This window comes from Pleurodeles waltl, chromosome 12, assembly GCF_031143425.1.
Source record: "Pleurodeles waltl isolate 20211129_DDA chromosome 12, aPleWal1.hap1.20221129, whole genome shotgun sequence".
Classification (NCBI taxonomy): domain Eukaryota; kingdom Metazoa; phylum Chordata; class Amphibia; order Caudata; family Salamandridae; genus Pleurodeles; species Pleurodeles waltl.
The window spans coordinates 49,281,368-49,353,456 of NC_090451.1; the positions used below are offsets into that span (position 1 = coordinate 49,281,368).

The 72,089-nt window shown below is 47.7% G+C and overlaps 1 protein-coding gene across 1 annotated transcript; it reads right to left on the reverse strand.

Annotated features, from left to right (window-relative positions):
• Nucleotides 1–4,964: 4,964 nt before the first annotated feature.
• PEX11G (peroxisomal biogenesis factor 11 gamma) lies at nucleotides 4,965–55,891 on the reverse strand. Its single transcript, XM_069216999.1, has 5 exons — nucleotides 55,714–55,891; nucleotides 33,251–33,439; nucleotides 18,633–18,811; nucleotides 15,468–15,524; nucleotides 4,965–6,717 (listed from the first exon to the last, which is right to left on the reverse strand). Exons 1-5 carry the CDS (start codon nucleotides 55,768–55,770, stop codon nucleotides 6,492–6,494), a joined length of 708 nt encoding a protein of 235 aa, XP_069073100.1. The 5' UTR covers nucleotides 55,771–55,891; the 3' UTR covers nucleotides 4,965–6,491.
• Between the last annotated feature and the right edge of the window lie 16,198 nt (nucleotides 55,892–72,089).

Sequence of the window (72,089 nt, forward strand, 5' to 3'; positions counted from 1 at the left end):
GAGGCTGTAATGGGAAATCTAACTGTGTTTGCCCTCAGATCGTGGTCTGTAAAGACCTGAGTGGGGTCTGTGGACTATTCTGGCCTATTCTGGACTCACCCCCCTCCGCTGCCGGGTAACAGTGAACACTCTTTCAGGTGCTTTCTGACTGCAGATGAACCTCACTGCGGGCACTACTATATCTTATTACAGTCGAGATCACAGTAATTTGGATGGGAAGTCACAGCAGGTCTGCACACAACTTTAAAAAAATAAAGGGTTTTTGGCATAAAGGTCTGGCCACATATTTTTCATGTTGAGGGAGGTCAAAGGGAGCCAATACATCGCCCCATGTATTCACACTTTTAAGATTAAAAACAATATGCATTTCATTCATTTGGGTGATTTTTAAGGACAAAGTGGTAACTTGAGTGAATGAGCTTCAGAAACTATAATTAAGTCCCGTCGGCATCGAAGGGTTAATTGAGACCTGAACCACCCGCTGAAATGCTCTATTAAAAATGCTAATGTAGTTCTCTTCCAAGATACTTGCTTCCCAAACTGATTTTTTTTCGGGGGGGGGGGGGGGGGGGGGGGGGTGTAAAGTTAATCTGTGCTGGAGGGAGTGGGCGCGTGGGATTTGAAATGAGGGATCCCGCCCTCGGATCACATTCCGGGGGCATCTCACCCCTCAAGGTCAAATGGGCGCTTCTCCGGGCTGTAGTCCGTGTATGTCTGGATGCTGACGTCATGAAATGTGGGTGTCTGTAGCCTGGCTCGAGGCCTGTGCCTGACCCAGTATTTTATGTGCATATAACGAGGACACCTTCTCCTACGTGTAAAGCGCCTCCCTATGTAACCTAGGCGCATCTTGCATTTCCCACCTGGAGGGGGGTACTGCTATGTATGTGTGTGTGTGTATGTCCGTATGTATGTATCTAGCTTTGTATGTATATTAGATAGATGGGGGAGTTGGGAGACGATCGCGTACATCGAGTGGGGGCTACACAAACACATCTAACACACACATTTAGGCACAGGGAGATTAAGAGATTAAGAATCACACAATGTCATGTCTAGCGACATGACCATGATTCGAACCCGTGACTCCAGTTTCCAATGCTTACTCTAATTGCACCTTCTCCAAAAAAAAGTAAGTACAATAGAAGTTGAAACTTATGCTGCAGCGCCATCTAGTGGTGGATTCGAGTTTTACACGGAAAGAAAGCAAGCATTGAAGTATTCACGTTTAGGTGCTGGAGGGTGGGGTGGTCTTACACATTTCCAAAATACATGACACTTTCGGGGTCTCGTGCTCCCTGTGTGTTCGAGGTGTCAAGGTACTAGTTTATCTGCAGAGCTGGGGACAGGTGTTAGAAAGGAGGGGGCAGGGGGCGACAGCCGTCCGGCTGCTAAGGGCGCTGGTCCCCACTTGGGTGGATCGGGGGTCAGACATCACTCCGAGTCCCACCTGGGACCCACTGTAGCACTTACGAATAACAGAGGTTTCCTCAGGGGTCAGGCGTTTGGACCTCAGCCCTAAAGACGCGCACGGCCTCCACCTATCACCCCCAACCAACCACCAAAGGCCATGTCTGCCCCCCACGTCTTTCAGCAGGGGGCAGCACCTGACGGGGGCCTCTGCGTGCACGGAACTGGCATTACAGTGCCCCCCCCCCCCCCCCCCCCCTAGCAGAACGTGTAATGCACTTTTACAGGTGGGATTGATCCTCACTGGACAATATTTCTATTTGCAGCGGGTTCCCACCAGAAACTCACAACGACTTAAAGAAAATGACCCAATTAAGTAGAACCGTGTACATCTACAATTGAAATGAGCGGTCCATATGCATCTTATCACCAGACTGCCGCAGATCTCTACCTAACCTTCACACCTGGGATGCGTTGTTCCCATGCAATGAAAACTACTTTCACGGTAGTCACAGGACCCTGTCCTTGCTAGAAACGGAGCTCTAAGTAGTGATTTTTCTCTGGAAGATCACTAGTTTGTTTTGTTTTCAAGAACAAGACACGTCTGTACCTTTCTAGAACATTCATGATTTGGTAGGAGCCAACTTAAGAAGGTGGCAAGATGGCTCAGAGAGTTAACGCTCCTCGGTAACATCTGGGGCAATGTGAGGATTGGGAGCAAGACCGTCTCAGCCTTTCATCCTTCCAAGGACTTTAAATTGAGTGCCATTAAAACTGATACCATTAACATCTATTATGTGCCGTGCTTAGAAACGACATAGGCGCTACATAACAAAAACAACTTTTGTGCAAGAAACAGAAGGCCGGGGTCGCTGCCACGAAGGAAGTGGCTGTCTTTGTACCCCCACAGTAACTAACGGGGGTACTTGAGGCCGTCTACACCAGAGTTCACTCATGCCCGTGTTCTATCGGACGAGGATCAGAGGGCACATGTTGCGTGCCCTCTCCCGCCCCCAGAGTCCGTCTCTTGCTCATTTCTTGACCGGCACTGGGAGTGCCTGTAGGCACATGCCCCTAAAAACAACACACATCTCAGTGAGGGTCAGTAACCTTCAGGAGTTCAGAGGTCACTGAGGGGTAACAGAGTACCTGAAGAGAGTCTGCTCTTTGGGGCCGGGGAATTAGAAGGTATGCCAGGAAACCATTGCCTGGGCCCAGATCTACCATGGGACACCCCTGCGAGAAGGCATCTTAGGCGAAGCTTCGGGGTACCCCCAGAAGTGACCCCAGGCAAGCATGGACAGAGAATGCTATAGGGAAGCTTGGATTTCAGCCGGGGAAAAGACCTCATGTCATCACTCACTCAAGGAGTTTCCTTACCTATAGGCAGTGCCACTGGAATTATGCGGCAGTTGAGGGCCAAATTATGCAGCAGAGTTTGAGTAAATTTATGTGGCAAGAAAAGACACAATTTGTGATAGTACTGATTCATTATTTCAGCATTTTTAAACTTGGTAACACTCTCTGGCCATTAGTTCCATCTTAACACCCAAATATAGCAATAAGCAACAGAAGGTGTGCAGCAACACATTATCACACTTTCAGTAACTTTTGAACCGTTTGAGCTAGAAACAAAATTATTTTTCGTTAAAATCGACAGATTATGTGGCAGATAAGGGATTATCCGGCAAATGCAGCAAATCTATAATTATGCGAAAATCGCCAGAGTCGCACAATCGCATAATTCCATTGGCCCTGTTTACATAGGTCTTACCTCTGATGGGAGTTCATGGACATAGCCCAAGTTCGTGCCCCTATGGTGGGGTCAATGATCACCCTGGTAGGGCCCTTGTTTTACCTCAGTAAAGCGGCATGAATCCGTCCAAGCACCTCAATTGTGAGCACAGACTAGACAAAGCGCCAATAAGATCCCCCCACAGCGACCTTCAGGCTTTAAGAACTGGTAAGAGGCATAGAGGTCCCGGTGAAAGGCTTAGAGGGCACCCCAAATGAGGAGCGGAAGATGCAACACTAGGGCCCCCATATATTCCCAGGGAGACCCCCCGAGGCTGGATTGAACAATTCCAGATGATATTCCTTAGTGAGTAAAAGGGGATTATCAACGAAATTCACCAAAATGGTGAATAACACATGGCTCAGATTATTCACGTTGCTCTGGTTATTCTAGGTCAGATTTTGTTTCCTGGTAATTCTGGGTCATATTCTCTGCACTGGTAATCCTGGGTCAGATTCTGTTCCAGGGCAATTCTGGGTCAAATTCTTTGAACTCGTAATTCTGAGTCAGATTCTTTGCTCAAGTAATTCTGGGTTAACTTCTCTCTCATGGTAATTCGTTGTCAGTTTCTCTGCCTTGGTAATTCTGTGTCAGATTCTCTGCCATGGTAATTCTGGTTCATATGCTCTGCCTTGGTAATTCTGTGTCAGATTCAATGCCGTGGTAATTCCGGGTCACATTCTTTGTTCTTGTAATTCTGGGTCAGATTCTCTGCCCTGGTAATTCCGGGTCACACTCGTTGTTCTTGTAATTCTGGGTTAGATTCTCTGCCCTGGTAATTCCGGATGAGTCTATTTGTCCCTATAATTCTGGGCCAACTTCTCTAGCATGGCAATTCTTAGTCAGGTTCTCAGCCCCGGTAATTCTGGGTCAGTTTCTCAACCCCGGTAATTCTGGGTCAGTTTCTCAACCCCGGTAATTCTGGGTAAGATTCTCTGCCCCGGTAATTCTCGGTCAGATTCTCTGCCCCGGTAATTCTCGGTTAGATTCTCCCGGTAATTCCTGTTTCACTCCATCAGATTCTCCTGGAGATTAGTGGCTGAAAGGTCCGTGGTGTTTCCACGAAACTTGAAATTCTCGATGGACCAGGTACCTCTGTTAGCCGCATGGGGTAATCGGGGCACTCCTCCCGAGGGCCTTTACTGTCAGAACATCAACTGAGCCTCGAGGAGGGGAGAACACGGCGGAAAACCTACATGAACTTCTGATCAGTTTAGTTTATTGTGGAGCAGAGAATGAAGAATTCATTATCAGTTCATAATCAGGTGAATAACTTAAGCGGCTAGGTTAAAGGTCTCTGATGAAAAATGCCAGAGGACCTCAAAATATGAATAAGTGGTGCGCGTGCACCCCTAAACCCCACAGTATATGGGGAACACAAAAAGACACTTCGTACACTCAAGGCGGGAATGAAAGGGGGTGATTCACAAAGGTTATTTTTATAACAATGTCTTATTTTCATACAGCGTTTCATACCACACGTCAGCCGTGCCTAAGCCTGTGGGTAGGAGGTGCTACCCAATCTAATCCGTTTACCGACCTCAGAAGGATGGAGGCCCAAGTTAGCCCTGCAAGGATCCAGATCTGGAACATGCAGACCACAGGCGGTATAAGCAGTGGACATTTAATTTAACTCACTGAGCCAGCTTGCCAGCATTTCAGTGCATCTTAATGAATCAATGATACAGAAGCCAGGAGTATGAAACAGCTACGGGAAGTAAACGCTTTTCGACATTGCGCATTGAAGAGTTGCTCAGGATTAAAGTGTGCCACCTTTTATTCAAGAACAATGACAGCATGGTCTCAAACAGGGTACACTAGGCTAAACCTCTGCTGCAGCCAATCACCGAGCGCAGCCACTAACCGCTTAAAGTGAGGACAGGCGAGACCTCAGCTACCTGAGCAGTGTTTCATTATGTTTGTGCGCACAAAATAGGCTGAAATTATAAATTCTATACATTTAGGTAGCTTCTGTTGACACTTGCATAGACAGCATGAACTTCCAGCACAGGACTCCTGCTGCTTGGGCAGAGGGCAGTAACACTACATTTAAACAACTGAAAAAACAGAAAAGAAATGTGAAAGTTTAGGAAATGAGACACAAATGGGACAAGACACGTAAATACGAATCTGCAGAGCACAGGGTGCCGTCAAGAGAGATTCTCAACAAAGCACAGGACTTTGCGTCCACATAAGTTGTATGTAGCAAGCCACTGGAGAGCAGGGAGCCGTGTCACCAGGACTCCATGTTTTTAGACATGTGCTTGCAGGTATTTCCTCACCTGCTATGAAATGCGATTGGTTTATTTGAGGCACAACACATATACAACTCCCACAATGTACTCCTCGAACAAACGTCACGACATTGGGGAAGTCACCAACTCCACAGTTTTTTTTTTGGCCCCACGAAGGAGACATTCACGCTTTAAAAAACTCTGATCACACATCTCCATGGCTCAGTCATTTCTAAAATGGGGAGTCTGTGTGTATGTTTTGGGGCAGACATGTTCTGACGGTATGGATTGCCCGTTCCCTATGGCACATAGGAAACATCCATTTACTCTGTGTCCGATTTGCATTTTCAGATCTGTAAATCCTCAGACAATAAAAAGTAAAATACAGCCAAAAAAAATCCTCACACACCTGACATGGGACAAACAGAGGGTGAAAAGGTGTCCAGCGCATTGTGATGGAGCAGCCCATCTGCCGGGCTCTAAACCTGCCCCTTAGTTCATAAAATAAATGTGCAATGTTAGCTTTGACAATTACTGGGACTTGGCTTAAGGGCCCAAATCAGCGAGGCCTGGAATGGTACATCTGCCCAATTAGAGATGTAAAACAAGCAAGCTACAGGCAAAGCTTTAAATCACGAACCGCCAAGATTAAGAAATAGCTCCTTAAAATGGTTTTTACCAACTATTTCTAACTTAAATGTGTCCACACTACATTTAAAATAGGCAAACAATTTTAGCCTAGTTTAAAATGAATAACCCAGATAACAAACCTCAAACTGTTTGAAGATGGTAATTCCTCAATTTACCATGGAGAGTACATTTGGAAGATGGATGTCTGAATGAAGGAATCAGACAAATTTGTCCCCGGTGCTTAATCCATGAGATGTTAGAGAAAATATGTGTGTGGATACAAATGGAAGCATTAAAGAAACCTGTGTTGGCTTTTATCCATCACTGAATGTATAATTAGTTCACAACTTGGTAAAAACAAAATCGCTGGATTACGACTCTCGTGCTTAAACTTGGATCCGAGCGGACCAATGCAGGTTTGGTCAGAGGCTTCCAGAATTAGATCCCACCGTGGTTTTGTAAATTCCAATTACAGAAGATATGGTGCCCATAAGACCCACGAGCCAAGGGGGGAAGCGTCCGCCCCACAGAAATCCCGGTGGCATCCAGTGGATGGCATTGGAGAGATCCGCCATGCTGCTGACCACAGACAAGACCTCGTGCGTCACCTTGATGTTCATCTCTTGCAGGTTCAACTGGGAATATTCTCTATGAGAGAGAAGAAACAAAATCACATATCAGTTTGCAGACTCTTAAAGTTCTTCTTACTATCAGCAATTTACGGCAGGATGTACCCAAGTCGCGTGCTCTGGATAACTCCCTCGATTAATGTTCCTCATCTAGATTCACTTTTTATAAATGTATATCTTATGGATATCCAAGAAATCTGGCACGGCTGGGATTAAAATATGCATTTGAGAAAATGGGATACTATTTTTGTGGAAACAGCAGATTTTGAACATTTATTTATCGCGAGCAATTAGAACGAAACTTTTCACAATGCATATTGAGGACTAGCGCAACCACACAGGAAGTGAGTCGCATCAACGTATTTAAAACAGGAAGTAACTGGAGGACCATTTCTTCTTTAGACATATGTGGTTTGTACATGCTCTGTACTAGAGTGGAAACTGTAGAACAGAAATCCACCGATCTTGGCCTGAATATGGAACTTTACTCAGAATAGGCAGTTTGTGGTTTCATGTAAATCTGTTCATTAGTTTGAGATGTTTATGTTAGAAACGGGTTTTGGGTGGACTTTGCACAGTTCATATTTGGTGACAGATATTGCACAAATTAATGTGATCCGAGTGTAAACGATTCAAATCTGATATAATGAAGGAGTTTTTTGCACAAAGGCCATTTCAATGTTCACAGCTCAGAGATGGATCTGCAGAATTAAGCAATCTGATTGACTGGCCATACTAAAACTTTTGAGGGATCTGTAACTATTTGCACACCCCACAACACAGGAAAAAGGTTTAGATTTGGATAAGGAAACTGGGTAAGCATCCTCTGATCCTGGGGTGTGTGTGGGCTAGGGAAGGTGAGAGCCTTATTTATGACGTACACATTTTGCTCCCAAAAAGAGAAAAATCGCTTTCTGGACGGCTACCCCGAAACCAGACGATGGACCACAGATTGGCGAGGTCACCAGTCCCCCATGCACTGGGCCAACAAATGTCTGGAATCTAAGACTGTTGAGAAAACCCCACACCCAGACACTGTCCCATTTTAGTTTCCTCAAATCTTTTACATTGTGGTATTTGTGTCTCGAAAACCAGGGCCCAAGCAACAAGGGTGGACGCATCTTGGACCTGCCAGACTCTACTGAGTCCCGGCAATCAAAAAACAGAACAATGTAGTTAGTGAGCCAAAAATGATGAAATGGGTCCAGAGCACAGAGCGGGCACAGGGAAATGTGTACAGGCTGTGGCCAAAAGCCACAGCCTGTGATATGGGCCTTCGGAGCTCTTCCGAAGACTTTGTGGAAGGGGTTCTGGGGAAAGGAGTGGGGGGGGGGGGGGGGCAGGATGAGTCCAACGAGCAGCCCTCCCGCACAGAGAAGAGGTCTGGGCACAAGGGGCAGGGCGCGGAGGGCATGGTTAAAGGCCATGGAGAGTCTCCTGGGTCCTTTGCGCACAGCCAAAGGCTCTCGCAGCGGGTCCTTGGGCCCCAGAGTTGTGGGGATGGAGAGTCTCCTGGGTCCTTTGCGCACAGCCAAAGGCTCTCCGCAGCGGGTCCTGGGGCCCCAGAGTTGTGGGGATGGATAGTCTCCTGGGTCCTTTGCGCGCAGCCAAAGGTTCTCCGCAGCGGGTCCAGGGGCCCCAGAGTTGTGGGGATGGAGAGTCTCCTGGGTCCTTTGCGCGCAGCCAAAGGCTCTCCGCAGCGGGTCCTGGGGCCCCAGAGTTGTGGGGATGGAGAGTCTCCTGGGTCCTTTGCGCGCAGCCAAAGGCTCTCCGCAGCGGGTCCTGGGGCCCCAGAGTTGTGGGGCTTCAGCGTGGGCGTTTGGAGGGGTCGTGTGGCCTGCGCCAATGCCTTCTCCTGATGCCCAAATGCATTGTGCTTCAGCTCAGGGCACGTGGCCTCGCTGTTGGGCGTGGCCTCTTACCATGTCCCTGGAGTGCGCAGAGGACTCTGGGGCCACGAGGTGTGGTCGAAGGCACGGCGAGGTCTTATTCCCCGTCCGGTGCTCTGTATTGCTACATTCACGGTGAATTTACAGTGTCAACAAAACGTACAGCATATAAAATTAATTTTTAACGTGATTGTTACGGCTCAGTTGGCGATGATCATGAAATGAGAGGCAGGTCTAAGAAATACATTAAAACTAGAATAAATAAATTACAAAAAATATATTTGCTTAAGCAGAAGAGCACTTGGGCTCTTTGCGGATGTTTGTTTTGTATTCATCCTGTTCTCGCATCTCAATGAACTTGACTTTTACAGGTTTTGCTTTCCACAAAGGAGCTGTGTGTCCCGTGCATCTCTCAGCGAAGCAGAGGGCATTTCCTTCTACAATATCAGATGTAAAGAAATATTGCATTGAATCACAGCTGGTAGGAGAAGTTCATTTGTAAATACTAAGCAGGCTTAGAAAAATATGGCGAGTAGGAGGCTACAGTTGGAGGGATGCGGTTCCACTAGGTCAGTGGTTCCCAAACTTTTTCGACCCGCGGCTCCCTTCACCTATATTTGCCATTGCCCGCGGCTCCCCATTATGTTACTTTTTTTTTTTTTTTGGGTGGGCGATGTAAGCCCAGCCTCGGGAGTACTTTATATATATCAACGAGCATAACATGGATGTTTTGTATGTTTCCTCCTCCCTGCTAGACCACATCTCCTCCAATTCAACCTCTCATTCTTAAACGTCTAAAAAATGTAGCCACATGTCACACTTGCTGTCCTCCATGCACGTATTTTCTTCTCTGTTTACAACGTCATTACATTGCCTTGACCACACACACATATCACACCTCACCTTTGGTGCACACATTCTGCCTTCAATCTGGACACTTTCTCCTCTAAAACTACTTAACAGTACTTAATCATTCACCAGTGCTTAATTTGTGCTTGTTGTTTCCGGTGCTAAGCAAGGAAGAGAAAAACGAAATAGTGTCACAATGGGAGAAAACAGAAAGCTGCAAGAGTGAGCTGAAGGGGCAGGGAGTGGCTTTAAAATCATTGAAGAGGCCTGAGATGGCTTCAGTATTACACTGCCTCAGTATTCCATTTTCGCACATTTAATTGCAGCAGCCACATGTTTAAAAGGAGGACTTTGGGCACCGGCACGTTTTTATTTACAAATTAAGCACTGCCGTTCACACTCCCACTCTGCAGTTTCTTGAGAATTTAGGAGGCACTGCTGCCTTAAATTATTTCAAAGGCTTCAGCTTTTGATAGCTGTGCTTTCCAAGTTCCACTTGGTCTGTACCTCCCATAGCCGTTTTTCTGGCATCTCAACGAAAATTGCCTTCCCCTGGCAGTAAGACTCAGTAAGTAATCTGATTTGGGCATGCAAGTGAGGGAGGACTGTGGTCCTATAATTTATTTTTAACAATTTACTAGCATTTAGTAAACACAAATGGGGAAAAAAGGAAAGGTGTGCTTAATAATAAGAAAAGGGTGGAAGGTTAATCTTTCACAAAGCAGAAATGCTGCAATTTTCCCCTGGACTGGTCATCAACAAGGAACTAATAATTCTAATAATGTCTTCTAACCTAAATAAACAAACTCAACTTCTGTGTGTGTTTTGAATCAAGCTGTTAGCAGTTTTCTCCTGTCCAGAAACTACACAGGGGCCTCGTGCTCGCCCCTGGGAAATATCCATCTGTTTTAAAAACAGAACATTAGTTGAATTTCCGACCGGCTGGCAATGACGAATAAAGAACTAATCACGTTTGGTGAAACCATGCTGCAGAGGGCAAGACCTTGACAGGTGGGGCTTATGTAACTCGGCATAAATCTTTTTAAAAATGTTCATATCATGTTTCCAAAATGTGCGTGGCGCCCCTGGCAACTTTTAACGGCGCACAGTTTGGGAACCACTGCACTAGGTGATGGGGAGAAGGCTTTGCCTGGTTCTCAGTTAAAAACTGCCAAGGAATGAACTACCCTCGAAGTAGCTCAGAAGAGTCCACAAACTGGTGTGACTGACTCTGCCCCAGTCCCAATCGATGGCTGGGCCCGGCAACACATATACGCCCATTTCCTATCGGCTTGAACTCGAACTGGGTTACCTATTGTGTAAGACGCCACGGCAGATGCTTGAGCTGGTGTCAAGTTTAAAACCCCAACTTGGCACATTTTATTTACAATAAGAAAATGAACTCCGACAGAAGGCGTTTGTGGGTTTGGTTTCACAGTATGAAAAACAGAAGGGTGAGATGGCAAGGGGTTTTCGCCCTGCATGTGTGATCCATTCTACAATGTCCCCACCTGTGTGTTCGCCGTGCCCAGACATGGGCAGGAAACGTGACAAAAATGCAAAAAGTAAATGGCCAGCCACGCAGGGTGGTATTGACCTGTGTGCTGGGGCAATTCTGCTTTTCCCTGCCCATCTCATCGAGCACACAGGCTGAGAAGGGAAACCGAGGAATGGCTTTCCCGGCCTCAACAGGGTGGGATGGCCATCTGTGATCTGGAAGCCATTTAGTGGACAGACCACCAAGTCAGAGGTTTATGCTGAAAGAGCCACGGGAGCCGTGCTTTAAATGGGAAAATATAAGTGCACGTACTCTTTAAAATGAGCGATGGGTGTGGCCAATGGGCGGGGCTAAGTTCGAGACACAATGATACATGAGACACTTATACTATCGAGTACTCATACGGTCCTTGATGGTAGTCTTAAACTGACCACATGTGCAGATTGCCTCTGACATGTGGCACATAATATTTAACAGCTAGTATCTCATGATCTTCAGAAATATGTATGCAGTCTACTGCACGTGAAAGATTAGACTGGACGAAAGTCTCAATGCCTCAAGAGATTCAGTACCAATTTACCAGGATTAGAACTGCACATATGACTCCGCAGAATCTGGATGATAATTTCTACCCACTAGTATGTCTTCTTGGCTTGCTCTGTGTTATGCTTAGTAAGTATTGCATGATCTGGGATGAGTGAGTGGTTGATTTCGGCCCAACAGCACGTGGAATTGGCTCGTCACCATCAGATCTTGACCCGTGCTGTATTGTCTTAGGCTAGTAATGAGTAGACATGGCTCAAAGCAGTTTCCCTCTCTCGTCTTGAGCCATTGCTGTGATTTAGGTCAGTACTAATCCTGAACCATTGATGTACCGGCTTGTGCCAGTGACATGGGGTCTTAGCTCAGCCCTGTCTGATCGTGGCTCAGTCATTTTAGATCTTTGCTCAGTGCTTTGTTCTGCAGAGGACAGATAATGAAAAAAATCAGGGTAAGCTCATGAAGAGCAGCTCTTAGGGCCTGATTTAGAACTAGGCAGAGGGGTTACTCCGTTACTACGGTGACATATCTTGTCCGCCGAAACCTAAATTCCATTGGATATCATGGGATTTAGATTTTGGTGGATGGGATATCTGCCACCGTTGTGACAGAGCAACCCCTCCGCCAAGTTCTAAGTCAGTTCCTAAGCTCCTAATGGCATGCATGCAAAACCTCATGATGGAGACAGGGAGGTTAAAATTATGTTTCAACTTTCTCACGGTTCCTTAATCCTGATGAAAGCTAAGAACAAGATACCACTTTGCAATGTATATGCCTCTAAAACTATTAGGTATTCCCCATATGTTGCCATGTATAGAGTAGAGTGTGTAATGCGAGTGGTCGTGGTCCATCCACCTATCTTCCCCCTATCATCGAAGGAGATCAAGGGTGCAGCTTCTGGAAAGCAGTTCAACACACACTCACCTAACTAGGTAAGACCAGTTCATACCTGCGCAATCCTGGAATCCCCCCCCCCCTTCCACCCACCCGCCTTCAGCACCATAGTTTTCAAGGGGTCGTCATTTTAAGGGCTCATCCTCATTTCTTCTTGCACGCAAGGGACATATTCATGAGGCACGATGCATTTATATGGACTGGGCACACCAGACAAGGCAAAAAGGATCCTTGGAACGAATTTGACCAATTTTGAACGGTGCGCACTGGCCATCACTGTGTGTGATATCAGACCTGGACAGTGCTGTAGGCCAGAGATATGTGATCCCACCACTGTGGCATTCTGGGTACTGATAGGGCAGTATGTGCATTTATGCCGTTGCTATATATTAGACAAGTGCTGTGTCATATTAAGTGGGCGCTTTGTGATACCAGGCTCAGTTTTTGTGATACTGCCACAACGCTGAGCGATCTTACCCATCACTTTCTCTTTAGATGGACTGAGACAGCAATGTATAGTGAGAAAAGTGCTACTGATGTTCCAGGGAACTGACCATACGTCTCATTAAGGGGCAGATTTAAGTGCCACATGCGCCACATTAGAGTCATTTTTTTATGCTAATGTGACCCAACTAGTCCAAAATCGATGCGCCAAATTTACAAAGTGGCGCAATGCATGCATTGCACTACTTTGTAACCCTTTGCACAACGTTATGCCTGCACCAGATATAATGTATGCGAAGGGGGTGTTCTAAAAGATTTCTTTACGTCATTTTTTTCGCCACTTTTAACGCCCGCTGAGAGCAGGCATTAAAGTAGGCAACCATTAGTTATAATGGGCCTCAATGGCTTTGCAGGATTAGCTTCAAATTTTTGACGCTAATACTGCAAAGCTCAAACTAGCGTAAAGGAAGTTGACTCTAGTTCCCCTAACTACCACCATGGTGCGCCGTATCTTAGCGTTAGGGGTGGCGTCAGGGGGGCGCAAATGAAGTGGCGTTGCACTGGGCGCAAGGGTTAAGCAGCTTTGCTGAGAAGTGGATTTGATTACTCCTGATGTGGAGGCATCCGTGTCCCCAACGCAAGACAGAAGAGCTTTCTCAAGTTGTCCAGATGTAGTGATTGTATTAATGATTGTTCTGAAGGTGCAGTGCGACTGGCATCATTCTGAGCTGGTTTATTAAATGAACTGAAAGTGCCCCTCGTTCTCTGGCTGATTAATCTGCAAGCGTCCGGCAGGGGTGGACCGAGACGCCTGCGAAGGCCCGCACTGGGTGTAGCTGCACACTGTAAATGAGGTGTGATGGGGATGGAGTACATGGAAGCGGGTGCATGGTCCCTACGGCTGCAGAAGAGTACATGGAAGTGGGTGCATGGTCCCTACGGCTGCAGAAGAGTACATGGAAGTGGGTGCATGGTCCCTATGGCCACAGAAGAGTACATGGAAGCGGGTGCGTGGTCACTATGGACGCAGAAGAGTACATGGAAGCGGGTGCATGGTCCCTACGGCTGCAGAAGAGTACATGGAAGCGGGTGCCTGGTCCCGATGTCCGCAGAAGAGTACATGGAAGTGGGTGCATGGTCCCTACGGCTGCAGAAGAGTACATGGAAGTGGGTGCATGGTCCCTACGGCTGCAGAAGAGTACATGGAAGTGGGTGCATGGTCCCTACGGCTGCAGAAGAGTACATGGAAGCGGGTGCATGGTCCCTATGGCCACAGAAGAGTACATGGAAGCGGGTGCCTGGTCCCGATGTCCGCAGAAGAGTAAATGGAAGCAGGTGCATGGTCCCTATGGCCGCAGAAGAGTACATGGAATCGGGTGCATGGTCCCTATGGCCGCAGAAGAGTACATGGAAGCGGGTGCATGGTCCCTATGGATGCAGAAGAGTACATGGAAGCGGGTGCAGGGTCCCTATGGTTGCATAACGGTATATGGAAGCGGGTGCATGGTCCCTATGGTTGCATAAAGGTACATGAAGCGGGTGCATGGTCCCTATGGCTGCAGAAGAGTACATGGAAGCGGGTGCGTAGTCACTATGGACGCAGAAGAGTACATGGAAGCGGGTGCATGGTCCCTACGGCCGCAGAAGAGTACATGGAAGCGGGTGCATGGTCCATATGGACGCAGAAGCGTACATGGAAGCGGGTGCCGGGTCCCTATGGACACAGAAGAGTATATGGAAGCGGGTGCATGGTCCCTACGGCCGCAGAAGAGTACATGGAAGCAGGTGCATGGTCCCTATGGCCGCAGAAGAGTACATGGAATCGGGTGCATGGTCCCTATGGCCGCAGAAGAGTACATGGAAGCGGGTGCATGGTCCCTATGGATGCAGAAGAGTACATGGAAGCGGGTGCAGGGTCCCTATGGTTGCATAACGGTATATGGAAGCGGGTGCATGGTCCCTATGGTTGCATAAAGGTACATGAAGCGGGTGCATGGTCCCTATGGCTGCAGAAGAGTACATGGAAGCGGGTGCGTAGTCACTATGGACGCAGAAGAGTACATGGAAGCGGGTGCATGGTCCCTACGGCCGCAGAAGAGTACATGGAAGCGGGTGCATGGTCCATATGGACGCAGAAGCGTACATGGAAGCGGGTGCCGGGTCCCTATGGACACAGAAGAGTATATGGAAGCGGGTGCATGGTTCCTACGGCTGCAGAAGAGTACATGGAAGCGGGTGCCGGGTCCCTATGGACACAGAAGAGTACATGGAAGCGGGTGCATGGTCCCTACGGCTGCAGAAGAGTACATGGAAGCGGGTGCACGGTCCCTATGGTTGCATAAAGGTATATGGAAGCGGGTGCGTGGTCCCTATGGCTGCAAAAGGGTCAATGGAGGGGGTGCATGGTCCCTACGGCTGCAGAAGAGTACATGGAAGTGGGTGCATGGTCCCTATGGCCGCAGAAGAGTACATGGAAGCGGGTGCACGGTCCCTACGGCTGCAGATGCATAGCCTGAAGGGACTGCATGGCCCCTGCGGCTGCCCAGTGTTATTACAAGTCACTTGCCCAGAAAGACCCAGCAGTTCAGCAGAGTGTGCAGGCCCTGCTGAGGCTCACTGCAGCAGCAGGGAGAGGGAATGAAGCGGTGTCCTTACCTGGCCTCCTGCCTTCGCCTGCTCTTTCTTTCCATCACGAACAACACCCACAGTGACCTGAAGGCAAGAAAGTAAGGAAGAGCATTTATGAAGATTGAGCATCCGCACGCCAGCTGCAGCAGCAGCCCGAAGCCAGGGTTCCCGGAGGCAGCCAGGGGAGTCCCCTGAGCACAGCCAGAGAGACTCTGGTGACTGCAGGAAATAAACACTTCTACCAACAAAGTTACTGACAGTAACTCAGGGGAGCCCTGAGAGCTGACTCCTTTGAATCAGACTACACCTCTGCTCCTGGCCTGGGGTAGGTGAGTGCTGGGCTGTCTCAGGGACGCGTGTTTACAAACAGATGCCCGACTTTAGAGGAGTGATGCCCCTGCTTCACATCCTTACACTCCCCAAGCATGATGAACCTCCAGTCAGCCCTGCTCCGCCTGCGGCCCTACATACTGAAGCCCTTCGTCCTATGTCAGTGACCCTCAGTCATCATCTTCACCGTCCATGCATCACAGCGTACCCTACACCTCAAACATCCTCTGCCCCCTGGTGTAGCCTACAGCTCTAGCGATGTACTTCACTTCTTACCGGAAGAGACGCCTCCAGCAATGTACCTCACTTCTTACCGGAAGAGACGCCTCCAGCAATGTACCTCACTTCTTACCGGAAGAGACACCTCTAGCAATGTACCTCACTTCTTACAGAAGAGACGCCTCCAGCAATGTACCTCACTTCTTACAAGAAGACACCTCTAGCAATGTACCTCACTGGTTACCGGTAGAGACGCCACCAGCAATGTACCTTACTTCTTACTGGAAGAGACACCTCTAGCAATGTACCTCACTTCTTACCAGAAGACTCCTCTAGCAAAGTACCTCAATTCTTACCGGAAAAGGCACCTCCAGCAATGTACCTCACTTCTTACCGGAAGAGGGACCTCTAGCAATGTACCTCACTTCTTATCAGAAGAGGCACCTCCAGCAATGTACCTCAATTCTTACCAGAAGAGGCACCTCTAGTAGTATACCTCACTTCTTACCCGAAGAGGAACCTCTAGCAATGTACCTCACTTCTTACTAGAACAGGCAGGTGCCTCCAGCAATGTACCTCACTTCTTACCAGAACAGGCAGGCGCCTCCAGCAATGTACCTCACTTCTTACCAGAAGACACCTATAGCAATGTACCTCACTGGTTACCGGAAGAGACGCCTCTAGCAATGTACCTCAATTCTTACCGGAAAAGGCACCTCCAGCAATGTACCTCACTTCTTACCAGAAGAGGGACCTCTAGCAATGTACCTCACTTCTTACCAGAAGAGGCACCTCCAGCAATGTACCTCACTTCTTACCGGAAGAGGGACCTCTAGCAATGTACCTCAATTCTTACCAGAAGACACCTATAGCAGTGTACCTCACTTCTTACCGGAAGAGGCACCTCCGGCAATGTACCTCACTTCTTACCAGAAGAGGGACCTCTAGCAATATACCTCACTTCTTACCCGAAGAGGAACCTCTAGCAATGTACCTCACTTCTTACCAGAATGGACACCTCTAGCAAAGTACCTCACTTCTTACCAGAAGACACCTCTAGCAATGTACCTCACTTCTTACCGGAAGAGGCACCTCCGGCAATGTACCTCACTTCTTACCAGAAGAGGGACCTCTAGCAATATACCTCACTTCTTACCCGAAGAGGAACCTCTAGCAATGTGCCTCACTTCTTACCAGAATGGACACCTCTAGCAAAGTACCTCACTTCTTACCAGAAGACACCTCTAGCAATGTACCTCACTTCTTACCGGAAGAGGCACCTCCGGCAATGTACCTCACTTCTTACCGGAAGAGGGACCTCTAGCAATGTACCTCACTTCTTACCAGAATACACACCTCTAGCAAAGTACCTCATTTCTTTCCAGAAGACACCTCTAGCAATGTACCTCACTTCTTACCCGAAGAGGAACCTCTAGCAATGTACCTCACTTCTTACCAGAAGAGACACCTCTAGCAATGTACCTCACTTGTTACCGGAAGAGACACCTCTAGTACTGTACCTCACTTCTTACCCCAAGAGGAACCTCTAGCAATGTACCTCACTGGTTGCCGGAAAAAGCACCTCCAGCAATGTACCTCACTTCTTACCGTAAGAGACCCCTCTAGCAATGTACCTCACTTCTTACCGAAAGAGACACCTGTGGCAAAGTACCTCACTTCTTCCCAGAAGACACTTCTATCAATGTACCTCACTTCTTACCCGAAGAGGAACCCCTAGCAATGTACCTCACTTCTTAACAGAAGAGACATCTCCAGCAATGTACCTCACTTCTTACCGCAAGAGGCACCTCCAGCAATGTACCTCACTTTCTAGCGCACTTCTTACCAAAAGAGACACCTCTAGCAATGTATCTCTCCAGCAGCATGTTTCTTACACCTCTGCTAATGCACTTCAATTCTTATCTCCATTGGCCCTGCCTAACATTGTGTTCTTCTCCTCTCCTAATGCCCATTAAGACCTAGGAGTGGCTAGACTCACACATGCCAGCACCAGAATACCATCCTAGGTGCACTGTACAAATCTGCATAACATAACAATGTACCCCAATCCTCTCCTGCACTGAGCTTGCAATGTATGTGCCACCACGCCTCTACAGACAATCCTCCATCCTCGCGTGCTCTACCACTACTGTGTGACCTTACACCAAGACGAGCCACCTCAGTCCTGACTGAGAGCTGCCCTGAGCTATCAGGGCGCCCCTTACTCTCCTACCAAAGAAGGGAGCTGTTGGCCTTACAGCTCTGTGAGCCAGCTTAGAGGTGGACTGACACACAGACACTGGTTAACTCTCCCCCCCAAAAGGATTGCACCTCAGTTGTTGCCAACTTGACACACCTGGAAACCCCTCAACTATGAACTGTGCAGACTATGATACCTTAGCTTTCCCTCTGACCCACAGTTTCCTTTCTTACACTTACAGACCCCTTTCTGGGGTGTGTAAGAGTGGAAACACATTCTTACATGCTCCGCTCTCCTGCACACCCTCCCCAGCTACCTCCTCTCCTCTCGCTGGACGAAGCATCACAGCTTTCCAAAAACTCACCACTGCAGAGCCTGTGCTACCACCGTCCCTGCAGAAATACCAGGCCCCTGGGCGTAATCGACTCGTCAAGGCTCCTCACCTCACAATCCCCAGGAAGAGCGAGAGACCCCAGAGCCCAGTGCTGAACGTCCACCACTTGTCGGACTTTGCGTGGATCACGTTGGCGTCTGCGGCCCAGGCCACGTGTTCGAAGGGGTAGTAGAGCTGATCCGCCACATTAGAGAGGACCGAGAGCCACCGCACCACTGGGTCCCGCTCCTGTTGTGGGAGAAAAATAGGGGAATCAAGACAATTAAAGTTACGACTGTGCCTCAACAGCTCGGGCAGATAACCCACTGGGTAGACAAAGTGAGCCAATCTTACAGCATAGCCTATTATTGTGAAGAGAGTGTTTGGGATGCAAGTTACATTATTTACAGATTTGCTAAAATCAAATCTAACTATATACTTGGGGTTTAACTGGACACCTATTAAATTTTGCAATGTTCATACTTTTGAGGAGTGTAGTGGAAAAAGTTTGGATTTTGGATTAATGTCCACCTTCTTCAAGTGCACTATAAGTGTGCAGGGATAAGGGCAACATTAACACCGTTCCATCGACACCGAAAGCAGCAGCGTTCATGTTGAGATCAGTCCATTGAAAGCCATAGAGAAGAACAGGGGTCTAGGCACAAGATTAATCTTACCTACTAAATGTGAGATACTCCTCCTATTTATGAGGAAAATTTTAATCAATGGCAACATCAGAGGGTGCCAGTTGGGTGGTTAGTACAAAGTCCTGACGCGCTCCCAATTTTGATAAATTCTTTCATTAAAGATCATTCTGGATAGAATCAAATCCACGGATGATCTACACATCCAAACTACATGCGGAAGGGCTCATTAAAGATGTTTTGACCATTGCAGATGCAGGTCTGGAATGCAGTTTGCTTGTCTATAGATGTGGGAGTGAATTTTGCCCGCTGCCCTACCTGGAAGTTGTTCACTTCTTCAATTGATTTTCCAACACGCAACCACAATGTTTGATTGAAAGCGGGTTGTCACTTTACTGTTTGGTGTTCAAAGTTTTGGTTGGTTTGTTTGTCACATGAAGATGGCCACCAGCTGAATGGCTGGAAATTCTTGGTAGGAAAACTTGATACACATGCATTCAGAAGTCTGTCCCAAGTGGAGAGAGTCTTTTGAGGCATGGGGTGGTGCCTGATGGTCAAACCCAATGAGGGCCGGTGGGTGGAGACAAGGGGGCCAGGGTACCTGGGAACACTGGAAATTATGGTTGTGACCTGATCCATGGTTTACATCTTTAATACTTGACTAACGCCAAGTTTGTCCCTATTGTTCAAAATCCCTTGAGCTTATCAATTTGCAGGGTGGTCTGCTCAACATTCAGATCTTCAAGGGCAAAGAGGCGACTTACAAATGGCCAACAAATACTGGTGGATATCCTTGAAAGTAAATGGGCAAGGAGGAATCCCTCCATTTGTTTTGATGGCAGATTACCAAGCATGTAAATGTGGGGGGCTGCGAATACAAAACATATTACAAATAGGTACACACAGTGCTCATGGAAGGGGCTACTTCGGGCCTCATTAAGACATTGGAGGTAAATGCCGCATACCGCCACGGTGACAGCTGCCAACATACTGTCGCCGTGGCTACCAGCCACCAACCGCATTATGACCGTAGACGGAATACTGCCAGAAGGCTGGCGGTATTCCGTCGACGGTCATGGTGGCGGACGGCGGTAAAGTGGCGCTGCTGCCAGCAGCAGCGCCACGTCAGCAAAACACCGCCTACTGTATCACGAGCCATGATACGGGCTGGTGGTGTTTTGCTGGCGGACGTATGTATGTGCGTGCGCGTGGGTGGATGTGGGCATGCGTGTTTGTATGAGTGTGTATGTGTGTACGTGTGGGTGTGTGGATGTCGGGGGGTCGGGAGGAGGAGGGTGGGGGAGCACTCCGTGGAGGGGGGCGGGGCAGACCCCTATCAGTGCCAGGGAAGGAATTACCTGGCACTGATAGTGCCTACCGCCATGGTTTTCGTGGCAGTATGATTGCCACAAAAACCATGGCGGTAGGCGGGGTCATAATCCCAAGGGTGGGATTGTGACAGCCGCCGGGCTGGAGACCAAAGTCTCCAGCCCGGCAGCTGTTACCACCCCGGCAGACGGAGCGGTACATTGGCGGTTTGGCTTGAGCCAAACAGCCAATGTCATAATTTGAGAAAAGGTACCGCCAGCCTGTTGGCAGTACCTTTCCCAAATTACCGCCGTCCGCCAGGGTCGTAATGACCCCCTTAGTTCTTTACATTTAGAGAAAATCCCTCATTCGCATCTGTAGGAAAGTACCCTCTTTTTAGCATGGTTACCCCCACTGTTTGCCTATCAATGTGTTTTAACTGTGTTCACTGGGATCCTGCTGCCCAGGACCCCAGTGATTGTGCTCTCTACGCCTAAATTTGGTTGTTCCTGAATTTGTACACCCCACAATTGGCATACTGGTGCCCCCATGTAAGCCTCTAGTATAAGCTACCCAGGGCATGGGGCACCAGGGGTCCCCCATGGGCTGCTGCATGTATTGTGCCACCCATGAGAGCCCATGCAAAATGTGTCTGCAGGCCTGCCATTGCAGCGTGTGAAAAGGTGCATGCACCCTTTCACTACAGGTCACTGCACCAGGTCACTGTAAGTCAGCCCTATGGTAGGCCCTCCTAGCCCAGAGGGCAGAGTGCAAGTACCTGTGTGTGAGGGTACCCCTACATGAGCAGAGGTGCCCCTACGAACTCCAGCTCCATTTTCCTAGATTTCGTAAGTGCGGGGAAGCCATTTTACCCGTGTATTGGACACAAGTCACTTACTGTGTCCAGCTAAACAACGGTAACTCCGAACCTGGACATGTTTGGTATCACACTTGTTAGAACCATACCCCAATACTGTTGCCAGTATTGGTTGTATGATTCCATGCACTCTGGGGCTCCTTAGGGGACCTGCAGCTTTGCTCCTACCAGTTTGCAGGGTTTTCCTGGGCAGCCCGTGCTGCTGTCATCCTACAGACAGATTTCTTCCCTCCTGCTGCTTGAACAGCTCAAGTTCAGGAAGGCAGAACAAAGGATTTCCTTTGGGAGAGGGAGGCAACACCCTCTCCCTTTGGAAAAAGGTGTTACGTGGCTTGGACGGGTAGCCTCCCCAAGCCACTGGTATGCTTTGAAGGGCACATTTGATACCCTCCTTGCATAAACCGGTTTGCACCAGTCCAAAGACCCCCCTTGTCCCTGCTCTAGCGTGCAACTAGACCATGGAAAGGGGAGTTACCACTCCTCTGTCCATCACCACCGCAGGGATGGTGCCCAGAGCATCTCCAGGTGGCCACTTGATTCTGCCATCTTGAATCCAAGGTGGGCAGAGGCCCCTGGGAGCTTCTGGGTGCCCAGGTCAGGCAGGTGATGTCACAGGCCCTCCTGATAGGTGGTCACCCTGCTCGGTGACCAATCTCCCTTACTGGGCTATTTAGGGTCTCCCTCTTGGGTGGGTCCTCAGATTTAACATGCAAGATTCCAGCGGGATTCCTCTGCAACGTTTACTTAACCTTCTGGCCACTGGAACTGCAACTAGACCCTCCAGGAACCGACAATCTGCATCTACAGCAACGCCTCTGCTCTGCAAAACTGTTTTTCCGGCTCCTTCCAGCAACTGCAACACTTCCCTGGCTGTGCATCCTCTGAGGGCGACAAGTCTTCAGTCTGCACAAGAAGGAATCTGCCTTGGAGTGAAGTGAAGGAGTCACTCCCCTGCATGCGCAGGCACCAACTGCAATGGCGATCAACTGCATAGATCTCCTCTCCTCCAGAGTTGCGTGGATCCTGCATCACGGGTGGTGGTCTGGAGTGGTCCCCTTGGCCCTCTCTACCAGCTGTCCAACTTGGGAGACGGTAAGCCCTTGCCTCTCCACGCAGGACAGTACACCCGTGCAACGCGTCTCTTGCAGCTACCCAGGCTCCTTCCTAGGTGTGCCATGTGGGCCTCACAGTGACTTCTGTGCTTGTTGTCTGTGGGTCACCTGTGGGGTCTACTTTCTCTTTGTGCGACTCTCCTCACTGCTGAGGGTCACTCGGGACTCCCCTCTGTGGGATGAGTCCCCCTGGACCTTGCTGGTCCCCCGCAGCTCTGCATTGCTTCCACAACATTTTTTTTGCCAAGGCCTGTTGGTGGTTTTTCCACACTACCGACCGACTTCAATCCTTCTCCCAGCATGAGACATCAACTGCATCACTCCAGGAACTCTTCAGCTGCTCCAGTGCTGCACTGCTGACGGTCTTCTTCCACCGTCGACCTGGTCCTGCATCCATAGATGGTGGGTAGTGGGGCTACTGTCACGACCAGAAGCTCCAACATGAGCTGGACTTGGTCCTGTTCTTTTTTTAGGTCTTCCTCTACCAGGATCCACCTCTGTTTTCTTGGAGTCTTGTCTGTATCCTTCTGGTGGGTTTGGGGAGAACTAGTTACCTCTTTTCTCCTGGTCGCTGGGGGGCACTCTGATACTTATCTTGTGGGTTTCCTACTTCCTCCAGCTCCCCTCTACCGATTCCACTTCCTTGGTTGGGGCCCGACCTTCGCATTCCACTTTCTTAGTATATGGTTTGGTCACCCAAGGCCTTCAGTGCTTACTACTGCTTTCACTGGTTTCTATTGCCCTTTATGCTGATTCCTGACTTCTAATGTACATATTAAGGGGGTCATTCTGACCCCGGCGGTCTTAGACCGCCGGGGCCAGGGTCGGTGGGAGCACTGCCGACAGGCCGGCGGTGCCCCGCAGGGCATTCTGACCGCGGCGGTTCGGCCGCGGTCAGAAGAGGCAAACCGGCGGTCTCCCGCCAGTTTACCGCTGCCCTTAGAATCCCCCATGGCGGCGCAGCTTGCTGCGCCGCCATGGGGGATTCTGACACCCCCTACCGCCATCCTGTTAACAGGATGGCGGTAGGGGGTGCCGCGGGGCCCCTGGGGGCCCCTGCCGTGCCCATGCCAATGGCATGGGCACGGCAGGGGCCCCCGTAAGAGGGCCCCGAAAAGTATTTCAGTGTCTGCTAAGCAGACACTGAAATACGCGACGGGTGCAACTGCACCCGTCGCACCCCTGCAACTACGCCGGCTCAATTCTGAGCCGGCGTCCTCGTTGCAGGGGCATTTCCTCTGGGCCGGCGGGCGCTCTTTTGGAGAGCGCCTGCCGGCCCAGAGGAAATGTCTGAATGGCCGCCGCGGTCTTTTGACCGCGGTGCGGTCATTCAGCGGCGGTACCCTGGCGGACGGCCTCCGCCGTCCGCCAGGGTCAGAATGAGGCCCTAAGTGTGTTTACTTACCTCCAGTTGGGGTATTGCCTATTCAGTATTCTAATGTGTTACCATAATAAAGTACCTTTATTGTTGTAACACTGAGTATCTTCTTTCATGTGTGTAAGTGCTGTGTGACTACAGTGGTATTGCATAAGCTTTGCATGTCTCCTAGATAAGTCTTGGCTGCTCACCTACAACTACCTATAGAAAGCCCTGGCTTCCTAGACATTGTCTACACCTCACCAATAGGGGATACCGGGACCTGATAAAAGGTGGTAAGACCATAGTTACTCACCACACACAAGGCCAGCTTCCTACGTTGGTGGTGCAGCGGTGGGATAAGCACTTCCAATTGCCTTACCACTCTGTCACTAGGTACTTTCTACAGGAAAGACCATTAGCTCACTAATGGGTACAAACTGCACTTAATGTCAGGGATTTAGTCTCCTAAGTTTGGGTGAGCTAGGGGTCCAGCATAGCCCTTGCTCCAAACTTCTTTGGGAGCCTAGTAGTTACAGTAGTTAGGGTCACCTACAACACTCTAGCTAGACATCATGTCCTCAATACAGCACACCTCTGAGGCCCTGGGCTCCCAATATGGGGGTCTAACTTTCCAAGAGTTGAGGGAGATGTGTTCTGAGAGAAAACTGAAGACAGGGAGAAATCCAAGTAAGAGTCTGCTTCTAGGCCTGCTTCTCCAGGCTGACCAGGAACATGCTGGCAATCAGGAGGGGACGGGAGAAGCAGAATCTGACCCCCCAGTACTAGAGAGAGTAGATTCAGACACTGATGAGGACCAGGAAGTACCCAGGGAGGATCAGCGAGAACCTGAGGAGCATCACAGCCCTGTTAGAAGCACTCCAGGTAGTAGGAAGGGAGATCATACAAGTAGACCCACTTTTGTCCCTAGAGGGCTGGTAGAGAGGGTTCCCCATAGGAGAAAGAGATCCTACTCTGCCCATTCTCATGTCTCCTCAGTATCCGAGAGGACCCACTGCTCCACTTCAGGATAGGATTCCCTAGATAGGGAACTCAGGCAACTGAGGCTGGAGGAGGCCAAGCTGAGGCTGCAGCAGCAGGGAGACCTTGGCAGTGGAGAGAAAGAGGCAGGGTATGGGATTAGCACCCTGTGGTTGCAGCAGTTTCAGTTTCAGGGACACCAGGGTCAGGGAGGACTCTTTTGACTCTTGAAACTTAAACAAGGTAATCCCACTTTACAAGGTGGGTGATAACATATACAAGTGGTTCACTGCTTTGGAGAGGGCATGTAAAGTACAAAGTGTCCCCTAAAGGCAGTGGGCAGCAATTTTGTGGCTCTCCTTCTCTGATAAGGGTAGGGACAGGTTCCGTACTGTCAGAGAAGAAAATGCAGACAACTACACAGTTTTGAATACAGCACTATTAGATGGGGTTGGTCTGACTACTGAACAGTATAGGATCACATTCAGAGAGACCAGGAAAGAGTCCTCCCAAGATTGGGTAGACTTTGTGGACTACTCTGTAAAAGCCCTGGAAGTCTGGTTGCAATGGAGCAAAGTTAGTGACTACCAGGGACCTAATCCTAAGAGAGCACGTTTTAAATAACTGTGCATATGATCAGCTGCATCAGAACCTGGTGGACTCTGATCTAACCTCTCCCAAGAACTGGGAAAGAAGTCAGGAAAGTGGGTCCGCACCAGGCTGAGTAGGAAGACTCACATAGGGGGTGACGACAAAAAGAAGGAAGCAGGTAAGCATCAAGATAAGGGTGGGGACAACGAGAAATCAAGAGAGTCTTCATCAGGCCCACAAAATTCCTCTGGCGGCGGGAACAAAACATCTTCTTCTAACTTTAAAAAGCCTTGGAGCTATGTTTGTAAAACAAAGGCCGTAGGTCAGGAAACAGCCTAAGAAAGGCACCAAGCCCTCCACCACTACCAGCCTCAGTTCTACTTATAGTGCCCCTGGCAATAGCAGTAGTGGTGGGACTACCAGCAGTAGTGGTGGGACTACTAGCAGTAGTGGTGGGACTACTAGCAGTAGTCAGCCCAAGGGTGCAGCTGGGCTCACCTTAGGGAATGTAGTGGGTTCTGGGCTGATTAGAGAGACCACTGAGGCAGTGCTAGACTCTGATGGGGGCACTGACTTTGCCACCCTTGCTGCCTGTCCCCTTAAAATGGGCAAGTGCAGGCAGCACCCCTTGATAAATGGTGTTGAGGCTGAGGACACAGATGCCAGTGTCACTATGGTGACTGAGAAACTGATGTCCTCTCGGCAACACCTACTTGGTCGCACATACCAAGTGACTGATGTTCATAGTAACACTTTGTGTCACCCTAAGGCAGTTACTGGTTTTTGCTGGTGGGGGGGAGGTGAGGGGGGGGGGCACCGGTCCTAAGAAAGTTGTGGTTACCTCAGACTGACCTGTAGATTGTCTACTCCAGAATGACTTGGAGACTTCTGCTTGGGCTGAAGTGGAACTGGAGGCCTATGCAGCAATGCAGGGCATCCCAGGGCACATCTTTGCCCTCACAAGAGCACAAGCAAAGAAGCAAAAAGAGCAAGGATCCTTAGAGTCTGGAACAATGGCCCAAGAGCTTCCTAAACCCAAGAGTAGGAAGGGTAAAAATGTACCCCCTGCTCCAACCTCCAGTGAGGATTCAACTCTTGAGGGAGAAGAATCCACTCTTTGGGTGGAACCTACACTAGAAGAGCTGCAAGCTGACACAGCTGAGCTCTTGTGTGCAGGAGGGGCCGCCAGGGAGGAATTCTGGAAGAAACAACATACTTGTCCCACACTGGCGAGCTTGAGGCAGCAAGCTGCAGCACAATAGGCAGGGATATCAGTGGCACCCATAAAGTGTACTGGGAAGACAGTCTCCTATACTCAGAACCAAGTGATCCCACGCCTGGTGCCAACAGGAGTTTGGTGGTCCCTCTGAAGTATAGGGAGTTTCTGCTGACCTTGGCACATAATATTCCCCTGGCAGGTCACATGGGGGCAAAGCAAGACTTGGGACAGGCTTGTCCCTCATTTTCCCTGGCCCCACATGTCTGAAGACACAAAGGAGTTTTGTTGCTCCAGTGTCACCTGTCAAGCCAGTGGCAAGACAGGTGGCACTCCAAAGGCTCCCTTAATGACACTTCCAGTGGTTGGAGTACCCCTTGAGAGGGTTGGGGTGGATATTGTTGGCCCCCTGGATCCTCCAATAGCCTCTGGGAACAGATTCATACTGGTGGTAGTAGACCATGCCACCAGGTACCCAGAGGCCATTCCTCTTAGGACCACTACAGTTCCAGCAGTGGCAAACTCCCTCCTTGGCATCTTCTCACAGGTGGGCTTTCCTAAAGAGGTTGTATCAGACAGGGGTGCAAACTTCATGTCTGCTTACCTGAAAGCCATGTGGAAGGAATGTGGTGTGACTTACAAGTTCACCACCCCCAAACAAATGGCTAAGTTGAGAGGTTTAATAAAACTCTCAAGGGTACCATAATGGGACTCTCTGAAAAACTCAGAAGGGGGTGGAATGTCCCGTTACCATGCCTCCTCTTCACCTTTAGGGAGGTCCCACAGAAGGGTGTGGGCTACAGCCCATTTGAACTTCTGTTTGGGCACACTGTTAGGGGTTCTCTTGCTCTTGTTAGAGAAGGCTGGGCACAACCTCTCAAGCAAGACATTGTGGATTTTGCACTTGGCCCCAGATCAAGGATGGCTGAGTACATGAGGAGGGTCACTAAAAACCTTAAGGCCAGCCAGGAGTTGCAGAAACAATGGCATGACCAGAAGGCTGTACTAAATGTGTATCAGTCGGGACAGAACGTGTGGGTCTCGGAGCCTGTGGCTCCCAGGGCACACCAGGACAAGTGGAGTGATCCCCACACCATTGTGGAGAAAAAGGGTGAGGTTACCTACTTGGCAGACCTAGGCACTCCCAGAAGCCCCCTCAGGGTGCTTCATGTAAATCGCCTTAAACCCTACTATGACAGGTCTGATATGACTCTGCTCATGGTAACTGATGAGGAACAGGAAGAAGAGAGTGACCCTCTCCCTGACTTCTTCTCCCACAATGGAGCTGATGGCTCAGTTGATGGGGTAGTCCTTGCTGACTGCCTCTCTAAGTCCCAAAAAGAGGACTGCAGAAACCTCCTAGGACAGTTTCCAGAACTGCTCTCCCTGACATCTGATCAAACCACATGGTGTGAACACACCATTGACACAGGGGACAGCTTGCCTATTAAAAGCAGAATTTACAGGCAACCTGATCATGTCAGAGACTGCATCAAGTCTGAAGTTCAGAAGATGCTAGACCTAGGAGACATAGAGCCCTCAGACAGCCCTTGGCCTAGCCCTGTAGTGCTTGTTCCAAAACCCCACTCCCAGAATGGCAAAAGAAGGGAAATTAGGTTTTGTGTAGACTACAGAGGTCTCAACAATACTAAAACATATGCTCATCCTATCCCATCCTATCCTATAGATACACTGGCATCTGTCAAGTAGCTAAGCACCTTTGATCGGACTGCTGGCTATTGGCATATCAAGTTATCAGAGGATGCTAAACCTAAAACAGCATTTTCTACCATTGGTGGGCACTATCACTTCACTGTGATACCCTCTGGTTTGTAAAATGCACCTGCCACATTCCAAAGGTTGGTGAATACAGTTTCCAAGGGTTGGAAGACTACAGAGCAACTTATCTTGATGATATAGCTGTCTTTAGCTCCACCTGGGAGGATCACCTGGCTACTTGTGGAATGTTTTGGAGGGCATTCAAAAAGCAGGCTTCAATAGCAAAGCCTCTAAGTGCCAGACAGAGCAGAGGAAAGTGGTATATCTGGGTCACCTGGTAGGTGAAGGCCAGATTCAGTCGCTACAGGGGAAAATCCAAACTATTTTGGATTGAACTACCCCTACTACCCAGACCCAGGATAAAGCCTTTTGGGCCTATCTGGGTACTACAGGAGGTTCATTAAGAACTATGGCTCCGTTTTAGCCCCTCTTAATGACCTCACCTCCAAAAAGATGCCCAAGAAAGTTTTGTGGGCAGCTAGCTGTCAAAAGGCCTTTGAGGAACTTAAACAAGCCATGTGCTCTGCTCCTATTTTAAGAAGCCCTGACTACTCCAAGCAGTTCATAGTCCAGACAGGTGCTTCCGAGGTAGGGATTGGGACAGTACTGTCACAACTGAATACAGGAGGCCAGGATCACCCTGTAGCTTTTAAAAGCAGAAGGTTGACCCCAAGGAAAAGCGTTGGTCAGCCATAGAAAGGGAGGCCTTTGCTGTGGTTTGGGCTTTGAAGAAGCTGATGCTATGCTTGTTTGGCACTCACTTCCTTATTCAAACAGACCACATGCCCCTTTTATGGTTAAAACAAATGAAAGGTGAAAATCCCAAACTGCTGAGGTGGTCCATATCCCTACAGGGAATGGACTACACAGTGCAACATAGACCTGGGAGTAACCACTCCAATGCAGATGGACTCTCCAGATATTTCCACTTAGACAATGAATACTCATCTGGACAAGGTTAGCCTTATTGTTCTTCGTTTGTAGGAAAGTACATTCTTTCTGGGATGGTTACACCCACTTTTTGCCTGCTGTCAGTGTTTTGACTCTGTTGACTGGGATCATGCTAACCAGGACCACAGTGACTGGGCTCTCTCCCCCTCAACTTGGTTCTCCGGACTTTGTACACCCCACAATTGGCATACTTGTGCCCCCGTATAAGTCCCTACTATATGGGACCTATGTACCCAGGGCAAAGGGAACTAGGGGTTCCCTGTGGGCTGCAGCATGTATTATGCCACCCATGGGAGCCCATGAAAAAAGTGTCTGCAGGCCTGCCATTGCAGCCTGTGTGAAAAGGTGCATGCACCCTTTCACTACAGGTCACTGCAAGTCACCCCTATGGCAGGCAATCCTAGCCAAGAGGGCAGGGTGCAAGTACCTGTGTGTGAGGGCACTCCTGCATGAGCAGAGGTGCCCCTACAAACTCCAGCTCCATATTCCTGGACTTCGTGAGGGCAGGGAAGCCATTTTACCCGTGTAGTGGACACAAGTCACTAACTGTGTCCAGCTAAACAATGGTAACTCTGGACCTGGACATGTTTGGTATCAAACGTGTCTGAACCATACCCCAATACTGCTGCCAGTATTGGTTGCATGATTCCATGCACTCTGGGGGCTCCTTAGAGGACCTGTAGCTTTGCTCCTACCAGTTTGCAGGGTTTTTCTGGGCAGCCCCTGCTTCTGTCATCCTACAGGCAGATTTCTGCCCTCCTGCTGCTTGACCAGCTCAAGCTCAGGAAGGCAGAACAAAGGATTTCCTTTGGAAATAGGTATTACATGGCCACTGGCATGCTTTGAAGGACACATTTGGTGCCCTCCTTGCATAAACCAGTTTGCACAGGTCCAGGGATGCCGGTCCCTGCTCTGGCGTGAAACTGGACAATGGAAAGGGGAGTATCCATTCCCCTGTCCACCACCACCCCAGGGATGGTGCCCAGAGCTCCTCCAGGTGGCCACTTGATTCTGCCATCTTGAATCCAAGGTGGGCAGAGGCTCCTGGGAGCATCTGAGTGGCCAGGTCAGGCAGGTGACGTTACAGCCCCCTCCTGATAGGTGGCCACCCTGCTAGCTGACCAATCCCCCTTCCTGGGCTATTTAGGATCCTCACATTTCACGTGCTAGATTCCAGCAGGAGTCCTTTGCCATGCTTACTTCAACTTCTGGCCACTGGAACTGCAACTGGACCCTCCAGGAACTGACTGCAACATTTCCCTGGCTATGCATTATCTGAGAGCGATCAGTCTTCAGTCTGCACAAGAAGAAAGAAGGAATCTCCCTTGGAGTGAAGGAGTCACTCTCTCATGCATCTGCAGGCACCAACTGCAACGACGACCGGCTGCGTGGATCTCCTCTCCTCCAGAGCTGCGTGGATTCTGCATCACAGATGGTGGTCTGGACTGGTCCGTTTGGTCCTCTCTACCAGCTGTCCAACTTGGGAGACGGTTAGCCCTTGCTTCTCCACGTAGGACATTACCCCTGTGCACCACATCTCTTGCAGCTACCAAGGCTTGTTGGCATCTCCTCCAAGGGGTCTTCAGGCTCCGTGTAGCCCCAGCCCCCAGCACTCTTCCCTGCGACGCACAGCCCTGTGCGTGCTGCTCCAGCGACGCAGAACTCCTTTGTAGATGTGCTTCATGGGCCTCACTGCGACTCCTGTGCCTGCCGCCCGTGCGTCCCTCCTCTTCCTGTGACTCTCCCAGCTGATGAGGGTCAGTCGGGACTCCACTCCGTGGGCTGAGTCCCCCTGGACCTTGCTGGTCTCCTGTAGCTCTGCATTTCTTCTTCCACAACATTTGCTTTTGCCAAGGCTTGTTGGCGTTTTTTCCACACCACTGACCGACTACAATCCTTCTCCTGGCGTGAGACGACGACTGTATCACTTCAGGAACTCTTCAGCTGCTCCAGTGCTGCACTGCCGACTGTCTTTGTCCACCATCGACCTGGTCCTGAATCCACAGACGGGTGGGTAGCGGCTCCTGTCACGACCAGAAGCTCCAATGTGAACTGGACTTGGTCCTCTTCTCTTCCAGGTCTTCCTCTACCAGGATCCACCTAGTCTTTTCTGGATCTTGCAAAATCCTCTTCAGAAGTCCTTTTGGTGGGATTGGGGAAAACCGGGTACTTACCTCTTCTCTCCTGGTTGCTGGGGGGTCCTCTGGTACTTACCTTTTGGGGTTCCTTGTTCCTGCAGCTCCCCTCTGCCGATTCCACTTCTTTGGGTGGGGGCCTGACCTTTGCATTCCACTTTCTTAGTATATGGTTTGGTCTCCCCCTAGGGCCTTCAGTACCTACTATTGCCTTCACTGTTTTCTATTGCCTTTTATGCTGATTCCTGACTTCTAATGTACATATAATGGTGTGTTTAATTACCTCCAGTTGGGGTATTTCCTATTCAGCATTTTAGTATTTGTGTTACCATAATAAAGTACCATTATTTTTGTAACACTGTGGGGTTCTTTGATGTGTGTGAGTGCTGTATGACTACAGTGGTATTGCATGAGCTTTGCATGACTCCTAGATAAGTCTTGGCTGCTCATCCACAGATACCTCTAGAGAGCCTGGCTTCTAGACACTGCCTACACTTCACTGAGAGGGGATACCTGGAGCTACTATAAGGTGATAACACCATAGGTGCTCACCACACACCATGGCAAGTAGCCTCTGGATGCTGAAGTTCATGAGGATACAGTCAAACTCAATGAGGGCCGGTGGACTGAGACAAGGGGGCCAGGGTACCTGGGAGCACTGGAAATTATGGTTGTGACCTCTCCCATGGTTTACATCTTTAATACTTGATTTACGACAAGTTTGTCCCTATTGTTCAAAAATCCATTGAGCTTATCAATTTGCAGGGTGGTCTGCTCAATATTCAGAACTTCAAGAGTCCAGGAGGCCACTTACAAACGCCCAACAAATGCTGGTGGATATCCTTGAAAGTAAATGGACAAGGACGAATCCCTCCATTCATTTTGATGGCAGAGTACCATAAACTACAAACCATATTACAAATAGGTACACACAGTGCTCATGGAAGGGGCTATGTAGTTCTTTACATTAAGAGAAATCCCCTCATTCGCATCTACTTATTTTGTCGGAGGATACTGCACTTATCTGGTGGAACTTCAGAAAGGCCACTGATGTTTTACCATTTAAGATAGGAAATCGTGGAACGTTGCCCGATAAGGTTCTCTGTGTTGATGATAGGCTTGTAGGCGGACTTGCCGATGAGGATAGTACCTGTGAAGTTCAAGAAGTATTGAGGTGGACAGAGAGGTGCTGATGTTGTTTCGAGGGGTGAGGGTGGTGAATGTTCAACCGATGGGTTGGCTGCTTTTGTGGGGATAATGGGAGGAAACCAGAGCTCTTGTTTCTGGGGGATGCCAAGCTGTTGCTAGCCCTGCCCCTCGTCTGCAGAAAGCAATGTTCCCATTGTAGGTAAAAGGGAAGCAGTGATGTATGCGAAAGACTCTGGCTCCAACAAGGGGCGCACATGTGAGGCCAGTCCACCAAGTGTTGTGGAGCACCGTGGCAGGAGAGTGAAAGCACGGCTCTGGACACCTGCAGGCAAAAACCAGACAAACCCACTCCCAAGCAGGAAAATAATCCAATTATTCAGGGTAAGTAGTTGTTGTTTGGGTGTAGTGGCCTGTATGTGTGCTTTTCCACAATGCAGTGGTCGTGTATCCGAGTGGCTTGGTTGAGTGACTGAAATCAGACAGGGATGAACAAAATCTAAGAGAGACACCTTGAAGTACTACGATAAACAGGTGGATTTAAAAACAATAAAAAATACAGAGTGATATAAATAGGTCGATGTCACTTACCATTTTTCCCAGGCCATACTGTTTGGAGTAAGCGAACATCGACAGGTCATCGAAGAGACGGAGCACGGTGCGGCAGTGGCTCAGCTGAGAGGCCACGGCCAGGAGACTTCTGCCATATTCGTGCCTCCTCCCAGATGTCTGCACCAGGACACCTCCGACCAGCTGGCAGCCATAACAAAGTGTCCTGATCTACGGGCACAATGCACAGGAGGGCAGATCAACAATCAGTGCTTCCAAGAGGAATCATCCTGGTTATGCTCTACCACCGAAGACCTTTGAGAGTGTAACCGCACCATCCAAAAACCTAACTTGGAGTATCCTACAGGAAGCCTCGAAAAATTATAAAAAGGTTACCAGACTTGAAGGTCTAGTGACCTAATTTTCTACAAGACCTAGATGTAATACACTTGTGCAATCCTAGGCAAATATATTATTTCACAGAGTTTCAGTTTTCTTCATCATCACATATGAAAGCACCTTCAAATATGTGAGTTCACCATGTCTGCAGTATAAAAACTATTTTGTTTGATTTAAAAGACAAAACATTTGCTCCATGTATAATAAAAATCTAGCCCATGTATAGGGCTCTCAAGACCCCGACTTGCCTCTTAGTTCACTAACCGCATTGGCATCAGGGCGGCAGCAAGAATGTTTCTCAGCTTATCTTTGGAAACTCTCAATTTTAAGAAATATATTACTTAAACGTGATATGGTAGTGGACTGTAATTTACATAGAGCTCATTTCCTATTGAAATGGCCACAAACTTCCCCACTGACATGCAGTTTCACTGAAAAACTATATAGCGTACAAACAATAATGCGCTGGAATTGGGTTTCAGCAACAAAAACCCACAGATTTTGCATTGGAGAGTCCGCCACAATCTCCATCCCTATTCCAGAACCCAGAGGGTTACTGACCATCTACCTGATGCTGACATCCACTCACTCCTTCTATCACACAAATCCACTCATGTTGACCCATCACTCTCACCGACCAATATTCAATCTATTCCCTCCAACCCATTTAGAGAACCCAGTCTCAACCTTAGAACTATGAACAAAGATTATTTACTACTTGTCCCCATAATCACACCAAGAGGCAATAGGAACCAAAACGCATATCAAATCTATGCGTCTTAACTGCAGGCAAGCAGTGAGACACGCGGCTGACATTGCCAATCTAATACTGGTGCAAATACTTGACCTCCTGATCTTAACTGAAACGTGGCTCAACAACTCCTCCTAACTTATTCTTCACATTAAAGTTCCTCCCAACTATGACCTCATCAGATTGGATAGACCTGAAAACATTGGAGACGGCATAGCATGCATCTATCACTCCATGATCACCCTGAGACATGCACAAACTGCTCCAATGTCCTCCTTTGAATACCTTGGCATCAAAAGGAATTGCTTCCCCTTCCACCCTCAAATTTATTTTAGGCCACTTCTGCGCCCCTTGGGGGCAGATCGGCCTATTTCTATTAGGCCGATCTGCCCCTGGGGAAGGGGCAGAAACCACTTAGGCACCAGGGATTGGTGTGTATGTGTGTGTTTTGTATGGGGGGGACAGCCCCTTGGGCAAGGTTCGCTCCCCATGGGGGCACATTACTGCTGGCTATATCTGCCCCTTTGGGAGCAGATCGGCCTATTTTTGGAAGGCCCATCTGCCCCCAAGCGGGGGCAGAGAGCCCACCAGACACCAGGGAATATTTTGTTTTTATAGCCATACCCCCACCACATATAAATGGGGCCAAATTTGTTCTGCCCACTGGTGGGCAGATGGGGCAATTACCCCCCGATCCACTCCCCAGGGGGGAAGAAAGCCTTCTAGATGCCAGGGAATTAAAAAAAATAGTGGGGTGGTGGCTACCAACCAGTATGGGCATGGTTATGCTCCCACCCCAACTGAAGTGGGTAAACGTCATTCAGCTCTCCCCCATAAACTAAAACATATTATCCCACAGCAAGTAAGAGGACATTTGATTATTTTGGGTTTTGGTTTCACATCTGAACCACAAGATCTTGCTTAACTTTCAAAATCGTCCCACTTGAATGGTGTGGGCTCACTTTTTGGACTTTGGGACACTGCCATGTAGAAAAATCCACAAGACCTAGACACATCTAAAAACGAAACATCTGGGTGAGTCCAGGGTGGTGTACTTCAGATGCGCCCACACCATTTTCTTATCTGCAATGCCCTGCAAACCTCCAACTTTGCAGAAATCACACATTTTCCCCAGATTTTTGTGATGGAACCTTCTGGAATCTCCAGGAATCCACAAAATTCCAGCATTGTCACATCTATACCGATAAAAATTCTGCCCCACTTGTCAGCCTAGAAATGTTTTTTTTCAAACTGCCCTTTTGGGACCACTTTGGTTCCCCCTAATTTTCAACATGTTTTTGGCTCTTCCCTGTCACAGGCACTTGGCCCACCTACGCAAGTGAGGTATCATTTTTAACGGGAGACAGAGGGAAATGTTGGGTGGTAAGAAATTTGTCCTGGTGCGGTGATCCCACACAGAAATGTGGGAAAAAAGTTATTTCTTTTAGCTAAATTTGAGGTTTGCTGAGGATTCTGGGTAAGAAAAAAACTGGGGGATCCATGCAAGTCACACCTCCCTGGACTTCCTCTGGTGTCTAGTTCTCAGAAATGTTTGGGTCTGGTAGGTTTCCTTATATGGCTGCTGAGCCCAGGTCCAAAAACGCAGGTGACCCCACCGCAAAACAGGTAGTTTTGTACTTGATAATTTTGATATGTCCAGTTTTCTTTGGGAAAAAGTGATGTGTCCATGTTGTGTTTTGGGGCATTTTCTGTTGCGGGAACTAGGTCTACCCACACAAGTGAGGTACCATTTTTATCGGGATGCTTGGGGGAAGACAGAAGAGCAAAACAAGTGTTATTGCCCCTTGTATTTCTCTACATTTTGTCCTTCCAAATGCAAGACAGTGTGTAAAAAAGACAACTATTTGAGAAATGCCCTGTAATTCACATGCTAGTATGGGGACCCCAGAATTCAGAGGTGTGCAAATAACCACTGCTTCTCAACATCTTATCTTGCGGCCATTTTGGAAATACAAAGGTTTCTTTGATACCTATTTTTCACCAAATGAATTGCTGTATACCAGGTATACAAGGAAAACCCATTGCAAGGTACAGCTCCTTTATTGGCTCTGGGAACCTAGGGTTCTTGATGAACCTACAAGCCCAATATATCCCTGCAACCAGAAGAGTCCAGCAGACGTAACAGTATATGACTGTTGAAAATCTGACCTCGCAGGAAAAAGTTACAGAGTAAAACGTGGAGAAAAACTGCTTTTTATTTCACCTCAATTTCAATATTTTTTATTTCAGGTGTTATTTTCTGTAGGAAAACCTTGTAGGATCTACATAAATGACCCCTTGCTGAATTCAGAATGTTGTCTACTTTTCAGAAATGTTTAGCTTTCCGGAATCCAGCATTGGTTTCACACCCATTTCTGTCAAGAACTGGAAGGTGGCTAAAAGCACCAAAAATAGTAAAAATGGGGTATGTCCTGGTAAAATGCCAACATTGTGTTGAAAATGTGGTTTTCTGATTCAAGGCTGCCTGTCCCTGAAAGCTGGGAAGATGGTGATTTTAGCACCGCAAACCCTTTGTTGATGTCATTTTCAGAGTAAAAATCACAAGCCTTCATCTGCTGCCCTTTTTTACCATTTGTTTTTTTAAACAAAATTTTCGCTGTATTTTGGCTAATTTCTTGATCTCCTTCAGTGGAGCCCACAAACTCTGGGTACCTCAAGAATGCCTAGGGTGTTGGAAAAAAGGATGAACATTTGGCGTGGGTAGCTTATGTGGACAAAAAGTTAAGAGGGCCTAAGCGCAAACTGCCCCACATAGCCAAAAAAAGGACTGGCACCTGAGGGGGAAAAGGCCTGGCAGCCAAGGGGTTAACGAGAAAAAGCGCAAATTAAGGCCTACTGAGAAATCATGGAGAAACTCTCCTTACATAACACACCTTAAGTAGTTGGGAACAACAAGAAGCTTGTGTAACAAACATATCAGTAGCGCCAAAACTGAACACTTTGGGTCACATCTGGACAAGGCCAAAAACGCACCTAAAAATGATTTGAAATCATAAAAAAAAAGAAGCTACCTCCTCAACTAACCACCACTCTGCAATCAGTGAGTCACTCCCATGTTGTGATGAGTTCTCAGCACATTTCATTGAAGAGACTAGGAAGTCTGAATCAGAACTGCAACTCGCCTCCACATGTACTCAGTCGGGCCCAGCCCAGTCTCTAGCCGTAGCTTCCCATGTAGAGTCTCCCTCATACTGGCTCTACTGATAGTATGACAACAAATAATGCTACTTGGGATACCTTTAAACTACCAGATGATGCTGAGCTACTCAAAACAATAACATCAATAAAATTCTCAAACCAGTTCAATGATCCTATGCCTGCCAAATTATTCAAAGAGCTTAAATCTTCCATACTCCTGCTCTGGACTAACATTGTCTTTGCATCTCTCTTGGAAGGCATGTTTTCTGGCTGCCTAAAGATGGGACAGGTCACCCCCATCCCAAAAAAACTAAATGCTGACTTGTCAGACCTCAATACTTTCCCTCCAATTACCAACATCATGACTCTAGCAACACTACTAGAGAAATGCACACGCATACAACACTGCAACCACATCAAGCAGTTTCAGCTCCTTGACTAATAGCAATGAAAAAGGGTCACATCACTGAAGCAGCTTTAACTCACATTTTAGATGCTGCCCGGAGACTACTCGACCAGAGCAAACCTCGCCTGCTTATACTTCTTGATCTCTGCTCTGCAGTTGATTTGGTCAAACATGATTGACCTTCTAGACAAAAGGATGGGGTTATCAGGTTCCATTTTAAGCTAATTTGCCTCATTCCTCATAACAGAATGCAAAGAATCAAGTCAATCGAGCCCTTTCAGATATTAAGCCAGTCTCAATTGGAGAGCCTCCGGGATCCACACTCTCACCCAAGCTTTTCAACTTGTTCACGGAACCTCTCACCGAAATTCTGAATCACTGAAACATACATTATCACATGTATGCAGATGAGACTCAACTGTACCTGAAAACTTCCACACCCGAAGATATCAAAACTCTTGCCCTACTGTAAAATCTAACAATGGTTAACGCGCAATAACTTTATGCTAAACACACTCAAGATGGAATTTCTCCTGATCGCACCCCACAACCACTCTGCCCCCACAGAAGAACGGCTCAAACAACTAAGAGCGGTCAACTGCACCCCACATGGTGTTGACTCCATTGGATCATTAAGCATTACTCTGGATAAATACGCGAGTATGCAAGATCACATCAGTGCAACCTCCAGAGGAGCCAATCACCAACTGAACACACTAAGGAAAAATCCAACAATTTCTGCCTCCGGGAGACTTCCTGTTAGCAGTCCAATCCCGTTATCTCCCGTTTAGATTACAGGAGTATGACCCTGGCTGGTTTACTCAAAGCTAGGCTGGCTCCCTTAAGGGCTACACTTAACTCAGCTGCAAGACTCATCACTGGATCAAGAAAACATGATCACGTCACACCACATCTAATACAACTCAAATGGATCTCTCCCGAAGCTAGGATTCAGTTGAAGAAAGCCTGCTTGAAACACAAAGCTCTTTGTCGTAACACTCCTGCCTATCTGGCAAAACCCCCAAACTATCTCATATGAGTCACTCCCTACGAAGTTCTAACTCTCTACTGTTGAAACCACAGAAATTCAAAAAGAAGAGAACTTGTATCTCCTCATTTTCCAGTCTTTCCCCAAGAATTTAGAACAAACTTCCACCTCAAGCCAGATCTAACCCCCTCGACCACCTCCTTAAAAAAAAAAGAAGTAAAACCGTTGCTGCTGAATAAATACTTTCAACGGTAGACTTGAAGTCACTCAAATTGACTATTATTTTGTGTATTAATCTCTGGACTCCCAATCTACTAGGCAATTTTGTTATATTATATTTATTATGTTTCTTGTTGTTCCTTTTCTCGTTTGCATACGCTTAACCCGTTTGTTATATGTACAGTATTTACTATTTGTTTTACCTCTCCTTGTTCAACATGTCTGCTATTTTGAACAGTGCCCTGACACCCGTATGGGTCATGTTCATGCTATATAAAACCTCCCCAAAAATTAAATAAATAAATCTATCATTTGCACATCAGCAAGTAGTGTTTTGATTGGGTTGATCCTATCAAAATCTTTGTTTCCATTACACTTCAGAGTTACAAAACAAATGCGTTTTCCTAACTGCTGGTATATTTAAAAATATCTGTATTGTTCATTTACAAGCTCTTTAAATGTTGTGTGTTAGAAAAACATACTCACTGTACCTCATCTCATTTGTCAGACAGTTCACTTTACAAACTGTCTAACTTTGCGGTCAGAGAAAGAAAAGTAAACACCAATCCCCAGGATAAAGTAAGCAGTAGTTTGTAAGAAGATATAAGGTAAGCATATGACCTCTGCCTTTGAAGGCACAGCAAATGTGACAAGATAAAAACAAGATTTAAAGACATTTTTATTTCTCATTTACATTCTGAATTAACAGAATGCCTGTTCTTTGCCAGCTCAAGCTCTCTCGCCAGAACGGACCAGTAGGCCCTACAAATAGCTCTCCCTGATAAAATCTGACTCACCATAGCAAGTGGGTAAGTAGATTTTTTTAGGACTGACCAGACACCTCTATATCCAAGTAGCTGCAAGTGAGTTTTGAAGTACCCCAAGCACCCACGGTCTCCATTTTGATCTCAGCCTAAACATGAAGCATCTTGGTAGTCCCTGTCGACAGTGAAGGAGTCAAGTTCAGGAGCCTGGAGATGATACAAACCACCATCAGAAATCCCCCTCTCAAAAGGCCACTGAGACTCAAAAGGACATTGAGACTCGAATGCTGACTTACATCCAAGTTTGCAGGCCGAGTGCTAACCACACAGTCAAAATTAATTTTCTTCATCATCATCTACAAAAAAAAAGCCCAGACCTCGGATCGTCCTTCAGAAATAAACATGAACGTATACACAACATAAACTGCTACAAATGCAACTTTTCTAGGAATCACCAACAGCAAACTCTCTTCAGAAATCATCATTTCGCCACAACAAACTCAGACTATCCGACATTAGCATCCCACCAACAAACACTTAAAGAACACCGTCATAAAGCTGACTTAAACACCACTGTTTGAACACTGGTCGATTCTGAGCTAGATTGTGGCACCGTGATAACAGATGCTCACGTGGTTCCAGTGAAGATCATTCTGCATGTTGCCCTACCATTCAAAGGATGTACAAACATTTATGAAGCTGCCGACTGGCTGCCACTCAAGTCCAGATCCCATATATGACGTCCTGCATCAAACACATGGCAGTCCTAACCAACATCCTCACAGCTAAAAGTCAGCACCTCCGGAGGTCAATGTAGCACACTATTCCATGGTTGTCAAATCTCAAAGCAAAGCAAACCTGAAACGAAAGGCTGGGTACACTTTGGGCAAGGCACCCAGGTTAGGACGCACTATCAAGCCACACACCGGGCCCAGACCATCAGAGCTACAGTTCAGAAAGAAGTAAATACCCTAATCCAGCCAGGAGCACTTCACGGACAACTGGTACGGAACCTACCACTACTTACTGTCCACTGGATGTAACTGTCCCACCTTCCCAGCTTGTATGTGATCATGTTTTCTCCCTTACCTTTACTTACGACGCTTACTTGCTTACATGTCAGTTTTTGGCTTTGCTCATTGATAATATGGGTACGCTGACTCGCTTTTACAGTTGTGAAGCGTTATAAATAACAAGAAATGTTGTCAAGAGGTACAGGTTCGAACTACAGGCTTTACAATAGCACACACATTTCTGCATTAACCAAAAGTACTATACAGTAGCTTTAACAGGAGATGTATGTTCCCCTACACTCTTTTCTGGTTTACTCAGACGATTTTGAAGAAGGCCGACCACACAACCATCCAGTAGGAACAGGCAACTTAAGTTAGGTGGATAGTTTAGACATGGAACTGAAGGGCAGCCATAGGTTAAGCACTTGTTCTATGGTCCTCCTGTTTGTACATCTAATTTTTAGTCCCTGGACGACTCACATAACTTTAGACTGAGCAGAAAAGCCAGTGCTGAAATTATACCACCGTTATGTTATATACAAATTATAAAAGGTTATAAAATTAGGAGCATGAGACTGCACAGTGCACCATGCTTTCATTGGTTCCTTTAGTGAGCAGTGCGGACACTGCCAATTATTGTGGAAAAACTACAGGATTCAGCAGGCAGCAGGCAGGTAGTTTGATGGCCTGGTTGGAACATATTTACGTATGTATGCCTATTATCCCTCCAGGACTCTCCAGCCATCTCTGTCCTGGGCTTTTCTTTCAATCTGACTCCAGGTGTAACCCATCTCCTTGCAGTAAGCCTCAAGGCCTTGGCGCCAGGTGTTTCTTGGCCTTCCACTTTTCCCTCGAGGGTTCCAAGGCAGAGCCTGCCTGGTGGTATTTGGTGCAGGCTTGTGAAGGCTGCAACGTATCCGGACCCATCGTCTTTTCATGATTTCTTCATGAGCAGAGAGTAGAAAAGTCTGCTGCCATGGGTTGTTGCTGCGAATGGTGTTTGGCCAGGGAATTTGGGGGATTTTCCTCGGACAGGTTTTGATGATGGTCTGGAATTTGTTGGTGGTGGTCACTGTTGTCCTCCAAATTTCTGCTCTATCCAGGAGAATCGATTTTACGTTGGTGTTAAAAAGCCTGATTTGCTTTGTAGAGTTAGGTCCTTACAGCCCCAGATCTTCCTTAGCTAAACAAACGCAGCTCTTGCTTTGCCGATTCTTGCCTTGACATCAGCCTCTGTGCCGCCCTGCTCGTCTATGACACTGCCCAGGTAGGTGAAGGCCTCAGCCTTTTCCAGCGCATCACCAGCAAGAGTTGTGCTGGACGTGTTAGCCTTCAGGATCTTGGTTTTCCCTGATGCTGAGGTCAAGTTGTGCTGCTGTGGCTGCCACATTGTAGGTCTTTTCTTGCATCTGCAGGTGAGTATGGGAGAGTAGGGCCAGGTCGTCTGCAACGTCAGGGACGCTGAGCTGCATCCAATGTGTCTACTGGATCCCATTTGTACTCCTTGCTGTGGATGTCTTCATGATCCAGTCTATGGTCAGCAGGAAGAGAACGGGAGAGAGCAAACCACCCTGGCAGACTCCGGTCCACCCTTGGAAGGCTTCTGTGAGTTTTCCTCCATGGGCTATCGTTCAGGTCATTCCCCAATAGGAGTTCCTGGTGATTTTTGCAAGTTTACATGGAGCACCGTAATGGCAGAGGAGTTTCCAAGGGGGCTCTCTGCCCATGCTGCTGAATGTCTTCTCATAGTCGAAGTTGATATAGAGGAGGGAGTTCCATTCCATCGACGGCTCAATGATGATGCGTATAGGACATGTGTAGGGCCTGGTATTGTGTGGATGGAGTAGGAATGTGATTAACCCGGTGGGTGGATGGATCAGCACACCTGAAATCTGCCAGTGTCTAGTTGTTTGGAAGAGTGACTGAGTGTTGGCATGCATGGGTACCTCTTCGGAGACTGAAGACCCTAGGAGAATCCCTGGGATGGACAGAGGGGCAGACTATGGGTTGCTTATGTGGGCACCTGGCACAACTTGAGCTGCTGATGGGATGTTTCCTGGGATCCTGAGTGAGTAAAAAAGCATAAAGCTGGGGCGGTTAGCATGACGGTAGTGTTGATAGCCACAAGTGATGAATTTTCAAGGTATTTTCTTTTTTATGTCACGTCCCTAAAACCCATTAACATACATTTTTCAGTGTAAATATACATCTCCCTTTTTATTTCAAGTAATACTAAAAATGCTTTTATATTTTCAGATTTTAAACTATTAATGCGCTCACATTTTATATAATATTTAACAGTCTTATAGAAAATATCTGCACCATAAATTATTAGAGTTTTAAATACAGCTCAACAATTTACCATTATCAATAGGAGAAGAGAGTCGACAAAATGATATTGTGGAAAAACCTGCTTATCTCCTTTCCTGCCTGCACTTGCCTCCTTCACACTGCTGTCTGCACAGCAGCAAAGGACTGGAGCAAGGGCTTAGAGACCTAAACACTGAGAAAGACAGAAGAAAGACATCGCATTTAAATGTGCTTGAGGGTGAGAATGGAAGGAGTTTTGTTTTATCAGAGTTGATCCTCATGCTGTTCTTGCGCATTTAATTATAAAGCCTCTCCAAGCTGGCACGCTTCTGTTATTAATATTTTGTCGTATACTTTCAAGGCATCTGCACATTGGTGGAAGGACACTGCTACATTCTCCAAGCTGATGCTAAAGGCACAGACTGAACAGAGCAGGCACTGGGATGGAACTCTGAGCATCACTCGGCATTGTAGCTGCTCCCAAATGGAAGGTGCTATGTGGTCACGTTCTCAAGTGATCACACTGCACTTTCAACTTACAATCTGACTGCACTTTCCAAGGCTGTCGGATTTAAGAATGATTTGGGATGGAAAAATGTAAAATCATACAACAGCTTCAATCTTTAGGAAGCTACAAACTTTGGTGACTAATTGGTAGAACCTTCTCCTGCAGGCCTTGTAGCACGTATACAAGAATGGTACCAGTATAGAAAATCCAGTAGGCGGCATATCAAACGGTGCCCACGGACTTGAGTAAATGCAGTGGCAAAGTCTTCACAAGAACCTGCTCCGGAGAGACAAGCAGGCTCTTCCGAATGTGTCCCTTGATTCAAATTTTATTTCAACAGGCTAAACACACAAATAGAAACAAAGTTTTAAAATAAAGAATGTAAAAGTTTCAAACCAAGGTTTATTAAAAATGTATGAAATGTTATACATATTACGAAGAACATGAAAAGCATTAAAAGTAGATATAAACAAATTAAAAAGCATTTGAAGCCTTGCAAAGAAAGTTAAGGGGAATAATTATCAACACTTGAGTCAAAAAGCCCAATGTTAGTTGATGAGAAAAGGCAAAGCAAATTTTCAGATAAATGAGGCATGGACATATTTAGAGTTAGGTGGCAACAGAAAATGCTCAGATCTGTTGTAATGGTAAATACTCTATTGAAAGATTTTTTACAGGTGCATAATCGGCCAGAGAAATTACCACTGGAGTGTGCTGCCTATGGCACAGGTAATTCTGCTGATGGTTTCCAGTATTAAGAATTCTTCAATAGATTGAGCACTTTTCTCATTAAATCAGACAATTTCCCTTACCACAAATGTACACTTGTGAGACGTTTAGGCAGGCTATGGCTCTTTCAGCTGAGACACAAGTGGATGCCATTATATATGAGAAGGTAGTGTAGGAGGCTGGCCTGGCTTGTAGTGGGTACCAAAGGTACTTACACCTTGTGCCAGGTCCAGTTATCCCTTATTAGTGTAGAAGAGGTGTTTCTAGCAGCTTAGGCTGATAGAAGGTAGCTATAGCAGAACAGCTTAGGCTGAACTAGGAGACATGCAAAGCTCCTACTATACCACGGGTGTCATATGCACAATATCATAAGAAAACACAATACACTGATATACTAAAAATAAAGGTACCAAGGCCAGCTGTTGCTGTTTAAGCTTCAGTCTGGTCTCTTCAACCCTCAACTTTTTGAGTTCCCTTTCCAACAAGTTATCCTCACGGTGGGTGGGTTGGGAATGCATGGACACAGATGACAAATTGGAAACATCAGAGGTGGACCTGTCCCTAACTGTCTGGACCCTGGTAACCTGGCCTCTAGGAATAAAGGATGCCCTACTATGATGGGAACCTCTATCACTACCAGCGTTACTAGGTGCCCTGCAGGGGGCAGACCCTTGTCAGAACCCTCCCCAGCTTCCTCAGGGGGTTCCTCTGAATCAGACTGGGAAGCTTCTACTAACCTCTCATTTGATGGGCCACACTGGTTCTGTCATCCACCATAAGCATGTTAAACAGAAACTCTTTTGTAGGGTTCTGTCCTATAACTAAACCTCTATCTAAGCAGAGACTCCTTAAGCTCTTGCAGTTCAAAATGTCATAAGTAGCATTGACAGTTTTGAGAGTGGAATCTACCACAGACATGATAGTAAAAGGTTTAGAGATAGTGAGAAGAGAGAAAAGGTTTTAGAACTTTAGAAAGTACAGAGAAAAAAACTTTTTCTAACTTTTATAAGTTTTAAGAAACTTTTCCGAACTTTGTAAAAAGTTTTAGGATAGAAAAGCAAACTTTTTGGGTTAAGTGTACATACACTGAACTGTTTGGTATATGATTATCTTATGAAAAGTACAAAATGACAAAGTGGTAAAGCAGTTACAAGTACTTATTGCACCGCTGCACCACCAATGTAGGAGGCTGGCCTGGCTTGTAGTGGGTACCAGAGGTACTTACACCTTGTGCCAGGTCCAGTTATCCCTTATTAGTAGAATAGAGGTGTTTCTAGCAGTTCATGATGATAGAAGGTAGCTATGGTAAAGCAGCTTAGGCTGAACTAGGAGACATGCAAAGCTCCTACTATACCACTTATATCATATGCACAATATCATAAGAAAACACAATACACAGAGTTACTAAAAATAAAGGTACTTTATTTTTATGACAATATGCCACAAGTATCTCAGTGAGTACCCTCAGTAAGAAGGTAAGTAACATACACAAGTTATATGTACACAAACCAAAAATAGGTAAGTAAGAGTCAGAAAAGTAATGCAAACAGTGTAGAATTACAATAGGTTGCAATAGGCAAGCATAGGTATAGGGGCAACACAAACCATATACTCCAAAAGTGGAATGCGAATCACGAATGGACCCCAGACCTATGGGAGCTTGTAGAGGGTCGCTGGGACTGTAAGAAAACAGTCAGGGTGTCCAAGATACCCCACCCCAAGACCCTGAAAAGTAGGAGTAAAGTACACCTACTACCCCAAGAGAGCACAATAGTCGTGATAGAGGGATTCTGCAAGAACAACAAACACCAGCAGTGCACTGACAACGGATTCCTGGACCTGAGGACCTGCAAAGCAAGGGGACCAAGTCCAATAGTCGCGACAGTGTCCGGGGGGGCAGGAGCCCAGAAAACCCCGGATGAAGGGGCAAGGAAGCTGCCTCCGGGTGGAAGAAGCTTGGAGTTCTGCAAGAAAGAAGAGAACTAGGAACTTCTCCTTTGGATGGAAGATGTCCCACGTCGTGATGAAGCTTGCAGAAGTGTTCCCACGCAGAAATACCGCAAAAAAGCCTTGGTAGCTGCAAGGGTCGCGGTAGAGGTTTTTGGGTGCTGCTGAGGACCAGGATGTCGCCTTTTGGAGGAGGAGACAGAGGGGGCGCTCAGCAACTCAGAGAGCCCTCACAGAAGCAGGCAGCACCCGCAGAAGTACCCCAACAGGCACTTAGAAGATTAGTGAACCAGAGTCCACGCAAAGTTACAAAGGAGGGTCCCACGACGTCGGAGGCCAACTCCGCGGGTTGAGCACTGCAGGACGGAGTGCTGGGGACCCAGGCTAGGCTGTGCACGAAGGAAATCCTGGAAGAGTGCACAGAAGCCGGAGCAGCTGCAATCACGCACTACAAAGGTTTGCAGTCTAGCGTGGGGAGGCAATGACTTACCTCCACCAAACTTGGACTGAAGAGTCACTGGACTGTGGGAGTCACTTGGACAGAGTTGCTGTGTTCCAGGGACCACACTCGTCAGGATGAGAGGGGACCCAGAGGACCGGTGATGCAGCCTCTTGGTGCCTGCGTTAGCAGGGGGAAGATTCCGTCGACCCACGGGAGATTTCTTCTGAGCTTCTGGTGCAGGGTGAAGGCAGGCTACCCCCAGAGCATGCACCACCAGGAAACAGTCGAGAAAGCTGTCAGGATTAGGCGCTACAATGTTGCTGGTAGTCGTCTTGCTACTTTGTTGCGGTTTTGCAGGCGTCCTGGAGCAGTCAGCGGTCGATCCTTGGTAGAAGTCGAAGAGGGAGATGCAGAGGAACTCTGGTGAGCTCTTGCATTCGTTATCTGAAGAATTCCCCAAAGCAGAGACCCTAAATAGCCAGAAAAGGAGGTTTGGCTACCAAGAAAGGAGGATTGGCTACCAAGAAAGGTAAGAGCCTATCAGAGGGTGTCTCTGATGTCACCTGCTGGCACTGGCCACTCAGAGCAGTCTAGTGTGCCCCCAACACCTCTGTTTCCAAGATGGCAGAGGTCTGGGACACACTGGAGGAGCTCTGGGCACCTCCCCTCGGAGGTACTGGTCAGGGGAGTGGTCACTCCCCTTTCCTTTGTCCAGTTTCGCGCCAGAGCACGGCTGGGGGATCCCTGAACTGGTGTAGACTGGCTTATGCAGAGATGGGCGCCATCTGTGCCCATCAAAGCATTTCCAGAGGCTGGGGGAGGCTACTCCTCCCCAGCCCTTCACACCTATTTCCAAAGGGAGAGGGTGTAACACCCTCTCTCAGAGGAAATCCTTTGTTCTGCCTTCCTGGGCCAGGGCTGCCTGGACCCCAGGAGGGCAGAAACCTGTCTGAGGGGTTGGCAGCAGCAGCAGTGGAAACCCCAGAAAGGCAGTTTGGCAGTACCTGGGTTCTGTGCTAGAGACCCGGGGGATCATGGAATTGTACCCCCAATACCAGAATGGTATTGGGGTGACAATTCCATGATCTTAGACATGTTACATAACCATGTTCGGAGTTACCATTGTGACGCTATACATAGGTAGTGACCTATGTATAGTGCACGCATGTAATGGTGTCCCCGCACTCACAAAGTTCGGGGAATTTGCCCTGAACGATGTGGGGGCACCTTGGCTATTGCCAGGGTGCCCACACACTAAGTAACTTGGCACCCAACCTTCACTAAGTGAAGGTTAGACATATAGGTGACTTATAAGTTACTTATGTGCAGTGGTAAATGGCTGTGAAATAATGTGGACGTTATTTCACTCAGGCTGCAGTGGCAGGCCTCTGTAAGAATTGTCAGAGCTCCCTATGGGTGGCAAAAGAAATGCTGCAGCCCATAGGGATCTCCTGGAACCCCAATACCCTGGGTACCTCAGTACCATATACAAGGGAATTATATGGGTGTACCAGTATGCCAATGTGAATTGGTAAATTTAGTCACTAGCCTGCAGTGACAAATTTCGGAAAGCAGAGAGAGCATAAACACTGAGGTTCTGGTTAGCAGAGCCTCAGTGATACAGTTAGGCACCACACAGGGAACACATACAGGGCACATACTATGAGCACTGGGGCCCTGGCTGGCAGGGTCCCAGTGACACAAGGGCTAAAACAACATACATACAGTGAAATATGGGGGTAACATGCCAGGCAAGATGGTACTTTCCTACAGGTAGGCAATGCCAAAAAGGATATTCCCTTTAGGCTCATCACACCTGGAGCAAAAGATGGCTGAAGAAGTTCACCCAGCCATAGTTCAAGATACATTTGGTAGAGACCAGGAGACAGGAATAATAACTTGAAAGTAAAAAATAAATCCAAGATAGAGTAAGTACCTTTTTGCTGCCCATCTGACGATGCCAGATTGGACTGGACTCTTCTCCAGGTCATTTCTTCATTTGAAAATTTTATGTACCACATGGGATGATGTGCATCAGTCGAAGACAAACAGGACTTCATGTGCCCAGATTGCAGTTAGATTGTACTTAGAACTTTCCCTGGAAGATCTCAGATGAGGCACTTCTTCAGTCCGGGCAGACATCCTTTTCCAACACAGGTTCTGGTAGATCAGCCTGGTCATGAAATGGTTTTCGAAACATTGTCAAACTTTTTCTCAGCTTTAATTTGGCTGCTTTGGGGCACTAACAAAACTACCTGAACTAACTTAAAAAATCTTCCTCTGGAACACAGCCATGTGGGCACCGATGGAGGGAAACACCAACAAATGGTACAGATGGATCTAAATCTCAATTCAGCTGAAGGCCAGGGTTCTTGGCCTTAGGAAACTACTGCATGCTTCTAGCTCCACTGCCTCAAGGATCCCAGACTTACCAAGCAGCGCTGGGATACCAAAGCAGACCAAGAGCTTGCTTCACTGGGTCTGGACAACAGAAGTGAAGATGGGACAGCTTCCCAAGGTAACTCTGCTGTTTCTATCTAAGATATCATCCTGCCACAGCTTGTTGCTTAGGGGCTAGACTGTTGCATTCCCTTGCTTGCTGTTAAGGACTCTTTATTACCTGGCAACCTGAGGAACTAGGCATTGGAACACTTAAAAATGTTTTTAAAAAAATAAAAAATCTATATTCCTATTCACAGGTTTCTAGACTGGAGTAGCATCATATTGCACTCATTTCATCACTGCGGTGTGTGTGCGGATCTGGAAGTTGTGTTTATTTAGAGATCCACAAGGACAATGTACAAACAGAGGCCTCAGTCTGCAGTGCAAGCCACAGCTGAAGGAACACGATAAAGGTTAGTGTCAGGACAGACTGGATCCTTACAGCTAACCAAAAGGGCTTTGTTGAAAAACACACTCCAAAATAAGATAAAAACAGCTACAGGATTTCCTTCTCAGAAATACAAACTGAATGACACATCACAACTTCGAAAATGTGCTGCTTCCCCTTTGCAAAAGTGCACACGTAGCTACAAAGTAGGGCTAAGGAACAGTTTCTTCCAAGAAGACGATGATATGGATTTGGATTACGTTAATTCCAAGTACGAATACACGTTTCGGCGACAGACGCAACCACGCAATGCTGTTACTCATTGACCTGTGGGCAGAACCACTATACTTCCCCAGCAGATCACAAAACAATTGCTTTAACTTGTCATGTTTTGACAGGGCTCTGCCTCATGAGTATACTCGTCTAAAAGTGGGGTTCTGCACAACCCCACAACTTTCCATCGTTACCAACCTCTGACTGCCCTTGAACCACAACAAGCATTCTGAGAAATATGCTTAACTTAAGCTTGCATTATTTTATACTAGCCAAAACTATTCGATTAAAATACAATACACAGATGATATGCAGCTCTATATACATCTCCCCCTGAGGATGGATCAATAATCCAACATCAAAAATGGTCTCTATGCCAGTATGGCTGTGTGAGCCCGAACTCTGCTCTAATTGTAGACAAGCCATTGTTAGGGCTGTATAACAAACTAGGAGTTGGGACCTGTTAGAAATGGGGTCTTTGGTTAGCAGTCAGGTTACCCCCTGTCCAAGCAAGGACCCTCACCCTAATCAGGGTAAGTCACACACAATCAAATTATCCTGTGCCCACCCTCTAGTAGCTTGGCACTGAGCAGTCAGGCTTAACTTAGAAGGCAATGTGTAAAGTATTTGTGCAATAAACCATACAATATCACAATATACCACCACAAAAATATACCACACAGTGTTTAGAAAAATATATAATATTTATCTGGATAAATGCAGGTCAAAACGATAAAAGATGAAATAAGCAAATGTAGGGATATCACTGAAAGTGATATCAAATGTCTTATAGTTAAAATATTACTGTAAAAGCAATAAAAAAAGTGTCTTAAGTTCTCCTAGAAACAACAAGTGCCTCTTGCAGGGCAAAGTACCTGGTTTGCGTTGAAAAATCCTCACAAGGGACCGCAGAGGAGGAGATGCGTGGAAAACGGTGAGTGTACGTCGGTTTCGCCCCTTCGCACACGGACTTGCGCCATTATTTTCCACGCGGGGAAAATGTTGTGTCGATTTCCGGTACGCGGACCTGGATCCTCTTCGGGTTGCGGGGTTTTCAGGCATCCTGGGGAGAATGCGTGGAATCCTGCGCTTGCGGAGCAAAGTCACAGGGGCTGCGTCAATTCCGATTATGGATGCGTGGAATTTTCTTCTGCACGGCAGGCGCTGCGGCGATTCCTCCCAGGAAGTCGGGCGTCGTCGTTCTGAGTCGGCTTGCGTCAATCAAGTAGGGCTGTGCGTTGAAGTTCCGGTCGCATCGTTGCATCGATCTGTCATGAAGTCGGGCTGCGTCGTTCCGGACTCGGCGTGCGGTGAATTTTTCACAGCGAGCAGGCTGTGCGTCGTTCTTGGCAGGCGGTGCGTCGAATTTTCACCGCACAGGGATTTCAGCTGCAGGAGAGAAGTCTTTTTGGTCCTGAGGCTTCAGGGAACAGGAGGCAAGCTCTATCCAAGCCCTTGGAGAGCACTTCTGCAGCACAGCAAGAGAGCAGCAAGGCAGCAGGGCAACAGTAAGGCAGCAGTCCTCTTCAGAAAGCAGTCAGGTGAGTCCTTTAGGCAGCCAGGCAGTTCTTCTTGTCAGGGTGCAGACTCTGGTTCAGGTATCTTCTCCAGGAAGTGTCTGAGTTGGTGGGGCAGAGGCCCTGTTTTTATACCCAAATCTGCCTTTGAAGTGGGGGATACTTCAAAGAGTGGCTTAGAAGTGCACCAGGTCCCCTTTCAGTTCAATCCTGTCTGCCAGGGTCCAAGTAGGGGGTGTGGCAGCCCTTTGTGTGAGAGCAGGCCCTCCACCCTCCCAGCCCAGGAAGACCCTTTCAAAATGCAGATGTATGCAAGTGAGGCTGAGTACCCTGTGTTTGGGGTGTGTCTGAGTGAATGCACAAGGAGCCGTCAACTAAACCCAGCCAGGTGTGGATTGTAAGGCACAGAAGGATTTAAGTGCAGAGAAATGCTCACTTTCTAAAAGTGGCATTTCTAAAATAGTAATATTAAATCCAACTTCACCAGTCAGCAGGATTTTGTATTACCATTCTGGCCATACTAAATATGACCTTCCTACTCCTTTCAGGTCAGCAGCTACCACTCAAACAATGTATGGGGGTAGCCCCAATGTTAGCCTATGAAGGGAGCAGGCCTCACAGTAGTGTTAAAAACGAATTTAGGAGTTTTACACTACCAGGACATGTAAACTACACATGTACATGTCCTGCCTTTTACCTACACAGCACCCTGCTCTAGGGGTTACCTAGGGCACACCTTATGGGTGACATATGTAGAAAAGGGGGAGTTTTAGGCTTGGTAAGTAATTTTAAATGCCAAGTCGAATTGGCAGTGAAACTGCACACACAGGCCTTCCAATGGCAGGCCTGAGACAAGGTTAAGGGCTACTTAAGTGGGTGGCACAATCAGTGCTGCAGGCCCACTAGTAGCTTTTAATCTGCAGGCCCTGGGCACATATGGTGCACTCTACTAGGGACTTATAAGTAAATTAAATAGCCCAATTGGGTATGATCCAATGTTACCATGTTTAAAGGGAGAGAGCATATGCTCTTTAGCACTGGTTAGCAGTGGTAAAGTGCGCAGAGTCTAAAAACCAGCAAAAACAGTATCTCAAAAGTGGAGGGAGGCGGCAAAAAGTTAGGGGTGACCACCCTAAGGCTGTCAGGTCTAACAGGACCTGTAAGCCAATGCCATACCAAGCCACTCCCACAAAAGACCTCGGCAAAATTCTGACAACTAAATAAATCTCTCCAAATACATTACAAAAAAGCACACATGTGCAAATTCAGTTCAGCACTGGAAGTACTCGAGTTTCAGCACATCACTCAGTGATGCTGCTGACCATGTATCTCGCTGACAAAGAACGTAAAACCAAGCTGCCATACAAGACCATGACATCAGAAAGAGACGTTCTCACTAGTGCTAGATCAAGTTCACATTAGGTTTAACGTGTACTTTCCTTCAATAAATACTCCCATGAGAAACCTTCTACTTATGTGTAGTGGTGGGCATCATTTGCTGAAGCGTAAATACCACACATTTCCACAAATTCTGCATAATTATGCAAGAAGAGTAATTCGGTATTTAGGGCTATTGTCTTACCACAACAATGCCCCTTTGAGTCCAAAATGGACGAGAGGATACATTTTACCCTTAATAATAGCGCTAAATGCATTAGAACATCAGTAGTTGACCCATTTTCCCTCAACTTATTCCTGGCACTCTGCTATTTTCTAAATAGCATTTTACAAAATGCACCCTTGTGTCGCAAACGGATGCAAGCATGCATTTTGCACTAAGAAAACAGTGCAAAATGCAAAATAACATGAACAACAGCACAGCAAATAGCGCTCGCTACATTTGTTGTTTTTGTGCTTATTTTCTCCCAAAATGTTTCATGATTATACGAGTGATGTAACTATTGCAAAATCTGTGTCAAAGAGTAACATGGAATCGCCAAAAGTATTCTTATTACAACATCATAAATAAATTACTCCCAGGTCTACTTCTATGTGGGAAGCTGCCTCTACAAAGCTCCACCCTTTTATGGCACGATGCAGACTTCCCGAAAAGGACTGAAAAGCCACTTATTTCAATCAGAGTATTATAATGCTGCACCCCAATGAAATTCCCAGATGTGTCCAGGTGGCAGGATAGCAGGAGGAGATATGTGAGGTGCATGAATTGTTCACCTAATACCTGGTCCTAATCTTGGCTTTGACATCTGACAAAAAATATGTGATCAGGGGCAAATCACTTTACTTCTGTGTATCTCAAAGCATAGAGGGATGCAATGCTAGGGAGAATGTTTATATACCAAGTGTTCAGTGGGTTCTAAAATACTACAGAGACTCCCAACAGGATCCCAAAGACAACAGTGAATGCTGCACCAACCCGAGGATGTGCAACGTAAGCAACGCTTGTGGAGTATGCAGTGCACACTGCAATAATCTGCATGTCACCCCTCCCCTATTAATGCTGAAGTAAGGGAACCTGGCACTTACTGTTCCATCCTACTACTTACACTCTTAGGCCACTCTCAAAATCTCGTGAGCTGAGCCAATATAACTACTACAAGATATGATAAAAATATTACATTGCTTGGCTAATCTGGTGAACTTTTGGTTCCGGTTTCAAGATTTACCACTTCTCTGAACACTATGTCCTTCGTTTAAAGGCACACCCGCAAACAGAGCCTTGAGACCCTACGGGTGATTAGCCGCACTTTAGAAATCACTGATTGATTGATTTGTTAGTAAATGCAGGTGTAATAACCTTACATCACTAAGAGGTTCTCACAGCTTAAGTATAAATGAATGTGTTTTATGTAGCACTTTATATTAAATATTATCCTTTTCCTGCATGATTTCAGGTTTATCAGGTGAAGAACCGACGTGACACTTTTGCCCAGACTTTTATGAGATGAACTTGAAGGGAAAGCAAAAGTGGGTAGGGTCTGTACTTTGGGTTCCACAACACAAAGGGGGTCATTATGATGTCAGCAGAAGGTTTTCACCGTCTGCCGAACTTCCGACGGGGAGGTTGCCGCCAGATAGGCTACCTCCCCACCAGCCCCATTAAGAGTTTCCTGCTAGGCTGGTGGGAGGAAACCTCAGTTTCTGCCCCCCAGCCTAGTGGGAAACAGGCTACAGTATTGTCACTGGCTGGTAACTGGGCCGGTGACAATACTGTAGCCCGCAGGGTCCACCAGCACCCTTGTATTGTTCACTGTCTGCAAAATTTCGATGGTGCTGGGCAGGAGGAAGGGGGGGGGGGCTGCACTGACCATGCCAAGTGCATAGGCAGTGCAGGTCCCCCGTGACCCCCTGCACCTGTTCTCCACCAGCCTTTTCATGGCGGTGTTACCCTGGCAGTTTAGGATCTCTGCCACCACCAGACCGCCGGGATCCAAGATCCTGGAGGAGCTGGTGTTTCCTTGGTGGTACGACCACTAGCCTTTTAATGTGGCACTCGGACGGCAACATTGGCGGCGGTCGTAAGACCACCACACTGGTAATGAGGGCCAAAGTTTTCAGACAGAGCACAAAACCTGGGATCCATTTGATAATGGCAGGATAGGCCACATGTCTGATCACACAGATTTGAAATACTTAAAAAAATATATTAAGTAATACGTAATGTGTACCCGAGCACACATGTGTTCTGGGTTTACGCATCCAGGCTTGTTATAAAAGATAGCTCGTGAGTTAATGCACCTGCAAACGTTACTACCACCTGTAGCTCAGAGGTTCAAACGCTAGTGGCCCCCCTTCCTTCTACAGAGGATAACAATGGAAAAACAGTTGATGTTAATCTTCCCTGAACTCAGGTCACCAGACGTCAATTACAGAAAGCATCACTAAACGATTCAGAAACAAAACATTACGTTTTAAAATAATGCACACGTTGTGGGTGAATGGATTGGCTAATAATCATTTAGATATAAAGAGACCCCAAAATGAGTATTTCAAACTTCCACTTTCAGCCTCGGTAAGATAAAGATGCGACTTTTTCCCCCAACTATGGAATTTACACGAAATTAAAGGGTCGAAGGTTTCAATTAAAAAAGCTAAGTAAAATACATTTACTCAAATACCAAATTTGTCTGTATAGGCCCAAGAGATACACTGGAGCAGATCTGACACAAGTCACAACACCAATAACGAAATTATAAGAGGAAGGAGAGCAAGTGCTAACACGACCACATAACTGACTGACTGACAGACCCCCACCTCCCCCCTTCCAGACAGTGGGGGCTGCCTGAACTCACCAGCCTATCTCTCCCCCTGTAGGACTCCAGCAGCTCCACCAGGGCCTCAGTCCCCATGGCAGGTACTCTGCGCCGCTCTGAGACAGGAGCCCCCCCCGGGCACCGGCACTGATGATGGGGTGACCGAGGCGCAGCCTGGACTCAGGACTTCAGACTTGTGCACCTTTGCACCAGTGACAACACTGGGGGAGGAGGAGGGCAGAGCCGAGCAGGGAGCCGCGGACTGCGGCCGCCATCTTGGAAGGGTGGAGTATCCCGTTGAAAACAATAGCGAACGAGGAACAGGATACAGCGTGTTTCATTAACTTTGAAAACCTGTGTAAAAAAATATGACACACTTCTGTCAAAATCTCAAATATGATAAACACTCTGAAAATAGCGCTTGTATTTGTAATTCATTTGTACGGATTAATTTATTTAAAAATGATGCATATTTCAATGTTAAATAAGGAACAAAAACAGAGTATTAAATAATCTCTGTAAAAAGTGATGGGGTTTTCTGTCTTGAAATCGCCTAATTCCACGCCAATAGCAAAGAGAGCTCCTTCAAAATGGCGGCTGTTTTCATAACTTTGAAGACGGCGGTCAAGTTTATCATTATGATGGGTTTATCAGCGGAATGAGATCACAATGGATCATTGTTGAGTGCTCATTTGGTGGCCATTTTGAAAAGGGCATTTTACAGAAAATTGTGATTTTCTCATGTGAGAAGAAGCATCACATCTTTCCTTTTATTATTATAAGATATATGTAGGAGGCTGGCCTGGCTTGTAGTGGGTACCAAGGGGTACTTACTCTCTGTACCAGCTCCAGTTATCCCTTATTAGTGTAGAAGAGGTGTTTCTAGCAGCTTAGGCTGGTAGAAGGTAGCTATAGCTGAGCAACTTAGGCTGAACTAGGAGACATGCAAAGCTCCTACTATACAACTGGTGTCATATGCACAATATCATAAGAAAACACAATACACAGATATACTAAAAATAAAGGTACTTTATTTTTATGACAATATGCCAAAAGCATCTCAGTGAGTATCCTCAGTATGAGGATGCCAAATATACACAAGATATATGTACACAATACCAAAAATATGCAGTAATAGCAAAAGGAAATAATGCAAGCAGTGTATAGTTACAATAGATTGCAATAGGAGCACATAGGTATAGGGACAACACAAACCATATACTCCAAAAGTGGAATGCGAATAACGTATGGACCCCAAACCTATGTGAGCTCATAGAGGGTCGCTGGGACTGTAAGAAAACAGTGAGGGTTAGAAAAATAGCCCACCCCAAGACCCTGAAAAATAGGTGTAAAGTGCACCCATATTCCCCAGAGAGCACAGAAGTCGTGATAGGGGAATTCTGCAAGGAAGACCAACACCAGCAATGCAACCAAAGTGGATTTCTGGACGAGAGTACCTGTGGAACAAGGGGACCAAGTCCAAGAGACTCAATAAAGTCGGGATTGGGCAGATGCCCAGGAAATGCCAGCTGAGGGTGCAAAGAAGATGCCACCAGATGGTAGAAGCTGTGAATTCTGCAAGAACGAAGAGGGCTAGGAACTTCCCCTTCAGAGGATGGATGTCCCACGTCGTGAAGAAGCTTGCAGAGGTGTTCCCACGCAGAAAGACCACAAACAAGCCTTGCTAGCTGCAAGGATCGCGGTTAGGGTTTTTGGATGCTGCTGTGGCCCAGAAGGGACCAGGATGTCACCACTTGCGTGAGAAGACAGAGGGGGCGCCCATCAAGACAGGGAGCCCTCACAGAAGCAGGCAGCACCTGCAAAAGTGCCGGAACAGGCACCACGAAGAGGAGTGAACCAGAGCTCACCCGAAGTCACAAAAGGAGATCCCACGATGCCGGAGGACAACTCAGGAGGTTGTGCACTGCAGGTTAGAGTGTCGGGGACCCAGGCTTGGCTGTGCACAAAGGAAATCCTGGAAGAGTGCACAGGAGCCGGAGCAGCTACAAATCACGCGGTACCCAGCAATGCAGTCTAGCGTATAGAGGCAAGGACTTACCTCCACCAAACTTGGACTGAAGAGTCACTGGACTGTGGGAGTCACTTGGACAGAGTTGCTGAGTTCCAGGGACCACGCTCGTCGTGCTGAGAGGGGACCCAGAGGTCCGATGATGCAGTCTTTTGTTGCCTGCGGTTGCAGGGGGAAGATTCCGTCGACCCACAGGAGATTTCTTTGGAGCTTCTAGTGCAGAGAGGAGGCAGACTACCCCCACAGCATGCACCACCAGGAAAACAGTCGAGAAGGCGGCAGGATCAGCGATACAAGGTTGCAGTAGTCGTCTTTGCTACTTTGTTGCGGTTTTGCAGGCGCCCTGAGCAGTCAGCGGTCGGTTCCTTGGCAGAAGGTGAAGAGAGAGATGCAGAGGAACTCTGATGAGCTCTTGCATTCGTTATCTAAAGAATTCCCCAAAGCAGAGACCCTAAATAGCCAGAAAAGGAGGTTTGGCTACCTAGGAAGGAGGATAGGCTAGCAACACAGGTAAGAGCCTATCAGGAGGAGTCTCTGACGTCACCTGCTGGCACTGGCCACTCAGAGCAGTCCAGTGTGCCAGCAGCACCTCTGTTTCCAAGATGGCAGAGGTCTGGAGCACACTGGAGGAGCTCTGGGCACCTCCCCTGGGAGGTGCAGGTCAGGGGAGTGGTCACTCCCCTTTCCTTTGTCCAGTTTCGCGCCAGAGCAGGGGATCCCTGAACCAGTGTAGACTGGCTTATGCAGAGATGGGCACCATCTGTGCCCATCAAAGCATTTCCAGAGGCTGGGGGAGGCTACTCCTCCCCAGCCCTGACACCTTTTTCCAAAGGGAGAGGGTGTAACACCCTCTCTCTGAGGAAGTCCTTTGTTCTGCCTTCCTGGGCCAGGCTTGGCTGGACCCCAGGAGGGCAGAAACCTGTCTGAGGAGTTGGCAGCAGCAGCAGCTGCAGTGAAACCCCGGGAAAGGTAGTTTGGCAGTACCCGGGTCTGTGCTAGAGACTCAGGGGATCATGGAATTGTCTCCAATTCCATGATCTTAGACATGTTACATGGCCGTGTTCGGAGTTACCATTGTGACGCTGTACATAGGTAGTGACCTATGTCCAGTGCACACATGTAATGGTGTCCCCCGCACTCACAAAGTCCGGGGAATTTGCCCTGAACAATGTGGGGGCACCTTGGCTAGTGCCAGGGTGCCCACACACTAAGTAACTTAGCACCCAACCTTTACCAGGTAAAGGTTGGACATATAGGTGACTTTTAAGTTACTTAAGTGCAGTGGTAAATAGCTGTGAAATAGCGTGGACGTTATTTCACTCAGGCTGCAGTGGCAGGCCTGTGTAAGAATTGTCAGAGCTCCCTATGGGTGGCAAAAGAAATGCTGCAGCCCATAGGGATCTCCTGGAACCCCAATACCCTGGGTACCTCAGTACAATATACTAGGGAATTATAAGGGTGTTCCAGTATGCCAACGTGAATTGGTGAAATTGGTCACTAGCCTGTTAGTGACAATTTAGAAAGATGAGAGAGCATAACCACTGAGGTTCTGGTTAGCAGAGCCTCAGTGAGACAGTTAGTCATCACACAGGGAACACATACAGGGCACACTTATGAGCACTGGGGCCCTGGCTGGCAGGGTCCCAGTGACACATACACTAAAACAACATATATACAGTGAAATATGGGGGTAACATGCCAGGCAAGATGGTACATTCCTACACAACCCCCCCCAAACGAAGGACAATAAGACTAGCCATGACCTGATGAGTCTTCATTGTCTAAGTGGAATTATCTGGAGAGTCCATCTGCATTGGAGTGGGTACTCCCAGGTCTATGTTCCACTGTATAGTCCATCCCCTGTAGCGATATGGACCACCTCAACAATTTAGGGTTTTCACTTTTCATTTGTTTTAGCCAAAGCAGAGGTCTGTGGTCTGTCTGAACAATGAAGTTGAGGTATGGCCTCAACTTCTTCAGTGCCCAGACCACAGCAAAGGCCTCCCTCTCTATGGCAGACCAACACTTTTCTCTAGGGGTCAACCTCCTGCTGATAAAAGCAACAGGTTGATCCTGGCCCTGAGAATTGAGTTGTGATAAGACTGCCCCTACCCCTAATTCAGATGCATCAGTTAGAACAATGAATTTCTTGGAGTAACATGGGCTTTTTAGGACAGGTGCAGTGCACATGGCCTGTTTCAGCTCCTCAAAAGCTTTCTGACAGCTAGCTGTCCACAATACCTTTTTAGGCATTTTCTTAGAAGTGAGGTCATTAAGACATTAAGAGGGGCTGCTATGGAGCCATAGTTCTTTATGAGCCTCCTGTAATACCCAGTGAGGCCTAGGAAGGCTCTCACCTTGGTCTGAGTAGTAGGGGGAACCCAATCTATTATAGTTTGGATTTTCCCCTGAAGTGGTGCAATCTGTTCCCCACCTACAAGGTGTCCCAGATAAACCACTTTCCCCTGCCCTATCTGGCACTTTGAAGCCTTGATAGTGAGGCCTGCCTTCTGCAGGGCCTCTAAAACTTTCCACAGGTGGACCAGGTGATCATCCCAGGTGGAGCTAAAGACAGCTATATCATCTAGATATGCTGCACTAAAAGCCTCCAACCCTTGCAGGACTGTATTCACCAACCTCTGAAAAGTGGCAGGTGCATTTTTCAAACCAAAGGGCATTACTGTGAATTGGTAGTGCCCTCCAATAGTCGAAAATGCAGTTTTTGCTTTAGCATCCTCTGATAACTTGATCTGCCAATACCCTGCAGTCAAATCAAAGGTGCTTAGATACTTGGCAGATGCCAGTATATCTATGAGCTCATGTGCCCTGGGTATAGAGTGAGCATCAGTTTTAGTTACCTGGTTGAGACCTCTGTAATCTACACAAAACCTAATTTCCTTTTTCCCATCTTTAGAGTGAGGCTTTGGTACAAGTACCACAGGAGAGGCCCATGGACTTTCAGAGTGCTCAACCACTCCCAGTTCAAGCATTTTCTGAAATTCTTGGTTTATGCAGTCTCTGACATGGTCAGGCTGCCTATAGATCTTACTTTTGACAGGCAGGCTGTCTCCAGTATCTATAGTGTGCTCACACCAAGAAGTGGTGCCTGGCACAGTAGAAAAGAGTTCAGAAAACTGACCCAGGAGATTTATGCAGTGGTCTTTCTGCTCAGTAGTAAGACAATCTGCCAAAACTACACCTTCCACTAGAGCATCTTCTTCTGTGGAAGAGAAGAGATCAGGGAGAGGGTCACTCTCTTCTTCCTGTCCTTCATCTGTTGCCATGAGCAGGGTGAGATCAGCCCTGTCATAGTAGGGTTTTCGGCGATTGACATGGAGCACCCTAAGGGGACTCCTGGCAGTGCCTAAGTCAACCAAGTAGGTGACTTCTCCCTTCTTTTCAACAATAATGTGGGGTCCACTCCATTTGTCTTGGAGTGCTCTTTTGGCCACAGGGTCCAAGACCCACACTTTCTGCCCTGGTTGATACTGAATCAGAACAGCCTTCTGGTCATGCCATTGCTTTTGGAGCTCTAGGCTGGCCTGAAGGTTTTCGCTGGCCTTTTTCACATACTCAGCCATTCTGGATCTTAGGCCAAGTACATAGTCCACTATGTCTTGCTTAGGAGCTTTTAAAGGTTGTTCCCAACCCTCCTTAACAAGTGTTAGAGGACCTCTTACAGGGTGTCCAAATAGGAGTTCAAAGGGGCTGAAGCCCACTCCTTTCTGGGGTACCTCCCTGTAAGCAAAAAGGAGGCAAGGTAACAGGACATCCCATCTCCTCCTGAGTTTTTCAGGGAGTCCCATTATCATACCTTTGAGAGTTTTATTAAACCTCTCTACTAGTCCATTTGTTTGTGGATGATAAGGTGTGGTGAATGTGTATGTTACACCACATTCCTTCCACATGGCCTTTAAGTATGCAGACATAAAGTTGCTACCCCTGTCTGATACCACCTCTTTTAGGAAACCCACCCTGGAAAATATTCCCAGGAGGGCCTTTGCCACTGCAGGTGCTGTAGTGGTCCTAAGAGGAATTGCTTCAGGATATCTTGTGGCATGGTCCACTACCACCAAGATAAACCTATTGCCTGAAGCAGTAGGAGGGTCAAGGGGGCCGACTATGTCAACCCCTACCCTTTCAAAGGGGACCCCAACCACAGGCAGTGGAATATGGGGAGCCTTTGGGGTGGCACCAGTCTTGCCACTGGCTTGACAGGTGACACAGGACTTACAAAAATCTTTTGTGTCCTCTGACATCCTAGGCCAATGAAACAGGGGGACAAGCCTTTCCCATGTTTTAATGTGCCCAAGATGTCCAGCCAAGGGAATGTCGTGGGTTAGAGTTAGGATGAACTTTCTGTATTGCAGGGGAATGACCAATCTCCTGGCTGCTCCAGGTTTTGGGTCCCTTGCCTCAGTATACAAGAGGTTGTCCTCCCAGTAAACTCTGTGTGAGTCACTGACATCACCATTTTGCTGTTTGACAGCTTGCTGTCTTAGACTCTCTAGTGTGGGACAGGTCTGCTGTGTCACACTCAGCTCCTCCCTGGCAGGCCCCCCTACACCCAAAAGCTCAGCAGTGTCTGCTTCCAGCTCCTCTGGTGAAGGTTCTGCACAGGGGGGAAATTCTTCTTCCTCAGAAGTTGAATCATCTGTAGAGGGAGGGATAGTAGGTAGGGATTTACCTTTACTAACCCTAGCTTTAGGGAGCACTTGGTCCATTGTTCCAGGATCCAAGTCACCCTGTCCTTTTTGCTTTTTGGCCTGAGCCCTTGTCAAAGCAAAAATATGCCCAGTCATTGCTGCATGAGCCTCCAACTCCACTTCTGCCCAAGCTGATGTCTCTAAATCGTTCCCTAGTAGACAGTCTACAGGTAAATCTGAGGCAACCACAACTTTCTTTGGACCAGTAACCCCCCCCAGTTGAGATTTACAACAGCCATAGGGTGGCTAAGAGTGTTGTTATGAGCATCAGTCACTTGGTACTGGTGACCAAGTAGGTGTTGTTCAGGGTGTACCAGTTTCTCTATTACCACGGTAACACAGGAACCTGTGTCCCTGTAGGCCTGAACCTCAACACCATTTATTAGGGGCAGTTGCTTGTACTTATCCATATTAAGGGGACAAGCAACCAAGGTAGCCAAATCAATGGCACCTTCAGAGACTAGCACAGCCTCTGTGGTCTCCCTAACAAGACCAACCCCAACTAAATTACCAAAAGTGAGCCCAGCTACTCCCTTGGATTGGCTATTAGTAGGTTTGCTCCCACCACCACTGCTATTACTAGGGGCACTAGGTGCAGCAGTAGGGGTTGTGGTAGTGGGAGGCTTGGTGCTTTTCTTTGGACAACTGGCATCAGTTGTCCAATGGCCTTTTACTTTACATAAATAGCACCATGGTTTCTTTACTTGATTAGAAGAGGATTTGGACCCACCACCCCCACCAGAGTGTTTTTGTGGGCCTGATGAAGACTCATTTTTAGATTTGTCCCCACCCTTGTCTGAAGACTTACCATCCTTCTTCTTGCCATCCTTGTCACCCCCTGTATGAACTTTTCTGTTCACTCTTGTTCTGACCCATTTGTCTGCCTTCTTTCCCAATTCTTGGGGAGAGGTCAGATCTGAGTCCACTAGATATTGGTGTAACAAATCAGACACACAGTTATTCAGAATATGCTCTCTCAAGATTAGATTGTACAGGCTTTCATAATCAGAAACTTTACTGCCATGTAACCACCCCTCCAAGGCCTTCACTGAATAGTCAACAAAGTCTACCCAGTCTTGTGAGGACTCTTTCTGGTTTCTCTGAACTTAATCCTGTATTGTTCAGTGGTTAAGCCAAATCCATCCAAGAGTGCATTCTTCAAAACTGTAAAATTATTGGCATCACTTTCCTTCACAGTAAGGAGCCTATCCCTACCCTTTCCACTGAAAGATAGCCATAGGATAGCAGCCCACTGCCTTTGAAGGACCCCCTGTACAATACAGGCCCTCTCAAGTGCAGCAAACCACTTGTTAATGTCATCCCCCTCCTTGTAAGGGGGAACTATCTTGTGCAGATTCCTAGAATCATGCTCTTTCACAGGATTCCTATCTGTAATACTGCTGCTGCCACCATGGGGTCCAAACCCCAACTTCTGTCTTTCTTTTTCTAAGTCTAAAGTTTCCCTGTCTAGAGCCAGCTGTTGCTGTTTAAGCTTCAGCCTGGTCTCTTCCACTCTCAATCTATTGAGCTCCCTTTCTAACATTCTGTCATCGGGGTGGGTGGGTTGGGCATGCTTTGACACAGAAGAATGATGTGAATGAACAGAAGGAGACCTCTCCCTAACAGTTGGCACCCTAACAACCTGGCCTAAAGGAATGACATCCCTACTGTGATGAGAGCTCACATTAGTACCAGTTATGCTAGGAGGTCTGCTAAGGGGCAAGTTGGAAAGAATACCATCTAACATTCTTGCTGGGGCTGCCCCAGAATCAGAGTGTGAACCATCTGCTAACTTCTCAACAGACGTGCCAGCTAAGGCCTTATCATGTTCAATGAGCATGTTAATCAACAGTTCTCTAGAGGGATTCTTCCCTACCCCTAAACCTCTATCAATGCAGAGACTCCTTACACCTTTCCAGTTAAGGTGGTCATAAGCAGAGCTGACCAGATCAAGAGTAGGACCTGTACCCGACATGATAGAAAAGGTTTTAGGGACAGAAAAAGAAAGAAAAAGTTTTAGAACTTTTTAAGGAAACAGAAAAAAAACTTTTTCAACTTTTTAGAAACTTTTTGAAAGTTTAGAGGTACTTTTCAACACTTAGCAAATAGAGTAAGAGAAGAAAAGCAAAACTTTTTGGTTAGGTGTACATACACTGAACTTGTTTTGTATATTATTCTCTTATGAAAAGTACAACATGACAAAGTGGTAAGTAGTTGCAAGTACTTATCCCACCGCTGCACGACCAATGTAGGAGGCTGGCCTGGCTTGTAGTGGGTACCAAGGGGTACTTACACTCTGTACCAGGTCCAGTTATCCCTTATCAGTGTAGAAGAGGTGTTTCTAGCAGCTTAGGCTGGTATAAGGTAGCTATAGCTGAGCAGCTTAGGCTGAACTAGGAGACATGCAAAGCTCCTACTATACCACTGGTGTCATATGCACAATATAATAAGAAAACACAATATACAGATATACTAAAAATAAAGGTACTTTATTTTTATGACAATATGACAAAAGTATCTCAGTGAGTACCCTCAGGATGAGGATGCCAAATATACACAAGATATATGTACACAATACCAAAAATATGCAGTAATAGCAAAAGGAAGTAATGCAAGCAGTGTATAGTTACAATAGATTGCAATAGGAGCACATAGGTATAGGGACAACACAAACCATATACTCCAAAAGTGGAACGCGAATAACGTATGGACCCCAAACCTATGTGAGCTCGTAGAGGGTCGCTGGGACTGTAAGAAAACAGTGAGGGTTAGAAAAATAGCCCACCCCAAGACCCTGAAAAATAGGTGTAAAGTGCACCTATATTCCCCAGAGAGCACAGAAGTCGTGATAGGGGAATTCTGCAAGGAAGACCAACACCAGCAATGCAACCAAAGTGGATTTCCAGACGAGAGTACCTGTGGAACAAGGGGGCCAAGTCCAAGAGTCGCGACAAAGTCGGGATTGGGCAGATGCCCAGGAAATGCCAGCTGAGGGTGCAAAGAAGCTGCCACCAGATTGTAGAAGCTGTGGATTCTGCAAGAACGAAGAGGACTAGGAACTTTCCCTTTGGAGGATGGATGTCCCGCGTCATGAAGAAGCTTGCAGAGGTGTTCCCACGCAGAAAGACCACAAACAAGCCTTGCTAGCTGCAAGGGTTGCGGTTAGGGTTTTTGGATGCTGCTGTGGCCCAGTAGGGACCAGGATGTCACCACTTGCGTGAGGAGACTGAGGGGGCGCCCAGCAAGACAGGGAGCCCTCACAGAAGCAGACAGCACCCGCAGAAGTGCCAGAACAGGCACTACAAAGAGGAGTGAACCAGAGCTCACCCGAAGTCACAAAAGGAGATTCCACGATGCCGGAGGACAACTCAGGAGATTGTGCACTGCAGGTTAGAGTGTCGGGGACCCAGGCTTGGCTGTGCACAAAGGAAATCCTGGAAGAGTGCACAGGAGCCGGAGCAGCTGCAAATCTCGCGGTACCCAGCAATGCAGTCTAGCGTGGGGAGGCAAGGACTTACCTCCACCAAACTTGGACTGAAGAGTCACTGGACTGTGGGAGTCACTTGGACAGAGTTGCTGAGTTCCAGGGACCACGCTCGTCGTGCTGAGAGGGGATCCAGAGGACCAGTGATGCAGTCTTTTGTTGCCTGCGGTTGCAGGGGGAAGATTCAGTCGACCCACGGGAGATTTCTTCGGAGCTTCTAGTGCAGAGAGGAGGCAGACTACCCCCTCAGCATGCACCACCAGGAAAACAGTTGAGAAAGCGGCAGGATCAGCGATACAAGGTTGCAGTAGTCGTCTTTGCTACTATGTTGCAGTTTTGCAGGCTTCCAGCGCGGTCAGCAGTCGATTCCTTGGCAGAAGGTGAAGAGAGAGATGCAGAGGAACTCGGATGAGCTCTTGCATTCGTTATCTAAGGAATCCCAAGAGACAGAGACCCTAAATAGCCAGAAAAGAGGGTTTGGCTACATAGGAGAGAGGATAGGCTAGCAACACCTGAAGGAGCCTATCAGGAGGAGTCTCTGACGTCACCTGATGGCACTGGCCACTCAGAGCAGTCCAGTGTGCCAGCAGCACCTCTGTTTCCAAGATGGCAGAGGTCTGGAGCACACTGGAGGAGCTCTGGGCACCTCCCCTGGGAGGTGCAGGTCAGGGGAGTGGTCACTCCCCTTTCCTTTGTCCAGTTTTGCGCCAGAGCAGGGCTGGGGGATCCCTGAACCGGTGTAGACTGGCTTATGCAGAGATGGGCACCATCTGTGCCCATCAAAGCATTTCCAGAGGCTGGGGGAGGCTACTCCTCCCCAGCCCTGACACCTTTTTCCAAAGGGAGAGGGAGTAACACCCTCTCTCTGAGGAAGTCCTTTGTTCTGCCTTCCTGGGCCAGGCCTGGCTGGACCCCAGGAGGGCAGAAACCTGTCTGAGGGGTTGGCAGCAGCAGCAGCTGCAGTGAAACCCCGGGAAAGGTAGTTTGGCAGTACCCGGGTCTGTGCTAGAGACTCGGGGATCATGGAATTGTCTCCCCAATGCCAGAATGGCATTGGGGTGACAATTCCATGATCCTAGACATGTTACATGGCCATGTTCAGAGTTACCATTGTGACGCTGTACATAGGTAGTGACCTATGTCCAGTGCACGCGTGTAATGGTGTCCCTGCACTCACAAAGTCCGGGGAATTTGCCCTGAACGATGTGGGGGCACCTTGGCTAGTGCCAGGGTGCCCACACACTAAATAACGTAGCACCCAACCTTTACCAGGTAAATGTTGGACATATAGGTGACTTATAAGTTACTTAAGTGCAGTGGTAAATGGCTGTGAAATAACGTGGACGTTATTTCACTCAGGCTGCAGTGGCAGGCCCCGTTTGTAGCTTGGCTGAAGCAGCCAGGCTTAACTCAGAGGCAATGTGTAAGGTATTTGTACACACACAGACACACAGTAACCCAGTGAAAACACAACAAAAGTACTCAACACCAGTTTAGAAAAATAACCACTATTTATCTGAGTGAAACAAGACCAAAATGACAAAAATCTAATATACACAAGCAAAGATACAATTTTTTAAAGATTAAATCTCAGTAAACCACTGAGAAATACAATTGCTCCAACTGGAGCTATTACGATGTCTTGACGGAGTCGTTCCCAGCAGTCCGACACAACTCACGAGCAAGTGCTGGCCAGTCACGGAGTCACATGGACCCTGGGTAGAGCACTTTTGGAAAACAAGGAAACAATCATGTTGCACGGAGTTGGGAGGTGAGGCGTTGTTAGAGCCCGTGCAGCGTCGGTTCCTTACTGCTACAGTGGAGGTGAAGCGTCAGTTCCGTACTGCTAGGAAGGGGAAGTGAGGTGTTGGTTCCCTATGGTTGCAGGGGAGGTGATGTGACATCGGTGGCGAGGCGTCTATTCCTTACTATTAGGAGAGATCGCCGAATCCAGCCTGGTAGGATGGGAGGCGTCGCCTTCATAGTGTTGTATTCCCACCAGAGGGCCACAGGTGCTGCAGCGGAGTCGGGTGTCACAGTTCTCAGTGACACAGCACTTGGGACTCACGCTGTAGTGGGACTTCAGAGGCGCTGCTGCTGCATCGGGCCTGCGGTGTTGGTCGCAGTTGTTGCACTCAACTGCACTACAGCCAGCGGCGCGGAGTTGGAGAGTGGCGTCGGTTCTGAAGTCGCTCTGGAGTCAATGTACCTGGTTTCTTCTGGGTTACACCAGAACTCACTCCCAAGGGCCCAGGAACTGGAATTGGCACCACTGGGTGAGTCAGGACTCTCAGCAAGGGAGCCCAGGTGCTGTCAGATGAAGCCTTTGATGCCCCTGACACTTCTAACAGGAGGTAAGCTCAGACCAAGCCCTTGGAGAACCTTTGGAAACAGGATGTAGAAAGCCAAGTTCAGTCCTTTCACTCCCAGGACACAAGCAGCAAGCAGCAGGCCAGCATAGCAAAGCAACAGACAGAGTGGCAGTCCCTCCCACAGCATCTAGCTCTTCTTCCTGGCAGAATGTCTTCAGTCCAGAAGGATTCTAAAGTTGTGGTCTCAGAGGTCCAATACTTATACTTATTTCTGCCTTTCAAGTAGGCAAACTTCAAAGGAAAGTCTTTGTAGTGCACAAGACCCTGCCTTTCCTGCCCTGGCCCCAGACACACTCCAGGGGGTTGTAGACTGCTTTGCGTAATGACAGGAACAGCCATATTCAGGTGCAGGTGTCTGCCCCTACCACAACCCTAGCCCAGGAAGACCTATCAGGATATGCAGGGCACACCTCAGCTCCCTTTGTGTGACTGTCTGAAGTGAATTCACAAGCAGCCCAACTGTCATCCTGACCCAGACGTGTAGTCCACAGACAGGCAGAGGCACAGAATGGTTAAGCAAGAAAATGCTCACTTTAAAAGTGGCATTTTCAAACTTAAAATTTTAAAAAACAACTTCACCAAAAGATGTATTTTAAAATTGTGAGTTCAGAGACACCAAACTCCCTATCTTTGTCTGCTCGCAATGGGAAATTATACTTGAAAGATATTTCAAGGCAATCCCCATGTTAACTTATGGGAAAGATAGGCCTTGCACTAACAGAATTTAGCTGTATTTCACTAGCAGGACATGTAAAACACACCAGTACATGTACTACATTTTAATTACACTGCACCCTGCCCATGGGGTGCTTCGGGCTTACCTTAGGGGTGACTTACTTGTAATAAAAGGGAAGGTTTAGGCGCAGCAAGTGGGTGAACTTGCCAGGTCGAAATGGCAGTTGGAAACTGCACACACAGACACTGCAGTGGCAGGCCGGAGACATGTTTGAAGGGCTACTCATGTGGGTGGCACAATCAGTGCTGCAGGCCCACTAGCAGCCTTTTATTTACAAGCTTTGGGCACACCTGGTGCACTCTACCAGAGTCTTACTATTAAATTAGATATGCCAATCATGGATAAACCAATCACCAATTGCAATTTAGACAGAGAGCACTTGCACTTTAGCACTGGTCAGCAGTGATAAAACACCTAGAGTCCTAAAGCTGGCAAAAACGAAATTCAGCTCAGGATCATAACAGGTCAGAAGCAAAACATTTAGGGATAACCCTGCAAAAGAGGCCATTTCCAACACCACCCTCTTCCAGCATAATGCCAGGGTAGGCCAATCAATACCTTGCTGGACTTCCCTGCTTAGGGCGATAGAACCTGGATAGTGGCCCAGTAATGCAGGTGCTCTTCCCAGTTCTACGCCTCGCTAAACCAAGGTGGATCCCTATGTCTACACTCTCAGGGCCCACTGAACTAGCCCAGGGGGAACCCTTCTCCTTATCTGTGGAGTCCATCTGTGCAGCACTCAACCTTACCTTGCTCAGAGATGTATCTCAATAGGCAGACAGTACCACCATGGCTTACAGTGTGATGTGGCCCATTCCACCCCTTGGGTCTGACTTCGGTCCCCAACCCAGGGAAAACTCTGACCACAAGGACAACAACCAACAGAGGCGGCCACTGACAGTAGTCAGTGTCAAGAGCCAGGCCCCAGGCCATCCTGGGGTCTCTAGCCTCTGTGGTTTTGAAAATTGGAGGGCAGTAGTCCAGGTGCTTTGCACCCTTTTTCCATCTCTCTTCTTACCAGTTCAGGGGTGGTATCTTGAGACTGGTCACTCAACTAAGGGTGTGTACCCTCAGGTTGAGCAGAGGACAAGGGTGGTTTCTCCCTCCTCCTGCCCCTCTTGCTGGTGTCCTGTACCTTTGCCTTTGGAGTGTTAACCCCAGAAAACTGAACTGTTGGAGCACCTTTGGCGGCTGTCTCTCTCAGTTCCCCCGACACTGGGGGCAGTCATTCCCCAGACCACAGTCTATGGGCATCTGGGGACTAACTATGACCCTTCTTGGGTTCACCTCCCCACCCCACTTTAGGGACACCAGAGCCATCGGGCAGAAAAAGTCCTCCCAATGGGCTGAAGTCACTCTACACACCTGCCTGGTGTACTGCTCTCGCGAGACTAGCCTTTCTACAACCATGGAATGGCTAGCCCCACTGTTCATCAGAGCAGTGACTGGTACCCCATTCACTGACACCTGGTGGGAGTGACTACTCCCACCTTCAGGGATCACCAACTCACCCTCTGAATCCACCTCCCAACTAAGGGAGATCACAGCATAGTCTATGACCTGCCCACGGGGACTACCTCCCCCAAGGCCACATTGACTACCTCTGTAGGGGTGCTACCAGTGGGGGTTTCTGAGGACAGACAGATTCTCCTTTCTTGTGTCCTAGCTGGGAATACTCAAAGCAACGGGGTTGAGAATGGGGTGCCCTGGGCCACCGCCCACCAGAACCTTCCTCCTTCTTGTCAGAAGGGACATGGGAGTTTTTCCCCCTTTTTCTCCCCCTTATCCAGGGACCTGTCTGTGTCTCCCTTGATCCCCCCTCCTTCTTCTGTTGGGGACCCTGCCCACCCTTGGCTGAGTCTCCCACATACAACTTCTTTTGGACCCGGGTGCCGAGCCAGCGATCTGCCTCCTTGATAAGCTTCCTGGGGTCAGTAAGCTTGCTGTCAAACAAGTGCTGGCATAACTCTGGAAAACAATGACTAGACAAGTGCTCCCAGGCAATCAAATTGTACCATCCCTGATAGTCTGTTACTTCGCTGCCCTTTACCCAACCCTCCAGCGCTCTGCAGAAAGAATCAATATACTCCACCCAAGCTTGAGACCCAAGTTTAGTACTCTTCCTAAACTTTACCCTGTAACTTTCTGGGGTGAGGCCATACCTCATGGTCAGAGCATCCTTCATGGCAAGGCACCTCATCTGATCCTCTACCTCTAAGGCCAACAAGGTGTCCCTCCCCTCCACTGAGAAATACGTCCAGAGGCCTGCCTCCCAATTTTTCTCAATCTGTGTATCCTCTTTCCCACCTCAAAACCCCCAAACTTCTGCTCTATGTCAACCCCCCCAAAAAAAAAAAATCTCCACATCCTTAGGTCTATGTACTTTCCCCTCAAACTGCACTAGAGAACTGGTGGCACCATCTGTGCTGGACCTGCTCTTTGGGTCCAGCTCCTTCAAGCTCAGCTCTTGAGCTAAAAGCAATTTATTTTCTTCAATGGCGATTTTCTCTTTCTCTGCCTCTCTTTTGAAACGGGTTAGTTCCAAATTAAGCTCCGTCTCATGCTTCAGCTTGAGCTTCTCCAGCTCCACTTGGAGCCTTCTTGCCTCCCGCCTGTCCTCCAGCTCCTCTGGGGTCAGATCTCTTGAGGAAACACTGCTGCTTGCCCTGGAAGGTGCCCTTCTCCCAGGAAGATCCTGGTTCTCCATGAAATCATCATGCAGGTCCTGCTCCTCTCCCTCCACATTAGCATGCTCCTCCCCTGTGTGCTCATCGGCCTCCTTGGCTGCCAACCAGGCCCTCAGTGCCTTTTGCAGCTCCTTCTTTTTAGTGAGGCCTTTCATAGGACACTTGAGCTCCTTGCAGAACGTTGAGCTGAGGCACAGAATAGGTCTCCAACCTCTCCTGTTAAAACACCAACTCTGCAGTCCCAACTGATGGCTCAGAAGACTGAGACATGATTGTGAATCAAACTCAAAAGTTGCAAAAAGAAAAAAATCAAACCAGTATGTTGAGATGTAATGGTCTGCGATATGGGAGTAGTGTGCAGCTATCACCGTATATAAAGTACGAATACAAGTCCTAGCCTC

Coding starts and splice junctions, on each gene's coding strand:
- PEX11G (XM_069216999.1), bottom strand. CDS start 55,770: ATGGGGACTGAGGCCCTGGTGGAGCTGCTGGAGTCCTACAGGGGGAGA. Junction 18,812..33,250: donor AGTATGGCCTGGGAAAAATG/GTAAGTGACATC, acceptor CTCCCACAACAG/GAGCGGGACCCAGTGGTGCG. Junction 6,718..15,467: donor AGGCGAAGGCAGGAGGCCAG/GTAAGGACACCG, acceptor TCTCTCTCATAG/AGAATATTCCCAGTTGAACC.